The sequence below is a fragment of the Chrysemys picta genome, chromosome 2 (assembly GCF_011386835.1).
Source record: "Chrysemys picta bellii isolate R12L10 chromosome 2, ASM1138683v2, whole genome shotgun sequence".
Lineage (NCBI taxonomy): Eukaryota > Metazoa > Chordata > Testudines > Emydidae > Chrysemys > Chrysemys picta.
The window spans coordinates 18,756,199-18,828,287 of NC_088792.1; the positions used below are offsets into that span (position 1 = coordinate 18,756,199).

A 72,089-nucleotide genomic window follows, 5' to 3' on the forward strand; every position below is an offset into this window, starting at 1 on the left:
CTGCATCCACAAATGGGCACCGAAGTGCTCAGTTGCCCAGTTGTAAGTATGGGATTTGCCTGTAGGTCAGTTTTGAAATCATGGCCCTCGCTACCTGCAAAGCAGATCACTCAGTGACTCTATAATCTAGGTGCCATTTGGGAAAATGAATTGACTTTATACTAGTCCCTAGAGATAGAGAGGAAGGAGGAGGCTAAAAAGGACATAATTCAGTGCTCCAGTACTTGAACTAAAGCAAGTATACAGTGCATGCCTGAATACACAGTCTTAGAACAACTTTATATGGTCTAACTTCTACTGATTCATATATAACAAAATGGCTGTGTGTAATGCATCACAGACAATGATCTTGTTTTATGTAAGGCCATGTTAAAACAGGAGGGCATACTGTATAAAGTGCTTAATTGAGTAATAGACTTAATATCACTGGATTGGAAACAACCAAAATCCCCAGAAGGCTTTGTGTATCATGTTCAATTCACTAAGTTACCTCGCTATTTATCCCTGTAATAGCCTCACAGTAAAATAAAATAATGCTTAATAAAACGTGCACTTGAAAAACTAATTTGCTTGGGCTATTGATTTAATTAGCTTGAGTCCATTTGTTTAATCACCAGCATTTGTGTTTTAAATGCATAGCATGGAGATTGCAGAAAAAACATTCCTTACTAGTGATCAGGGCCGGCTCCAGGCACCAGCTTCTCAAGCAGGTGCTTGGGGTGGCCGCTCCTGAGAGGGGCGGCACGTCGAGGTATTCGGCGGCAATTTGGCGGATGGTCCCTCACTCCACCTGGGAGTGAAAGACCTCCTGCCAAATTGCCGCCGCAGATCGCGATCGTGGCTTTTTTTTTTTTTTTTTTGGTGTTTTGGCTGCTTGGGGCGGCCAAAACCCTGGAGCCGGCCCTGCTAGTGATGTCTAGCTCCAGTAGTGGAAGGTTAAAGCCATTTGTGCCTAGGCTTCCTTGCAGGTTCCCTGCTATAGACCTGCACTTCTGAAGTGTTCTAATGGTGACCTAAGGCCCCAGTTCCAATCTTGGGGCTGAAGCTTATTTGCTGTATGCCTGTTGTGCGCTCAGTCTACTAAACCTTATGGCTCTGGTGCAGGAGTTGGCAAGATTTTCAAAAAGTACATGTGGGGATTTTAACTGGCCTTCCAGGTCATCTTAAAAAAAAAAAGTCTTGTTTAAATTTTCACTGAATCATTTAGCGTTTTAACAAAAGTGGTTCCTGTCTCTCAAAATCCTTACTTTAAAAACGAGTAATTTATTCAGTTCTACTGAAACAACATAACTCAGTAACTAACAGGGTTGCCAACTTTGGTTGGCCATATTCCTGGAGGTTTCATCAGATGACATAATCTTTAATTAAAGATTAATCTTTAATTCCTGGAGACTCCAGGACGATCCTGGAAGGTTAGCAACCCTAGTAACTAGAATCACACATGGGACTTGTTAGGGCAGCTTGGATAAGTCTTCTGGAGTATGAGATCTGTAAGTGATCTTGTAGTTAAGACATGGGTTTGAGAGACGTAGGTTCTGCCCTAAGGCTGTGCTACAGATATCTTGTGTGACTTCAAGCTAAGGGATTTAACCTCTCCGTGCTTCAGTTTTGCCGTCTGTAATATGGGATTATTTCTTCCCTGCCTCAGAGACTCATTAATGCCGTTTGAGTTCTTCAGGTGGAAAATGCCATAAAAGAGGTAGGCACCATTCCTTTTAGTGAATTCAGCCATGTCTTGTGGGCCTGGTATTACAAAGGTAAACTGAAGGAACACTGGTAAACTTAGCCTTACATTTCCTAATTTAGGATGAAGAAATGTCACACTTCTCACTCAACTTTGTCTCTATTTTTAATAGAGATAAAAAGGGTTAAAAGTATTGCTACTCTCAGCAATCTGTATTGTTATTATTATATTCCTAAATATTCAGTGCACTTTAATACAGTAGATGGCAGCTTTTTTGGTTCACTTGTGTGTAAATATATTGGAGGAAATATTTATTCTTAAACAAATGTAGCAATAGACTGTAAACTCTTGGGGACAGGAAAGTGGGGACTACATAATACCTGTGCCAAGAACCTAGAAACTGTTATCCCTACACAAAAAATGGGGGGATGGGGAGTCACTTTTCATCTTAAAGATAGGAAAATTGGTGATAAGAGAATTCAATTTTTACCTTGCAATGTTCAAAGAATTCAGTAGATGGCACCATATTTAGGGAAGAACTCACAAGACCGGGAAGAGTGAGAAAGGAAGCTGCTGCCTATATAGAAAAGTCCTATTATCAGAGGGGTAGCCGTGTTAGTCTGTATCCACAAAAACAATGAGGAGTCCGGTGGCACCTTAGAGACTAACAGATTTATTTGGGCATAAGCTTTTGTGGGTAAAAAACCCACTTCTTCAGCATCTAATAAATCTGTTAGTCTTTAAGGTGCCACCAAAAGTCCTATTCACTCCAATAGGGATTAAATCAATGGGGTTCTATAGAAGTACTTTGAAAACCTATAGAACTCAATAAAGAATGGCATTATTTCTATAGGGTTTAACTATTACAGAATTCACTCTAAAGTTGTAAAGCAATTTAATTTCTTTTACATTCTATGGGACTCTGTCAAGAATAAGAGTAGAGGTACAGTTTGTCTATATAAGGGTCCATTCCCAACAAAGCATGTGAACACAGAGCAGTGTGTACATTTAAAAATAAATCCACAAAACAAAACCCTCCCACTACCAAAGACTACACATCTCCCATTTGGGAGAGGATCAGCATAAGAACAAACCTCATGTGACAGGTGTTGGCCATGTTGGCCAAGATCCTTAAAGGTATTTAGGTGCCTAACTCCATGGTGCCTAATTCCATCCTTTGAGCATCTGGGCTGTTGCCTAATGTGCTACAGGAAAGCCTTCAGATCCTACAGTGATGAGAGTATATAAGAAAGGACCCAGAACAGAAGACATAGACTAGAACAAATAGAATGCTCCATTCCAGACATCCATTTTCAGTTTACTGCTACATAGTCTTTGTAGAAATCATAGAGCTCACTGTTTTTCAAAAAGGTGCAATACCCCTGGCACATCGTACCCCCACCTCGAGATGCAGATACTCTTTCACATACTAACCATTCTGAAAGTTGCTTGTGAGAGTTTGCGGGGTGTGGGGGTGGGGAGGGAGGAATTACAAATCTAAATAAGAACCCAGAAGTGGGTGGGTGGAGATGTAACTATCTATTTACATTGGAAGTTGAACTAGTGTCGCTGGATCAGTGGGATTATTCCGTAACTATTAGGATTGCTCAGGGCCGGAGTACACCAAAACCCCAAGGTGCCCGTAGTGTAACTGCTCAGACACATGGCTCCAAGGGCTGGCAGGAAAGGGAGAGGTTGCAAATGCCCAGGTACGGAGGCTCACACCGTTACAGTTCAAAGTGAGCAGTAGCGGGAAATGTTTGGACCCAGGAGTGCCGCCAGTTTTTTTGGCGCCCTAGGCGGCGGAAGTTCCCGCCCCCGAAATGCCGCCCCAACAGAGGCGGCGGAAGGTCCTGCCCCCAAAATACTGCCGACGACCAGGGCGGCCGAAGCTCCAGCTGCTGTGGTCGCCGCCCCCCAAATGTTAGCACCCTAGGCGATTGCCTAGGTCACCTAATGGGTTGTGCTGGCCCTGTTTGGGCCCCTGGGGCAGTCCAGTCAAGAGTCAGGGCTCCTCAGGCCTAGGTGCCCTTTCCAGTCCAGTCTGTATTCAAGCAAACAGGAGCTTGTGGGTTTCAAGGCCAGGCACAGTTAATGTCTCTCATTGGGCCCACCTGCAGTAGCTCCTTGCCCAGCTGCTCCTGCTCCCCGATCAGCCCTGCACAGCCCTGCACCCACCCATAGTGTCTGGCAGTCACAGCCCCTGCACATCATTCCTGGGGATTCCTCCCTGGTGAGGGTTACCATATTTCAGCTTTCCCAACAGAGGACACTGCTGGAGGGGAGGAGGAGCTGGGGGGGATTGGTGGGAAGAGGGTGAGGAGGGAAGGGGAAGCTGGAGATGTAGAAGTTTATTATTTAGGGATGCTCCGTCACAAGGGGCAGTACTATGAACATAGGAATTTGGAAAGGTGCCCTGGAGGTGAGGGTTGGCTGTGTGCAGCGCACTGCAGAAGCTCTCTAGTTTGTTTTATTAAAGTTTTATTCCTTTCTCATCCACTGGCTTGTTATTTAATGAATCCCACAAATGTTACAGGAGGGGGTACCTATGGCAAGGGTAATCCCTGGAGGTGGGGGGCAGCATTGCTCCCTGTCACGGGGGCAGGGTGGCTGGTGCAAGCCCAGGAAGCAGCGACAGCTGTCAATCAGCACCTGGTGGGTAGAATCTGGCAACTGTGGCTTGAAGGGGAATGGATCAATCAACTGTGGATGCAGGGCAGGGACCAAATGGGAAGCAGGCCAATTGGGGCTCTTTCTGAACTGCAGCTTGTCTGTTCTGCAAAAACCTAGGACATTTCCTGTTATTTTTAAAATCCACCCGTGGACAGAGAAAGGAGACTCAAAAAAGAGGCTCTGTCCAGGAAAACCCGGACATATGGTAACCCTTTTCCCAGCAGCTCTCTCCTTGTCATGAAGTTGCTGCTTGCACCCAGAGCCCAGGCATTTCCTGGTTCAGGATCATTCCTCTTACATAGCCAGGGAAAGGGAAGGGCAGTGTGGAGAGGGCTGATGGGAGATGTAGTACTCTGCTTAGAAGAGCCATCACAATTCACATAAATAAGGCTTGATTACATTTTGAAATAAAGGCTTAGTCCTCTGAGGTTCTGATCAACTTCAAGTCCTTTTGAGAATGCTCAGCACCTGCGTGATAGATTACAGAATCAGTTCCTTAGTGAGCAGAAAGATGAGACCATTCAGTCAATTATGGAAAAGTTCCCAATCTCCAGAAACACAAATTTGGACTAACTTATCAGAAAATACCTAATTTAATACACAAGAATAGTGCTGCTATGCAGTAATAGTTACTACCTTTTTATTATCCATTTAACTTTTCCAACCTCTTGATTGTAACTTCTATTGTGGATTTTGTAATTTATTTTGATTGGTTTACTCCTTAACGCTGAGAATCATGTATCTGTATTTAGATGTCTAAAGAGAACTCATAGTAATAATGTTTCACAGTTCATTCAATCTATTTTTTGTTTAGATTACATAGAAGAATCTATGTTAACAAAATGTTATTTAGGTTGAAAAGTTTCACGCACTCAAAAGTGAGGAAATACCAGATTTCATGTTGTCTATGCCACCATAATTCTTCTCCCTTTTGCATCATGCCAGTCCACTGAGACCAGAGTCTTGTGGAAAAAATAGTATGTGATCATGTAATTAAAGATTGTATCATAACGCGTATACACGAAGGGGCAGAGTTAAGGTTGCATGAACATTTCCTGGAATCTGGCTGTTCCTAACTTTTGAGTACTTGACTTTGACTTTACAGCCTAAATAACATTCTTCTAATATAGTTTTTTCAATGCACTTTCCTAGGGTTTTTTTTCCTAGGGTTTATGTAAACATAAACATCACTTTAACATCTATCAGAAGTAGGATTTGAACCCTAATCTTCAGTATTGCCCCAGACACATCTACTACTTGAGCTAAAAGACTGACTACATTAGCTAGCACCAGAAGGCAGACTATAGCTTTTTGTGAGTACCGATGAGCACCAGAGATGACGTGTAACTGTTGATGGGGGGAAGGGACGTATTTAGAACCTACTCCCTGCAAAAAAAGAAACAACAATAAAAATATAAACCCTGGCAGATATCTGGGATGGCATGTGACCCCATGTGCCCTCTGCACATTGCTTCTGATGGGCACAGATCAAGTCTTAGATCCCGCATCCTTGAACTTTGCCCAGACTGAGAACTGATTTTTATAGGCTCAGATTTCACCAGTGAAATTGTTTTCACAGCATGAAGGAAGTGATGAGATGCAGGATCTTATAAGGCACATTCTGCTTTCTGAAGCATGCTGTTTGCTGGCTGACTTCTCTAAACGTCCTCTTCAGAGTCCAGAAAGAGAAAATCCAAAGCTTGAAGGAGGAAGAACTTCACATGGATGGCCACATACTGTAGAGTGTGTTACACACACCTGGCCTGAAAGGCTCCATGTAACATTACAAATTCTTTGTGTAGGACAATGCTTGTCCTGAATGAAATTGTAAAAATGCCAACACAGTCTTATTTGCCAATATGTGTAACATCTTTCCTTGAAGCCACACTGGAGATGAAGGGGAAAAAAAGGAGATCAATTGTATCTTTTTGGCTCCATAGCATCTGCACGGGAGGCTTTCCCATTGACAGTGGGAATGAGCATAAATTAAAGTAACAGCCAGTGATATTAAAACAATCAAGTTCTTAAGCTTGTAAAGCTTTGTTTGATTATTTATTTATTTATTTTAGAAGCGCTTACTGTCTAGCCAACTAGGATTTTTACTGCCCTAATAAAAATAATGATAAAATCCATAATGCCTCCTCCCAGCCTTCTAAGATAGACTTGGCCAGCCGCTGCAGCACACTGATACTTTGAAATCTAGGCCATCCATCTTGTAATTGGTTGCAATCAGCAAGGGCAGGAAAGCTTTGCAGAGTCAGCTTTTCTTAAGCTCAGTGTGCTTTTAAAAAAAAAAAAGCCCAAACTTTTGAGATGAAGACGTCGTTCAGCAAAGTCTTCCTTTAATCACAGTCAAACCAAATTTGTATTAAATCTCGCTCAACACGTGACTGCTCATGTTATAGTCGCTGTGCCAACAATTAGGGAGAAAACGCTTCCCCCCTCCCTTTTTACTATGACCCTTTAGTCAGTACAATATCCACTGAATGTAACTAACCACAATCCCCATATTTAATCTTCAAATGTAATTAAAACAAAGAAGTGTGAAATGAAGGTCAGACAGAAAAAGCAGATTTCAGCCAAAGAGCTTGTGTCTTTTGTTAGGGGAATTTAAATTGGAATGGTTATGTAACTTGGACATATGTGATCTGATTGGAGCCTTGAGCTAGCTCTTGAGGAAAAATCAAGATCAGATGCTATATGAAATATATGGTACTGTACATAGGATCCCTGTAGAGTTAGAGATGGAAAAGGCTAGCCTATCACTGAGTCTTCACGTTTACACTAGATGGCCTAATCCAGTGCTGTTCGAAGTCAATGGAAAGACTCCATCACAGCTATCACCCTCACTAATGGAAGGCATAGAGTGGCCACCTTAAAAAGTCAGCACAGCAGTTACCAACAGTTATCATACAACGATATCACTGTGTGGTGCTTGTTCACATTTTAATGGCAGCCACTGACTTAGGTATTAAATTACTTATATTCATTTTCTCAGCCAAAAGGCCAAGAAATAGCAGTGATTCCCCAACTATGGTTTGGAGTCCATTCCAGATCAAACGTTGGCCTGAATGGTCATTGGATCCATATCTCTTTTAAACTGATGATGCTCTGCTGCCGTTAATCAAGTGGCACTATCCTCACTAAATTTAAAATTAAAAAAGTGAAAGGTGTGACACTATGTCCCATATTCTTCATAGAAATATTGTTATAATACGATTATAACACTACTATGATATGTTTTGTGCAAGATGGGTCTTGTGAGGTATCATTGGAAAGGTTATGATTGACTGAATTCTATTGTGTGCATGTATCATTTTTGTATCTAAAGTTAGGAATATTGACTATACATCTGTACTACAAAAGTACACCTGGGGAATGCCAGACAAAATGCAATCAGTCTGTCTGATTAGCTGGGGACAAGTCAATGAACCATTAGGGAGAACAATAGGTCTTTGAAGATGCTAATCTCCCACCTTCCTGAGAAACTTCCTGGGATACTACAAACAGCCTTTGACTCATGGCTGCTTTGACACTGCAGGGTCATGTGATCATGTCACCTGGTACTTTACTCCATCATAGAATACCAATATTTTTCCACTGAGAGGGGTGGGAATCACACTGAAGGACAACAGCTTCCAGCTATATGTAAATCCTATTTAAGGCAGGGAAGTGAGTTAATCCGGATTCAGTCTCCACTGAATCCCCGCCCAAGATGACTGATGGAAATATCTAAGAAACAAGGACAAAGGGAGGGGGGAGAAGAGCTGAGCCAAGGTGGGAAAAGGTTTCTGGCCTGTGAAAGAAATGCCTAAAACAACATTTAGGGTAAGACATTACTACTTGTAACAAGTTTCTTTACTGTATTAAGCTTAGTTTGCGTCATTTGTTCAGTAATCTGCTTTGATCTGTTTGCTATCCCTTATAATCACTTAAAATCTGTCTTGTGTAGTTAATAAACTTGTTTTTGTTTTCATAGAATCATAGAATATCAGGGTTGGAAGGGACCTCAGGAGGTCATCTAGTCCAACCCCCTGCTTAAAGCAGGACCAATCCCCAACTAAATCATCCCAGCGAGGGCTTTGTCAAGCCTGACCTTAAAAACCTCTAAGGTTGGAGATTCCACCACCTCCCTAGGTAACCCATTCCAGTGCTTCACCACCCTCCTACTGAAAAAGTTTTTCCTAATATCCAACCTAAACCTCCCCCACTGCAACTTGTGACCATTACTCCTTGTTCTGTTTTTTCTAAAACTAGAGAAGTCATAGAGAAGTCATAGAATAAAAACTAGTTTGTGGTATTCATAACTGGGAGGCAAAAAGCTGTGCATATCTTCCTCCATATTGAGGGAGGGGACAAATTTCATGAACTTACACTGTACAATTCTCTGTGCAGTGCAAGACAATACAATTTTGGGGTTTTCACCCCAGAATGAGTGTGCACTTGAGTGCTGGGCAAGTCCCTAGCTGAGCCTTCCCATGCAGAGCTGATTCCAGTGTCTGTGTCTTTCTGCAGCTGGGTGTGGCCCTACCTGTGTGTGCTGGATGAGGCTTGTGGGCCTGGCTCAGCAGACCACCATAAGGGAGGGGGAGGAATAGCTCAGTGGTTTGAGTATTGGCTTGCTAACCCCAGGGTTGTGAGTTCAATCCTTGAGGGGACTATTTAGGGAACTGGGGTAAAAATCTGTCTGGGGATGGGTCCTGCTTTGAGCAGCATGTTGAACTAGATGACCTCCTGAGGTCCCTTCCAACCCTGATATTCTATGATTCTAAGGGAGCCTGGTCTAGTGGAACAGCCAGGCTTAGTGGTACCCCAGTATGCCAGGTGGAACTCCATAGTGAGGAGGGGCAACCCGTCACAAATGGATTCTCAGGACACACCCGTCATGCAAATTAGCAATAATATCAATGAGGCAGAGCAATCACTTGTCCATTTGATGGACGGAGGTGATGAGGTTCCGGTTGGAGATTTGGGTTCAGAGTCTGCCATAAACTTCCTGTATAACCTGGGACAAGTCATTTAATCTATTGGTGCCTCAATTCAGTTCCCCTTTGGTAAAATCGGATAATACTTCCTTTGTTTATTTAGACTCTGGGGCAGGGACTCTCTTACACTATATGTTTGTACAGCGCCTAGCACAATAGGACCATGGTCCCATTGGGGCCTCTTGGTGATACCATAATATATATAATAAAATACTTGTTACCTTTATTCTGTGTTTATAATACAGGTCAGCCTGCTTGACTCAAAGTTTTAAATATGAACTTCTGTACTGATATAGATATTATAATCAATCAGCACATCTGAGAGTGTATTAGTGAAGTGGTCAGGTACAGGAATGATAGTCTGTAGATGAGCATGCTACCTAATAATCAATATTCTCTTTCCCAAAATAACACAGAACAGGGGTCCATTTGTCCTTAAATATGTCCTTAGTGTGCATAGGGCAGAATGTAAGTTGTTCAAGTGGCAAATAATTTATTTTATCAGCAATGCTCCCACAGTGGGATAGGGGCTTATAACCTTAAATCGATGTCTTTAAAACAAACCTACTGTGTGTCCTATCAAGTATCTTTAAAATGAATAGGAGAATCTCCATCACCCTTAATAGAATTTACCCACTCGGTAAGCTTTGTTCTTAGTTTGCCTATAACAGTCTTAATGATTTTGTAGTTCAGAATCTCCACCCCCACTAATTTTCATATTGGGCCTCTCTTCACCTTCTGGCTGTGGGTCTGTGAGTGGAACTGCATGAATACCCCAAGGAAAAGACCTTCTCTAAGGTTATTTCTGACCCTACTGAACCAGGAAGTCTCACGAAGAGGTTGTTCTTGCAATATTTCTAGTCCAATTATTGCAACTTCAAGAAGTTTGGGGCACAGTCCCATGCGTAGTTAATGGTGGCATGTGGTGGGCTTGGGAGGAAGGGTAGTGGAGCAGTGTTAGCGACAGGTAGGGTACAAGCACCAGCCTACCAATGCAGAGTGGCATGTGAACGTGAGGGTGGGGAATGTGCTGCCAGATAGCTTACTGCTCCTTTGAAAAGGATCAGGGAACATATCCAGCAGGTTACATCATACATCCCTACAATCATGAGATACCCCTTCCATGATTCAGCTAGAAAGATGGCTTCCTAGGAGCCCTCTGCCAGTTTTAACAGACTGTCACCCATTTGTCTGCTACCACAAACCAGAAGAATGAGGCTGGTTGCGCAATGTTAAACTGTTCTTGATGCCAGTGATTTGTTGCACTTTCTAAGTCCCTGCCAGCTGAGTTCAATTGAGTAATATGGGGTGAGACAGTAATAACTTGAATTTATGTATTTCTAATTCCCTTTCTGATCTCTTCCTTCTTTCCTCTTCTCTCTCTGATCACACTCTCTCTCAACTCCTGGCTGGAACCTTTCTTCTCTTGATTCTCCTAATCATTTTTTCTGTACTGGAAGCATTTACTCCTAATTTCTCCTTTCATTTGAACTCCCTCTCCTCTTACCTTGAGCCTGAATCATTTGCCCTTTCATTTAGTTCCGCCCTGGCATTTCCCCAGTGACTCCAGTGCTCCTCTTTACAACCCAAATTCTTCCTCCTCAGAGGCCTGGCTCACTCCTGCTCTTTGAATGCAGTGAACTGATCTTCCCCAGACAGAATGCCATTGGCACAAAACTCAGCACACCGACTCCCTTTGTGCTTTAAAATCTGTTTTATACACATTTCAGGCTGTGCCCCTTTTCTGTGCCCTAATTACTTCTGTTATCATAGTCAGTTATCTCCTTTGTTCCACTGACCTGATGTCTCTGTCCTCACCAATTTCACCTCTCCTGACTTTACCCATTATTTTTTTGTACAAAGTGACTACTATCCACAAGGCTCTGGCCTCTTTTCCTCTCTTACCCTTTTTTCATCCACTGTCTAACTTTTTTCTTTTCTTTTCTTTTCTTTTCTCTCTCTCCTCTTTTGATTCCTCTTGGCTTTTGGGTTCTCTCTTCTGGGGATTATTCACTGGAGTATCTTCACTGATATAGCTGCACCGGTAGAAGTCCCTAATGTAGACATGCTGCACCAGTGGAAAAAGTGTCTTGCACCATCACAACATACCTTGGTCTGGTTTGAGACCATAGGAAGCTGCACTAGTACAAATCACTTTTTACACCAGTGAATCACATTCACACTAGAGATTTCCATCACTGCAAAAAATCAAACCAACCAAACAAAACACCTTCCAGTGATGATAAACCAGGGGTCAGCAGCCTTTCAGAAGTGGTGTGCCGAGTCTTCATTTATTCACTCTAATTTAAGGTTTTGCGTGCCAGTCATACATTTTAACATTTTTAGAAGGTCTCTTTCTATAAGTCTAAAATATATAACTAAACTATTGTTGTATGTAAAGTAAATAAGGTTTTTAAAAATGTTTAAGAAGCTTCATTTAAAATTAAATTAAAATGCAGAGCCCCCTGGACCAGTGGCCAGGATCCGGGCAGTGTGAGTGCCGCTGAAAATCAGCTCGCGTGCCACCTTCGGCACATGTGCCATAGGTTGCCTACCCCTGTGATAAACCCTTCAATACCAATGTGAAAGGCACCTTATAAATACCCTAGTTTGTTCCTGACGAGAGCTAGCCACATCCTCCCACTTCTTCCCCTCATTCCTGCTCCCCCTAACCCATGTTCTCTCCAATCAGCACTCCTCCCCTCTGTCCCCATACTACACCCCTTTCACATCTTGAGCTCTGTCCAGTCATCCTCTCAAAAAGCTGCATTCTTAAGCAAACCTCTCCTGACAGAATCTACTGTTCCAGTTCCTGCCCTGGTTTCCCTTCTCCCATTTTTGTCTATAACCCAGAACTAAGCTACATGTTGTCATATCCTTTCTCCTCCCACTTGCAGTTCTATTCTTGATCCTTCTCAGTCTGGTTTTTGCTTCATTTTTCTGGCTCTCACTAGTGTGGTCAATGGCTTGCTTGTGGTTAAGCCCCAAACCTTCACTTCTTTTCTTACCCTGCTTGAGTTACTACACCTGTCTATATTTTAGTTCTTATATGCTTCTCTGACACCATCCTGTCTGAGTGCCTAAGCTGTAATTGGCACTGGGATTCCTCTCCGCTTTCTCCTTCATCTCTGCAGCAAGCATGGCTTTTCAGGCTCAGAAGGTTTTCTTCCTATTGAGCTGATATGTCAAGGTATCCTAGGTTATTATCCTTCTCCCTCTCCTCCTCTCTTGAGGCCTGAGCCACAGCCTTTTGGAGTGAATGGAAGTCTTTCAGCTGACTTCAGTGGCCTTTGGATCAGGCCTCAAGGGCACTGTCCTGGGTCTCCTTCGTCTTCTCTTAACACTTCCCTTCTTGGTGATTTTATCTTGCCTATGGCCTAAAGTACCATTTATACACTGATGTCACTCCGATGCACTCCCCTGCCTCCTATAGCCATAATTCTATCCATTTTAGCTCAATTTCCTCTAACACATAAAACCAGCTACTGTTGATACAAAATATGAAGAATCAAATTTTTTTCCTCCCGCATTCTTCCTTTCTTCTACTGCCCACTTCCCTCACCTCTGATAACACACCCATCATTTTGGTTGTCACCACTTCACAACTTTTTTACCAATAACTTCTGTCTCCACTGTTTTCCCCCACACTACTGTTAAATCACCTATCTTCCAAATTAGAGGGTTGTTCACACAAATTGTTCCAGGTTTGGTTCATCTCTGGAAATTGATTATGTGGCGGTCTTGGATTTTCATACACTTAAGGCCAGACGGGACCAACTAGACTGACCTCCTGTGTATCACAGGCCATTACATTCCCATTTTTTGTAAAACCTGATAAACGGGGGTTTTGTTTTGAAAACCAAGCCATTGGCAGTGCAGTCCCTCTAGACCTACCCTGACTCATACATTTGCAGTTTTGAATAAATGATTTCAGTTGTAGCCCATCACTTCTAAAAAGTGAGACCCTGCCTTATGTTGGAAGGTCCTCTCCTGAAATCAAATGCAAATTCACAAGTCCCTAATGCAAGTCCAGGGAAGCATTTTGCTGTGCTGTGACCAGTACTGGATAGTGAAGAAAGTGATCCAGAAATGGAACTTGCTCTACAACCTGAGGAACAAAAAGGATGAAGCATGAGGCGTTAGATCCCTGCCTCATGCTATATTATTATAGGACAGAGTCTTCTGTTTTGGCACTATTTTCTCTCCTCTCTGTCTCTTTCTTCTTCCTGTTGCTCCTGAATGTTGAGAAATTCCCTCCAATCCTCCACTTTTTAGTGTGCTTTCCCTCTGCCAAGTCACAACATGAAAACAAATCTCCCCTCCTCTTTCCATTGAACGAGTTGTCCTGAAGCAGTGATGTGTGAAAATAAACTGGGTGCAGTCTGAGTTTTGAGAAGACAGAGATTCCGTGATTGTCTGGGAAGGTTATTTCTGTGTTCTCTCTTTCTGTGCACAATGCCTGCTTTTAAGCTTAAGAGATTTTTCTGCTTTCAGGGCTCATAAGCATATTTACTGGTGTCCACAGGTATAAGCTATAATACCAGATCAGAGCTCTGGATATGTTCGCTAATAGCAGAGTCTGAATAGTGAACCTTTTATTCCAAAGCTTTGCATACCAGCTAAGTATTGCAAGGTCATTCAGAGAAACTCCTTCTGAGTCTTCTGGGATAGTCAGTCTGAAAACAGAATCCATTAGTGGGGCACACTGAATTGAGAGCTTCAACTCAATTGCAGTTCTTAACCCAAGGCACAGGAACTGAACTGCAGGGCTTAACAGCAATAAGCTGTCTATAGCAGCATTTTTATTTTTTTTTACCATCTTCAACTTCTATCTCAGGCAACTACAATTATGTCCTTTATTGGCTTTCTTTTCAAATCAGTGCATTTGTGCTTCAGATACATATTATATTTCTGCCTGACACAAGAAATACATATGTGCAACTATCAGGATATAGTTATATACATATTCAGGAATAACAAAAGGGCCAAATTTTCAACTGGTGGAAATTAACCCAGCTTCATTGACATGGATATAATGTGGTCCCACTGCCAAATAATTGCAGATAACTGAGGCTTGAAAGTTAAGCTGCTGGTTGGAGGAGAAATCAGTGACACAGAGTATGGGTCTATTCTAAGTGTTACTTGTTTTATTTACATATGTATCAATCCTGGAACACAGGTAGTCAAATAGCATGTAGGGCAATTCCTTCTTTCAGGAATCTCATTCCAACACAAATGCCTGGTCCCCAGGATGCAACTCTATCTCTAATTGGAGTCAATTTTTAAGGCACAGGCACAGAGCAAACTCTCCTGCTACTCACACAGCTCCATCTACTTAGAACCCTGCATAACAAAACTGAGACCAATACACAGCATATCTCCCCAAGACTGAACATTTGCTCGCATGGTGAAAAACCTGGAAGACTAGGTGTAGCAGTACCAGCCATAACAATAATTATATGTTAATTATGGACAGGTTGGGCAAAAATTGTTTTAAAGCAGTTAGTGAAAAATATAGTAGACAATGTTACCTTTACTCTCTTGTTTTATCACAGACATGTTGGGTGATAACAGTATTATATATATATATATATATATATATGCATTGTCACAAGTGTCATGTGACCCTAGAGAAGCTGTCATAGATGTTAATGTAATACAAATGAGACGTCTTATCTGCAAATTAACCAGGTGTGGTCTGTAGAAATATGCACTGATTACTTGAAGACACATCATAATAATTGTTTCTACTGTCGTAGCACCTGAATATATGGAGATATACCTATCTACACTGAAGAGACTACAATGTAAATAGACATAATAGGCAAAAGGTGATGGAAAAAGTTAGCAAAGGTGCTGCTAGCTCTATTGGCTTTTGGTGGTGGTGGGTTGTTTGCAACATATTAAGGGAGTTGAGCTAGGATGAGTTAATAGAGTCAGGGAGCAGGACTAGGAAGAAAGAGCCAGGGAAGTGACCTAGGGACATGCAGAAAATGTAGTACTGATAGGAGCAAGGACAGCAGGGAGAGTGATGCCGGCAGTGGAGGGGGAGATGAGAACAAACAACTAATATCAGAGAAGAGAGTGTACAGCATTGTATAATATACTGCACCAAACGCCCAACTATACAATTTTGTATAACAATGCTGCAGCTGTTAAAATGTGTCCTTACCAGTGCACAATATCACACTTAACATCTGTGTCCAGGTGCCTACTTCTGTGTCTGATATGGACATTTACTTGTAAATAAGCAGGTCAAACACAGAGGCCCCATTCCTCTGCTGCCGTGCACTTTGTCTGGGTGTAAATGACTACATTGGCTGCAAAGCAGTGAGGAACTGGGCCCAAATAGTTTTAAAAACATTGATACTGGATGAGGTACCTGGGATAGGCTAATACAGAATGGGTATGTTATGTTTAAAAATGATGAAGTGTCACAAGGCCAAAATGAACCATCATATGGGCTGTGTGTGGTTTGGGGAGGCCGGTATTTGGAAGGGATGAGTTGGCAGTTTTACTGCAGGGCTACCGAAGAGCATAATGTATAGAAGGGAGTGTGATAGAACCCAAGTGCTATTTTTCCCAGTTGTGACTCTGGGCACGTTCTTTAATCTGTCAGTGTCCTTGATTCCCCATATTAGAACTGAGGATAATGATACTCTCCTTTGTAAAGTGTGTTGAGGACATCGGATGAGAGTGCAGTTATTTTAGCATCCACATTGAGAGAGACAACTTGGCGACAATGTCTGCTACCATCACCTCTGTACTGATGCATGCCCGGCAGAAGTAAAAGCCATTGCTATCTCATGTTCTTGAGACATTTATAAACAGTCCTGCCAACTTCTGGTTTCCTGGGGGAATGGTTGGCCGTGAATCTTTATGACTTACATGAATACTAAGGTACAGAGGTTTTGTAAAATCTGCTTCTTTCCTTCTCCAGCAGAGCTAATGGAGGATCTGCCTCAGTGATATGAAAGACAATTCTGGATGTAATGCCTTTTCACCTCCAGCTCTGCCTTCCGGCACTTTCCATCCAAAGCAATCTAATAGCTGTAATTTGGGAAGCCATGCTTTCAGTTTCCAATTCCTCTGCTGACTGACCTCTTTTGGAGTCTAGGTCATTCTTCTAATGGTGATTCACCTTTTGTCACTCTGAGGAATAGGTTTTCTACTTCAGACATTTAAAGTAGGGTTAAAATGACACCTTCTTTTCTCTTTAGTGTATACGTGTGATGGGAGAGCTGCATCAGTGAGACTGGTCAGTGACCTGTAGCACAGGGTCCCTCTCCTTCAGAGGAGCTAGGGTGACCAGACAGCAAGTGTGAAAAATCGGGACGGGGATTGGGGGTAATAGGAGCCTATATAAAACAACGCCCCAAATATTGGGACTGTCCTTATAAAATCAGGACATCTGGTCACCCTAAGAGGAGCATTTCATTTTGGGGGTAGGGGGAAAGTCAGAATGAAGGAGACGTGTTCAATGTCTTGGGGGATACCTTCAACTTCTTGAGTCTCTCTTGTCTTATAAGAGCATCACTCCATGCTGTACCTTGACCCTTGCTGGAGTAGAACATTTGCATTGCTTCTTAGAGCAGAAATCCCTCCGATTACTGTAATAATAAACTGTAAATTAGAGTCAGAAACTTACTAGGCTCTGGGGCAACTCCTGTCTCCACCAGGTTTGCTGTAGGCTTGCCAGTGCAGCGTTCCTCAATGGGGGTGGGGTCAAACAGCTCTTCCAAGTAGGGACCAAGAATTTGTTGTTGATCCTGATGCACAGCCTGCTCTGAGGCTGGTTTCATAAACAGAGTCTCTTCATGCTCCTCTCACAGAGCCTGCTGCTGGCTCCCCCATCAGTTCCCATGCTGGATTCAGGGCTAGCAGGGCACCATGAACCATGTTGGCTCTGTGCTGGATGCAGTGCCCAGCATCCAGTCAAACTCGAGTCACCTGAGATGCGGTTCTTGTCCCTGGTCTTTCCGGTACTTCCTTTTCAGCCTCTTCATACGCTCCCTCCACTGTTCACCTGTTTGGAAAATCTGCAAAGCTTCCAGCTTTTTAGCTATCTGCTAGTTTGCATGGTCATTCTTGGTGCTTTTGCTGAAGTCCACAGGTTCATCAGATTTGCACCAGAGATTCACCAAAATTTGACTGTGCTCCCGAGACCATGAAGCAGCTGGCTTCACCAAAGGTTTGCTCAGTTCGGTCTCCATTGCAAGCCCAGGAGGCTTGCCGATGGTGTGCTTGCAGCTCGGTGATAGTTAACAATGGGTTAACGCTGACCCACTGAGCTGCTGCTGTACGCCAAGAGGGGGTGGCTTCCATTTTCATCTGAGTCGGCTGGAGATTGTTGGGATAAAGAGGACTAAGGAAGTTGGCCCATGGAATTGTGGGATGTTTCTGGTGGCCTGCCAGGACACAAGTCAAGCGGGGCTGTGTCTATGCTGCAAAGCAAGAGGGCTTGGACCCTAGGTCCCGGCTTGACTGGTGCTTGGCCCCTGCAGCCCTGCAAGGTCCTGGCATCCTGGGTCTGAGCCCTGGGTTAGTGCAATTTCAATGTAGACACAAGAGAGATTAGGCGTAAACCAAAATTTAAGCCTGGGCTTATGTTGCATTGTAAACATACGCTTAGTGTCCAGAAATTGTTCTCTATTGGCTGGGAAAATGATGGCGCTCATGTGATTCTGAAGCTAGGATGGGTCTAGTCCCCATGTAAAGCACCTAGAACAATGAGGTCCTGGTCCATGACTAGGCTCTCCTAGGAACTGCACTAATAGAAATAATAATTAATACTCCTGGAATCTTTGCAGTGAGTTTGAATTCAGATCCCTTGTAACTTCTTCATATTTGATGGCATTGTGAATTGATTCCCCACTTGAATTAATTAATGCATTGCAATTATCTTAGTCTGATTTTTTTTAAATATTAGGGACATAATGAAGTGTGTGTGTGTGTGTGCGTGCGTGTGTGTGTGAAACCCAATTAAAGAGTAATTGTACCTTTCATGAGTGCCACAACCTGGAATTATTGAATTTCTGCAGAAGAGCTTTTATAATTAAAACCCAAAGTGGGTTTGATTACATCCATGGTGTCTGGATTCCATCTGAAATTTCACTCATTAATGTGTAGTGTGTTCTTGAAATCTTGCATTATTTTTTAAGAAATGAAATTCAAGATGGCTGTGTTTATGGAATCAGCATCTGTTCTGTACAGCTGATTATTCAGTTTTTAAGAGGTTGTTCATCATTTTCATGAGAACCCAAAGAGCTGGCATTTCTACGAACACAGGTGTCCAAAGCAGCCAGCCAAAACAGGAGGATATATCATGGCAGACAGATATTTTTTATAATCATTTTTAATGCTGAAAGTATCTAGTATATCATGCTTGAAGCCTCACTCCTCCATCACAGGAACATGTTATATGCTTGATAAAGTGACGGTGTCTTAACTAAATTCCAGCCTATCCCATCTGTTCAAAATTCTCCAGGAGTTACTGTGTGTGGTAGGTTTTGGCAAACATGTTATAAAAGGTTTAGCATTTTAATTGTTGGCTGATTGCTTTTATGTTGAACAACTCCCGTGCACAACAGTATGTAAGTTGCAATGATCTTTACTGTGTGATTCATTAAATCCTATAAAGCATGTCTTACTGCAACATTTGGAAGATAATACCCTAGAAACGTTAGTGTTTACATTAAAAACAGCAGAGCATTGCCAGAAATATACTGGCACTGCATTTGACAAACACATAGCTTGCCTGTCTTGGCAGGGCACATTCTCTCAGCTGTGATTTGGCTGACAGTTGCAGATGAAGCAGTGTCATATTGATGGGTTTCCATTGAAACTTGTACCTTGATCCTACAATCTGACCAGTGCAAGCAGATCCTTAAACCTGTTTGTATCCAGTGAAGTGAGTGGGCTAACACGTTTAAGGTTTCAGTTTGTATAGACCCCAAAGACTGGGATCAGCATAAAGTCTGGTTTGAGAATATTCTCTGGGGCGGAGACCATTTTACATTTTCTCATTAATTAAGAATTACATGTATCTGTTTGGAGGCAAGGTCTTGCTCAGATTATTCTGGGAGTAGGAGGTTGAGTCTGAATAGGTTAAATGATTATAGGGCATCATCCTTATTCAGACAAATCTCCCACTGACTTCAGTAGGAGTCTTGACTGAGTAAACTGCAGCCAAGAATTATTGTGCCAAAATTCTTAACAACCACATTTAATGAATTTTGCCTCTTTTATTATTTGCAACTTGTCCATGAGCAGATGGTGATTTGCCAGATAATTTCTGCAAATGATACTTGTGCAGATCATCTCTGAGCTGTTCATTGCAAGTATGTGATGTTACAGCTGTTTGAAGTGGACATGTAAGACACGTGGTATGTTTTTTTCCCCTGATTGGATGAGCCTAAGTTGTAGAAGCAGGTTCCCCAGATGAATGTTTGCAGTTACGAATTAAAAATTCACTTTGTGAATGTAGCTGCACCATAAGGTTGTGCAACCAAGTTAAGTTTTAGCAGGAGCTTTAAACCTTTATTTCGTAAACATCTCATTGAAATGGCAAAAACCAAAACCTAGAATGTAAAATTTGAGCACTATTTAAACGTTTTGATGAGAAATGAACTGATAAAGAGAATAACAGTTTGAAATTAACCCCCTTTAACAACCTTTCACTGGATTGTCTCACTTTTCTTTCTACTGCTTTTGCAGGTGTATCCCCCACTTGGAATTTGCTAGCTCATGGAAATTTGGACGTGGCTTCAGTCTAGGGACCTACCCTACGGACTACAACAATAATGGCTACCAGAGGCCTCTGGCATCATTTCCCAGCATGCTTGGAGTCAGGGGTGGGGAGAGAATGGACTAGAAACTTCTACTGAGGCCAATAATGAGGCTTCTGCATGGGGTGATATGGTCAAGTAGTTTGTTGGGACACTGATGAGCCCAAGCTGTTCAGCCCCTCAGTGGAAGGAAACAGCCTGATGCAGACTCCAAGAGACTGGTTTTAGGTTCAATTTTGAGCTTTGAGTTTGAGAACAGAGAGAGAAGCAGAACAGCTTGGGGAGTCTCTAATTAACTCCTTCTCTTCATAAAGGGGATCTTTCGACTGCTGTGTGATCTAGTGCACGGGCCAGGCAGTTCCAGGTCTGCAGAGGTCAGAGTGGCAGAGATCCAACCTAGAGCTGTCTACCAAGAACCAGCTGAGACCATCTCAGGACTGCAGCTCAGGGAGCCAGGAGGGGATGCAGCCCTACCCAGGGGCAAAGATACTGTAAGATATTGTGTTGATGTACTCTGTTGTTTCTTGTGTACTGGCTTGTATGTTTCTTGCCAGCACTGGTACCAGTATTCACTTTCCAACCCCCGGTGTCTCAGGCACCGTGAGGAGTTACCTTGGATGGAGGCACCAGGCGTCACAAAAAAGAACCCAGGACCCAAGCCATTCAAGGAGAGGGGAGAAGCCATTCCAAGTAGCAAGTGTCAGGGTGGAGGCTTTAGCCCCACCTTGAGGAGGGGCCCTCAAGCAATCTAAAACACCCCAGCACCTGTCCCCTGTCTACATTATTGCTCCTCATGGTGATTCCTAAAATATCAGTTATACATTGGTAGTGTTTGTCTACAGAGCATTGTCACAGGGGGAGTGGCCCTTTTAAGGTGAAATGTGGTCAACCACTCCTGTGCCATAATTAATTAGCTGCTTCCTAGCCTGAGTGGGTGGGACTAAGGAGGGTGAGGTGAGAGATGAATGAACACCTGGGCCTTATAAAATGACTGAAAGTGAGCTTAGCTGGGAGTTGACACCACAGGCAGCTGATTGTTCCTGTAGAGGGCTCTGAGCTGGGGTCTGTAGGGGAGAGGGTACTTCAGGGGAAATAGCTTGCAGCCAATGCTGTAGCCCAGAGCAGATAGACTCTCAAATGTAGCCCAGAAAAGGGATGGGAACAGGGCCCAGAAGGATGGCTGAAGAGACACCCTGAAGGACAAAAGAATCTTTTTGTTTATTTGGGACTTTTTAGTTTGGACTTTTGCTACCCTGTAAAGAGTTATGTTTGTTGTGTCTTCACTGCAGGGCTAAGCCACATCTCCAGCACAGACTGGTGTCTGAAAAGCAGAGGAGACCAACCTGGGGGAAGGAAACCAAGGCAGGGATTGCTAAATGTGCCATGTTTGACTAGCAAGGGATTCTATGGGTAGCCATGCCTGCCAAAAAGAATTTTATAACTTCATCCATAATGGAAACGATATGCGCCAACATGACCCTGAAAGTTGACAACAGTTCTGGTGAGGGATTAATGCCATTCATTTCTGGGGGCGGAAATGGGGGAACAGTTTTCTCCAAATGCCCCTCTAGCCTAGGGGGAAGCTTTAGGAGCTAAGAAAGAGGAGGCCAGGCATTCAAATCTCTTCTGACAGCTGTTTGAATTCCTATGCAGGATCTGTTGGCGATGGAAGTGAAAACCGAATGGAACACTGGAGCGTATGATCCACAGTGCTGTAGGTCAGAAGGCAGAGTGTAAGAGGCTGCTAAAGATTTGCTGAGGCACATCGCAGCCTCTTACACTCTTCAGAAGGGTCACCATAGTCAGGAGCAGCTTCAGCAGCGCGGTTTCTCCCTGATAGCCAGGCAGGTGCAGCTCCCTTTTCCTCTGGCTCTAGAGAGCTATGCACTGAGCTACATCAGCTTGTCTACAAAACTTGCAACCTTAATATTGACCTCAGCAGGGCTAAGGCAGAATAACTTCCCAAGTGCCAGGAATGTGTGACAGTCAGATGTACCGATACAATTGATATAAAAATAAATGAGGGTCACTGTTAAGGTTTTGTGTTGGAGGGCATGTCTGATGAACCTGGGGTATTGCTTTCGGGGATCTGTTGGCGATGGAAGTGAAAACCGAATGGAACACTGGAGCGTATGACCCACAGTGCTGTAGTGTAGGCAATATGAAGGTGGAAAGGAATGCACAAGTCTTTCCCCTTAATTTATTTCCCTGCTTTTAAACTTTTGGGTGGATGGAGTGTGTCCTGATGCGACTCTAACTGCCACGAAACATAGTTTCTATTTGCTAATTGCCTTGTATCTGCAGTGCTCCTCACGTCAGTAACCTTGGTTGTTAGAATATCTGAGGAGTGAAGATGATAAAAGGATATGAAAACAGTTGAATTTTCATGCTTGCTTACTTCTAGGTAGCAGGTTTTTAAGTGAAGTCATTTCCCCTGTGCATTCTACTTCTTCCATACTGATATTGTGAGGTAGGCTGTGCAAACCTTAATCATGTCAGTGAGCACCCACTCATCTGATAGCCCTGTGGACTTCAAAATAGTTTTATTAGAGAAGTGAACTACTATGCAAATATTTTCAGACAGTGCCTATAAGGATTGCCTCCTTAAAGCTCAATAACATTGATTATTTTGTTTCTCTATAATGGGGATAATGATGCTGACCTCCTTGTAAAATGCTTTGTGGTTACTGATGAAAAGCATTATATAAGAAGGAGGTGGTATTATTGGCATGATTATTGTTTATTATTAATAATAAAAAAGATCTCTTGATTCTAAATGTTTTTTTAAAGTGCAGCAAAGTGCAAGCCAATACTTTTCCTGGACACAACTAATAAGGGCAGCTATAAACTTGTGAGTTATTTGTTGCCTCAACACAAATTCAGTATTGTATCAAGCAAGATCAGAAGAAAGCAGGAACACAATGAGTGTTGACCTACTGATGCACTGTGGCTGTTTTCACGGCTGGTAAAATAAATTAGCTTTTATAATAGTTTACTTTCCAAAGTGACAGGGTGGAGAAATGTGGGCTGCAGACAGTAGAGAAGGTGGAGCTGGAGAAGGTGATAACTGGAGTTCAGATGAGGCGTTGAATGACTTGCTTAGTGGTCACACTGGTGAGACGTGCTGCAATCTACTAGAAAACTAAGGCTATGTCTACACAAGCACTTTTGTTGGTAAAACTTTTGTCGGTCAGGGGTGTGAAAAAAACACTCCCTGACCGACATAAGTTTCACCCACAAAAGCGCTGGTGTGGACAACGCTATGTGGCAGGAGAGGCTCTCCTACTGACATAGCTAATGCCGCTCATTGGGGGTGGTTTAATTATGCCAGCAGGAGAGCTCTCTCCCACTGGCAAAGAGCGGCTACCCGGGAGACCGTACAGCAGCACAGCGGTACTGCTACCGCTGTGCCATTGTAAGGTCTGTAGTGTAGACATAGCCCAAGGGAGTGTCCGCTTGGGAGATTTTCCCTGTTATAATGCTGTAGTTCTACCATTATCACTCCCCATTGTGGACACACTTAGTCTGGAGTAAGAAGGACTTTTTTTTTGGCTTAATTTAAACTGCTGGAAAAAGCCACTCTAATAGCTGAATAACAGCAGGTCTACACTTAAACCGTTGCATCAGCGCCGCTGCAGCACTTAAGTGAAGACGCTTCTGGCATAGTTAATCCACCTCCGCAAGAGGCAGTAGCTGTCGATGGGAGAAGCTACTCTGCCAACATAGTGCTGTCTACACCGGGGGTTAGGTTGGTACAACTACGTTGCTCAGGAGTGTGGATTTTTCACACCCCTGAGCAACACAGTAATCTCGATATAAGGGCTGGTCTACACTGGGGGGGGGGAATCGATCTAAGATACACAACTTCAGCTAAGAGTATAGCATAGCTGAAGTCGACGTATCTTAGATCGATTTACCTCGGGTCCTCACGGCACAGGATCGACGGCTGCGACTCCCCCGTCGACTCCGCTTCCGCCTCTCGCTCTGGTGGAGTTCCGGAGTCGACGGGGAGTGCGTTCGGGGATCGATTTATCACGTCTAGACAAGACGATCCCCGATAGATCGATTACTACCCGCCGATCCGGCGGGTAGTGAAGACGTACCCTTAGTCTGTAGTGTAGACCTGGCTTAAGTGTCTACATGGGATTTATACTACTATAATTATAGTGGTTTAAATTCACACCCTACCTTATACTGGTACAGTAGGACCACAAGGATACAAACACCAGAATTATGGATTGACGGTCAACCGAAATCCACGTGAAACCAGAAGTAACCAATCAGGCGGCAGCAGAGACACACACAAGAAAGAAAGAAAGAAAGAAAGAAAGACTGTACCGTGCCTGTATTGCATCTTAAGGTAGGAACATCTGGGCTGCCTGTCCCCCTCCCACCCTCCACATGGGGGGCAGCCATTTACAGCTAGGAGGTGAAGATGCTGGGGCTGTCAGCCCAAGGCAGCCAGAGCCAGCAGAGCAGTAGTGTGACCAAATGTCTCAATTTTATAGGGACAGTCTCAATATCTGGGGCTTTGTCTTATCTAGGCAACTATTACCCCCCACCCCTGTCCTGATTTTTCACACTTGCTGTCTGGGCACCCTAGGCAGGAGCAAGGCTGGGATTTGTTTTCACCCTCCGCCCCTGGCCAGAGAAAGCTGTTGGAGCTGGGAGGGAGCTCAGTTGCTGCTGAAGCCTGGTCTGGAGTGTCAGCTGCTGGATCTGGAGCCCGAACTGTGCTTTGTTCAGAGTTAGGAACATTTCAGAGTTACGGACAACCTCCATTCCTGAGCTGTCCGTAACTCTGAGGTTCTTCTGTATAATTGTCCTGTGTAGACAACCCTTTAACTCAGAGTTAACAAAGTTTTCTGTGGGGGTATTTCACAAGTCTCTTAGCGTCTCTGTTGTTAATTTTTTAAGAAGTGAGGAAAGTCAGCTTAGTGTGCAGGCAGTGAAGTCTGCCAATTAAAATGCTGATTCATATGGTTCCATTGAAAATTTGATTTAAGAAATTAAATTAAGTGATCAAACTAAAAGTCATTTTACATTGAAAAAAAAATGTTTTTTTTCAAACCAGACCAAACAGAAGATACCCATCTATTTAATCACTCCACTACTGATCTGCAAATGAATATGATCTTCCATTATCTGTAATGGTTTCACCTTATATGGCTTTAAATGTGAAGCTGCCTCTTACAAACCAAAACTGTAAGAGGTATTAACACACAAGACCTTACTTTATATCCTTTGTAAACCATCCAGTATGTACCGTGATCAGCTTACTTTCATTCTTCACTAAATTGTGCTGTGTTTCATTTCTGAGGCTGTAATCAGAAATTGCATCCATTGATGTCAAAGCTGATCTGCTAGGCCCTTTTGCACACCTGCAGAAGAAGCATGGGGATGAAGATTTTGTACGTAGTCTTTCTAGGTTTGGCACAAAAGTTGAAAATGTGGGAGATTTTTGTATGTGTCATTTAAAATGGGTGACGATATTGCTGTTCTGATTTCAAGGAAGTAATTACTGCAGGCTTTCTTTTTCAGGAAAAGAGAATCTACAGTTATTACTTCCTGGAAATCTGAATATCACCAGAGGCTGTGCTGGCTTCTTCATACTCCCAATGCACCTCAACGGTCAACACCACAGCAGCATGACTTCAGCCACCCCTAACCGGAGAGAGCAAAATGGTAGTGCATGGAAGGCTATATTGAGACAGATAATAAATTCATTTAACTTACAATCCAAGGCAGATTTGACTGTAGCATTTCAGGTTGGTGAAATCATTTGATCGTTTTGATCAGAGTTGGTTGGACATTTTTTGTCAAGTTATTTTTAGATGAAAGCTGGCTTTTTGACAAAATGGAAATTTGAACATGAATTTTCTTTCCATTTTGGGGGGTTTTGTAAAAACAAAACCAATAAACAAAAAATGTTAAAATCTTTAGAGTTCTTGAAAACTGAAAATTTTTTTGTTTTTTTTTTCAAAATATTCAGCAAAACTTGAAAAATTATGCAAAAAAGTGTCTTGAAACTTCTCATGGACAATAAACCAGCTTTTGACCAGCTCTAGATCTGATGTGTGCTGCAGGCAGGCGGTAGAGGAGGAGGGATCCTCCTGCCTTCCAGTCTGTGGAGCTGCCACTATAGGCTTCACTGCGGGATTCTGGGAGATGTAAGGCTGACTTGACATGAGTAATTGAACACAGTGAGGCCTCATTTTTTGGCAGACAGGATTAGGATCAGCAGGCTGGAAGCAGAATGTCTGTACTAGCTAAGATAAGGGGGAACACCCAGGGAACTATTTACAATGAACAAGATAACAATAGATAAGATAAGCGTGGAACATAAGATGAGGTGAAGAGTAAGTCATGCATGGACAATGCGTGCTGTATAGGAATTGATTTCTACAAAGTGACCAAGCCAATCCCAAAACGTGTAACGCAATGTGTAAATGTATATAAAGGAAAAGGTTTGCTATGGATCTCTGGATGTGTGGTATGCCCTATACCCATCCTCTACACTTGAATCAGATCAACTCAGCATAGCTTTGCTGTATGCCAGATAAAGGAACCTGAGTGACAAGACTGAATGCTTGGGGAACGGAGTGGAAGTGCTCTTGGGGGAGCCTCAACAGGAGAATCTGCACAACTTCCGATCCTTCCATCCCATCGATCTTAACAGCTCCCCCTCCCGTTCTTTCAAACTGCCAGCGTAGTGGCACACAGGAGTTCCCACATACCTGAACGGGTCCCCGCTGCCCAAGGGGTGCAGCCCCTCTTTATGACTCTGTGGAATCCTGCCTACATCCATCTCCCCTTTGGGCAATGGAATTTTCTAACCAAAGTCCTTTATAGACATTACAGCCGAGCAAATAATTCACAACCATTAATTTATTTGGAGCTTGTCTATACAAACCTTATTCATAAAGATGAATACTTACTGATGCAATTAGCTCCTTTGAACCCAGGGTATCGTCCAAGTGAGTACTGCTGAGCTGGGTGACTGAGGGCTCTGCTGGAAGAACTATTTGCTTCTATTTCTCCTCGTGGAATGTGCAGACAGTCTTTCTTTTCACTATTTGAAATTGTGTAATGAAACATTTTGCAAGTTTATGATTACTCTGGCTTACTATTTGAAGTTTTTGCTGCATTGCATAGTTGGTGGTGGCATGTGTCACATGGATGAGCATAATTTATAATCCAGGCTCTGGTGCAAATGTTGCAGAAAGTAGATTTAAAATTTTCAGTGTGTGTAACCTGAACATTTGATTCCCACTAACATTTGTGCTCGGAAATCTCTGTGGGTTAGAGAGTGACTTGGGCAGGGTTCTCAGGCAGGGATACAAGGGGGGTGGTCAAGGTCACCCCCTTATGTCCCTATAAGGGCTACCTGAACCCTGAGACCAGGCACAAGGAGAAGGGGACTGTGAACCTGCTGCTCCTTCGTTCTGGAGCACATGTGTTGGGAGTGGGTGGGGAGAGACGGACTTTGGGTGAAGCCTTAGTTCTGCCTTCGTAGGTCAGCAAAGTGAGGCTAGTAGTCTTACTGCTGATGTAGGCTAGGAGCAAATTACTGCCCCTCTGGAGCAAGTGGGGAGAAGAGAGGGAACTGTGTGTCACTGTGGCTCCGTGCTATGGCCTTAGTGCAGAACTGTGGGCGCCATGGATGCTATGTACTTAGTGCAGAACTGTGTCCTCTTTGTGCTCTGTCCCTGGGATACAATCTAGGCCCGTCACATTAATGGGTTTAGGTCAGAGGTGGGCAAACTGCGGCCCACATCTGGCCTGCGGGACCGTCCTGCCCAGCCCCCGAGCTCCTGGCCCGGGAGGCTCACCCCCAGCCCCTCCCCTACTGTCCCCCCTCTCCCGCAACCTCAGCTCACTCGCTCCGCCGCTGGCATAATGCTCTGGGCGGCGGGGCTGTGAGCTCCTGGGGCAGCGCAGCTGCAGAGCCCGGCCTGACCCGGTGCTCTGTGCTGCGTGGTGGCGGTGTGGCCGGGCTCCAGCCCGGCAGCGCGGCTGTAGCGCCGCCAGCCACTGGTGCTCCAGGCAGTGCGGTAAGGGGGCAGGGGGCAGGGGGGGGTTGGATAAAGGGCAGGGGGAGTTCGGGGCGGTGGTCAGGGATCGGGGGTGTGGATAGGGATAGTTGGTGGGGAACAGGGAGTTGAATGGGGGCAGGGGTCCCGGGTGGAGCAGTCAGGAAGGAGGGTGTGGGGTTCCATGCGGAGCAGATAAAGCACACGACCAATGTGGTTGCAAGCTGAATCCGAATTCTGTTTATTGCAAGCTTTCTTTTATAGTTTTTTCTCAACATTACATAACACAATTAGGCTATAACAACACATCTACGGATTGGACAAGAAGGAGAATCATGTGTTTATCACATGTATAGCCCCACACCGATTGGTTCAACCGTTCCTTACATATGGCCATGATTTGTTTACCTCATCTTATATAATCCTAGACCACCAGGGGGCCTTACATAAGGCCATGATCATCTTATATAATCCTAGACCACCAGGGGGTCTTACATAAGGCCATGATCATCTTATATAATCCTAGACCACCAGGGGGCCTTACATAAGGCCATGATTTGTTTACCTGGCAAGTGTCCCATCGTGACCCTTACCTCCTCATGGAACTTTTCATTAGGTTGGTGTAGGGATGATACATCCCCACACCTCCCCCCTTTTCCTTAAATAAGGAAACGTAATATTACGTAAATGCCCACGAAAACCATTGGGGTGTAAATAAGGATAGCCAATAAGACATGTGCTAAAGGGATCCGATGGGGTGGCCATGGACAAGCAAAAAGGGCTTCTTGGTCAGTCTGGTTTGCCCAGGTGACCCAAACATTTTGTTGTGGGTTAACAAAAGGTACAGAGTTTGGACATACAAAGACCCCTGCTCCTATAATAAGGAGTCCGAACAAACAGAAGCACAGCATTATTAGGTGTTTAGGCTGTGACAAACAACAAGTGCAGGTCCGGTGTTGCGGGGTCCTGTGGATCCGGTGTCACTACTGGATAAGCCTCGGGCGCAAATTCCCCCTCTATATGGGCTTCCCTAATAAGTCCGTGCCAACGCCTTACGGGGTCCGGGGGGCCCGAGCCGCCCGGGATATTGTCCGAAGCATGTCGCAGGGTGGAAACCTCGGATGAGTATGCCGGAGGCTTTGGAGCAAACGGGTTGGCGACATCCAGTGGCCGGTGCGTGGACACGTTATCCCGTCCAGTGCACCCAATCGCGCAGCCCCACAAACCACAACGAGGACAGGGGGTAGCTACATCATCCGCCGGAGGGATCTTATCCGGTGTTTTTTTCCTATATGTCCTTTTAAAGTTAGATAAGCCTGGCTCCGCCATTCTTTCCAACCTATTCCGCAACTGCTTACCCTGCCCCGGGAACTCTGCCCGGAACTCTGGGGTACAAACATTATTGGTGACAGGAAAGCCGGGCTGGTTCAGGGCTCGCAATGTGTGGGACTGCGGGGGATGGCTCTCACCGGCCAAATGGGACAACTGATTCAGCATGTCCTGTAGCTGAAGGCCCTGTTTGTACATTTCCGCCCGAAATTCTTGTAACTTATCCCCTTCTGGGCTCGAGACCTCCATTTTATCCGCGGGGTCATCCGGTAACGGGACGATACTAGGATCAGCTTCGGATGCACTGGGGATGAGTGGTATGATAGTGTCCTCACCCCCAAAGAACTTACGGGCTCCCACTGGCAACACATAAGGCGGCTCCTCTTTTGGCCGAAAGAGGTTATTAATGGCCGACTGGACCTCGGCTTCTGCCGCAAGCGTCTCTATCAGTTTCTTAGATTTGCACCATATTTGGCTCAATGACATGGCCTTCTTGTTGCCATGAGAGACCGACTCCCAGAGGTCAGAGCCTAGACTTTCCCAGACTGCCTTATCAAAGACAGTATCAGGAGTAACAAAAAACCCGCGTCTCTGCCCCCATTTCAACAAACGGGACAACGCGTCAGAGGGAAGCTTCTCTCCCCGCTTTTCAGCGATGCGTAATAAAAAATCATGCACCGTCTCCTCCTCTGCAGACAAAGCAGAGCCCATTTTATCAAATGCAGCCGCTCACCTGTGAGCTCACGAACGTCTCTCTCGGACGACCAGGAGCCGGTATCCTCCGGTACCTCCTGCTGCGGCTGCCACCTCCGCCTTTTCTCACCGAACGCTTCAGTCGGCTGTGAGCTCACGAACGTCTCTCTTGGACGACCAGGAGCCGGTATCCTCCGGTACCTCCTGCCGCGGCTGCCACCTCCGCCTTTTCTCACCGAACGCTTCAGTCAGCTGCCTCGATGTCCAAGCCGAATCACGTCGGGGTCACCATTTGTGGGGTTCCATGCGGAGCAGATAAAGCACACGACCAATGTGGTTGCAAGCTGAATCCGAATTCTGTTTATTGCAAGCTTTCTTTTATAGTTTTTTCTCAACATTACATAACACAATTAGGCTATAACAACACATCTACGGATTGGACAAGAAGGAGAATCATGTGTTTATCACATGTATAGCCCCACACCGATTGGTTCAACCGTTCCTTACATAAGGCCATGATTTGTTTACCTCATCTTATATAATTCTAGACCACCAGGGGGCCTTACATAAGGCCATGATCATCTTATATAATCCTAGACCACCAGGGGGCCTTACATAAGGCCATGATTTGTTTACCTGGCAAGTGTCCCATCGTGACCCTTACCTCCTCATGGAACTTTTCATTAGGTTGGTGTAGGGATGATACATCCCCACAGGAGGGGGGGTTGGATGGGGCGGCAGGGGGCAATCAGGGGCAGGGGTTCTGGGGGTGATCAGGGGACAGGGAGAAGGGGTGGTTGGATGGGGCGGGGGTCCGGGGGGGGGTCTGTCAGGAATGAGGGGAAGGGTTGGATGGGGCAGCAGGGGTCCGGGGGCAGTCAGGGGACAGGGAGTGGGGGTGTGTGGATGGGGTAGGGGTCCCAGAAGGGCCATCAGGGAACAGGGGGGGTTGGATGGGGCAGGAGTCCCGGGGGGGGGGCAGATAGGAGGTGGGGGCTGGGCCACAACCCCCTCCCCTAACCAGCCCTCCATACAATTTACGAAACCCGATGCGGCCCTCAGGCCAAAAAGTTTGCCCGCCCCTGGTTTAGGTCATGGAAAGTGAACACAAAAAGGGACACTCATACAACTTCAAAGACTGAGGATAAACGTTCAAACTAGCCATCTTAGAAAACATGTTGTGATAGTAGTTAACACAAAATGCAACTTTGATTTGAGATCTAGTGAATGAGCTGACTTTGATAGCATTTCGATAGTTGAGCTGTGTTTTATTTATTTATGTATTTGGTCCATTCCTGCATGCCTTTGAGAAGAGCAATACAATTGGCAAATCCCTAGCATGTGGGAACAGATGTGGTGTAAATGGAACTGCCTGGGATGTTGGTTAAATCCAAAAAGAATTTCGTGAGCTGTACAAAATGTCATTCATCAGAAGTTGAGCAGATTAACTGTGCAGTGCGACACTGAACACAGTGACATCGGTAGATAAAAAGTGACAAATGATATTATTCATGCTCTGTGATTCATTGGGAACAACTCAGAAGCCCTGGATTTTTTTTTCCAACCCAAAACTAATTGTTCAGGGCAGCCCAAAGAATGAAAATAAAAAGAACAAACACTAACACTGCAACTGTTACATTTTATCATACATAAAATGTAATTTATCTCCTATTAAATGTTTTTCTTGGTACTACCAATCATCTTTGGAAAATGCTGTCTTTAAACGGTTCATCGGACACATATCAAACATTTTTATGGTTATTAGTAAATGGAATTAGATCACTCTGGAATAGCTTTATTATGCAACTATAATGCACATTATGTAAGACACAGGTTGCTATAGTTAAGGCTGCATTACAGCGTCTAATCCAACCCTCTGTTTTCATTGGCTTTTCACTGACTGAACTATTCCATGCTTGTTCTGCATCCAAATGGGAGTTAGGTGCTGGGTGCTTTTGAAAATCCCATTTTAATGCCTTTAAAAATCTGGCCTTAGGTGCCTAAGTCACTTTTGAAAATGAGTCTTAGGCCCCTAAGTTATTTGGAGATTTCTGAAAATTTTATCTGTAGAGCCAGATTCTGCCACCTTTACTCAGTGAGTAAGTAGCACCTTATGCCATGAGTAGTCCCACTGGAATCAACAGGACAGCTTGATTCAGCCCTCCATCACTATTCACAAAAGCACTAAACTGATGCATTGACTCCAGTGGGACTTACGCACATGCCTAAAGTTAAGCTTGGGCTCAAGTGCTTTGCTGAATAGAGATTGACTTAAGCCTGTGTTTTAGGCCATAGGAAAGTACTAATCAATGTGAGTAAGGGTTGCATAATTGGGCCCTTAGTGAGGATATAGTAGGGTTTTTGTAGCTAGGCCCATACCATACATTTACTGTGTGCCTAAGAACTACTGTAACTTAGTTGTATAATAAAGCCCTGATCAAAGCCCACGGAAAAGAGTCTATTGAATTCCTGTGAACTGCTTGGGTCCATGTTCCCAATGCTTCTGGGAAATACAAGGTCTGGTAAAAGGCATCTTCATCCTAGTTTCCCACCAAAATGCCTCCTTAGTCTCATGGTGGGCCTGATCTGATACACTGCCACCTGGTGCGGGCCATATTCAGCAACAATTATTAAAATAGACTAATATATACTATGTTGATAATTACTTACATTCACCCTCTGACTTACCTGAAGTTTCCTTTTCTTTGACTTACTCTTCAGCCAGTAGGTAAGTGCTCTTCAGTACCATTTCTGCTTGCCTGGACACATAGCAGCTTCCACCAGACTTATGCCTCTCCAGTGCCTCTTAACGGGGACCAAGTGCGAGGTGTTGCTGGATTGTTGCGCCAGTCTGGAGTTATGGGGGTCTGACTTGTAGAGCACACCAGTGTGTTGCGCTCTACCTCCTCCGTGTGGACTCTGCTGGTGTGCACTAAATGTTCCTTAGTGCTCATGGGTGTAGTGCTGGACTACATCAATGCACACTAGCAGGGTCTACATGGGGAGATAGAGTGCGGCACACTGGTGACCTCTACAAATCACAGCCCCTATTGTAGACTCCGGGGTCATGCAGATAAGCCCAAAGATTCACAGGAAGTCCATGGGCCAGGTGAAACTACTCCGTGGGCTGAATCTGGCCTGCAGGCTATATGTTTGACACCCCAGCTCTAGAGACATGTTCCACCTCTTCTACTAGCAGATTCTGCACTTCACCCTACCTAATGCGGAAAAACCTGACCTTACTGGTCTCAGCCTGACTGCCGTGGCTGGGAACGTTGCTATAAGACAAATCTGAGCGATATATTAATAGTAGATGTGATCAGATGTTTGGCTGCGTGTGTGTGTTCTCTCTGCATGCTGTACTGACTCTGGCCAGATAGCCCATACGGAAGCTCTGACTGAACTGCCCAATAAATCCACAGACTCGGTTTTCAGCGAAGGAACTTGCTCAGGTTTATTGCCGACGAAGCACGGTGCTAATGCCCCAGCTCAATGGTTTCAGGTACACTAACACGGGTATGCTCGTGACAATGGACCGGCTCAGTGAATGGCGGGACTTTCCATTCTCCCCTTGGCCAGACAGAGGCATTGCCTCTGAGATACATCTTTATACACAGATACAAACAAATTCCGTATTACCCCTCTGATGTAGTTAAGTGCCACCCTCTGACGTGGCTAACCACCACCCATTACCTTGTACCTGTTGGTTCGATCAAAACATTTTTATCCATCATGTTGTCATCCTGCCCTTATCTTTAGGATGGGTCAGTGCGTTTCTGTTATCTTTGAGGAATGTGCTGGTATCAAGGTGTTCTGGTACCACCTTTCTGGAATGTGTTTGCGTATATATTCTTATGCTTAGCACAACTTAGGAATGTGTGTTTCTGCAATATCAGCCCTGTTCTTGCCAGATTCTGTGAGCAGGGCCTGCCTCTTGCTCACAATTTAACTTTGCTTTATATTAGCAAGTTTTGACCATTACTTTAGCTCAGGTCTCATGCCTCATACCAGGCCTCTGATACAAGGGCTTATGTTTCAGGCCCTCTTCCTACTACAGTAGAGACATCAAATAATGTTTTAAACGGCAATTCAGTGTCCATCGCATGAGGATGCCACTTGTGACCCACAACTGTTGTAGTGTAGAGGAATAGGGTAGTATCCTTTTAAGTAGTTTGTGAGGCTTCTCCTGGTGCTTGCCATGTTCTATATTTTAGAAGCTGCCAGAAACCAGCCCGCACAGCAGCATGTATGTAGGTAGGCCTTGCAATGTGTGTATATTGTGTGGTATCAAAATGTGAACTTTCATCCTGATGCCCACCCCAAATCAATGCAGAAGAAGGAAAGAGAGAAGCTCTGTCTGGAGGAGAAAGGGAGCAGTGATCTGAAAGTTGCATCAACCTGTTCCCTGATGAATTGGACTGTTAGCTGCATCTGCTGACTTGTCATTCTTCGCCATACAGTCAGGGCTTAGAAACCTTCTCCCCTGCAGCTCCCTTTCTTCTCTGTCATTGTGCAGACAGCTCTTGACATCAGTATCTCTTTGGCCACTGGTGTGATTCCTTACCAAGGAAAGACTAAACAAAGGCAAGAAACTTGCCTGTAAGATGTGTTGCCTTAGTGAGAAGAAATGTGCTGCCCTTTACAATTGAAAATGCCTCTCTGTGTATTGGAGAGTTTCTCCGTGTTTCTGTAGCTTAGGCAATGCTGTGTCTGAGTCTGCAGGGAAATGAGTCTGCATCTGCTAATGTATTTGTAACACACTGGCAGGTTCTCCCGAGTATAACAGTCTACTACTGCTACCTCCTAATGCTTTAGTTCAAGTTGCTGGACTACTGAACAAAAGGAGTGAACTAAATTTCAAGTGGTTGAGGCCTGTGCTGTAGTACTGGTGCAAAAACTCCAAGGTTTGTACCCGGCCGGCAATCCTGTATGGGGATAGGGAAAGAGGTATTGTAAAATGGGAGTTGACCCTACCCCACCCTCAGTTATCTTGGTGGGATGAGAAGAAAGCCATCTCTTCCTAACCCTGGTGTTACGCAGAAGAACAGGCTGTGTGTGGCTCCCCTCTCATGGGGAGGGGTGGGACACTAATAACTGCAGAGGACTTCCTTTCCCCAATCTGCCTAGTGAGGTTACACTAGCAGGGCCTTTCCTACTGGTTCCCCAGAACACTCTGGGCTTGGGTTTGTGGTTGCAACCCAATTACCCCCCTATTGAGGGACTTCACAGCTGCTGATGAGACTCCGGGACTGAGTCTGAACACTGGAGAAACAGGTGAGGGAGCATTTTGTGCTGTTGCTTTTCAGGTGTACATGTGTGAAACACATTACACACACTACGCTCAAATGACCTTGCTGTTCGTGTAGTATGACATGGGAGCCATGTCTGCTTAACTGTTAAGTTACAGTGGTGAATTTTGCACTGAAGACTCAAAGTGATAACTATTTGAAGAAAAGCGATTCTGGGGCCTCCACATCTACTTTCAGTGCTGAAGCTGAACAGGAACATAAAGTCAAAGTGGTGAGCTGACACTACTGTGACAGTTATTTGCAGTTTGGATTTTCATTTACAGGTGAACCATCATTTACTCTCATCGACAAGGTTGGGGAGAAACTCTCAACCAGTGCAGTGGTGCCAAGTAAGTTAAAACGACGCCTTACAAGCAAACATCTGTCCCTTGCCTTCAAGGGCAATTTTTTTTTTTTTTTTTTTTTTTGGAGCATTTGAAGGATCAAAATGAAAAACAAGTGCAAATGATGATAGACTGTGTAACAGCTTCTGATAAACCACTGGAAGCAAGCTACTTGGTCGCTGACCTTATAGCGAAGGCGAAAAAGTGGCATACAGTCACACAAACATTGATTTTTACCAGCACGCAAAGAAAGGATGAGAGTTATGTTAGGTGCAAATGCAATGAAATCACCCAAATTCCCATTTCAGATAATGTGATAAGTCACCACATTGATGATGTCAGCTGACATTGAGACTGTGCTCTGAGGAAAAAATCAAATCAAGCAGAAAATTTGCACTGCAGCTTGATGAATCAGCAGATATCAGTAGTCATCCTCAACTCTTGGCCTAATGTCAGGTATTTTGAGGGAAATAGTCTAAAAGAATTTTTTTTTATTTTGCAGACAACTACCAGATCACACAACTGAAGAGGAAATCTTCAGGATGACAATGGCCTACCCTGAGGAGGGAGAATTGCACTGGAAAAATTAGTGTTTGCACAGATGGGACTGCCTCCATGACTGGCAAAGTGAAGGGGTTTGTAAGCAAGGTCAAAGAACAAAACCCAGATGTGCTTGTGAGCCACTGTTTCCTGCACCATGAAGCTCTCATGGCCAAAAGACTGCTAGAACTTTCTTTAGTGTTATATGGAGCAGTAAAGATAGTGAACTTAATAAAATCGTGGTCCTTAAAATGTTGCCTTTTCTCACTGTTGTGTGAGGAAATGGGAGCAGAACACCAGAGTTTACTTGCACACAGAAATACGCTGGCTCTTCCATGGAAAAGCCTTCTCATGCTTGTATTTCGACTGGGTCTGGGATCCTTGGATTTCCTCTGCAATGGAAAGTGCTAAGAATCTAACACGAATGACTCAAGAGCAACTTGCTGGATTAGGGATGGACCACTCTTTTAAAATTGGTTGGCAACATGCCATTGGACTCATTCTGGTTGACAGTGGCAGACGAATACACAGCAGTCTCAGACTGTGCTATATCCTTCTTCTTGCCATTTTCAACAACGTATCTATGCAAGTTAAGATTTTTCAAGCCTGACTTACATCAAAAAGAAACAGAGCATTTGAGATTGGTGGAGCAAGAGCTCCGAGCTGCACTGTCAACATTTCCTGCCAGGATTAAATGACTCTGCATATCAAGGCAAGCTCAAATCTCTCATTAAAAGTAAGTTTTATTATAATTTAGTGTGGAACAGGGGTGTGCTGCACAAATCTTTTATTGAAGTAAGTGTGCCTTACAGCGGAAAAGGTTGGAAAATGCTGCCTTATATTACTTCCTACACTCAGATGAAAAGACATCATAAACTAATTACTCTCTCTATATACCTATATAAATACAAACCCACCCACCTCCCACTTAAGCAAAAGCAGTCTCTTCTGTGGGGTGGTGAAACTCGGCTCTTTGGTTTGATAGCCCCAGACGGGGAGTGTGGTGAGGTTAATGCCTCTCCCACCAGGTTATGGCTTCACTCGGGGCTCCACACAAATTATCACAGCAGAGTCTAGACCATTCTTATTTCTTTTTATTGCAAGCCCAAAAGCTTCCCCTGGAGACCATGATTCGAAAGGTCACTAGATGTTGTTCCACACTAGGTTTGAGTGAATGAAGACAACCCATCTCCCAAGTGGATGAATCCACCAGCCAAGTACTCACTTGGGGGAGTGATCCACTCACCCCTTCCTGTAGTCATGGGTTGACTGAAAAGGAGAGAAAAAGAGAAAAGAAAAAAACGTCTGTGACATTGCACCCCATATTCTTCATAGTTGTATGATTATGACATAACTATGATTTAATGCAGAGCATTTTGCACAAGCTATGTCTTGTCAGGTGTCTGGAAAAGTTATGATTTGCTGAATACGATTATCTTATTTGTGTGCAGGTATCACTTTTGCAACTGAAGTTATGAATATTGACTATATATCTGTATTTGAAATGTGGTTATGCCTGGGTAATACCCACTAGGCAAAAGGCTGCCAGTCTAGACAGCTGATTGGAAAGGGCCTATCCAGGGCAATGGGCCATTAGGGGAAACAACAGGCCTTAGGAGAAGCTCATCTCCCACCTGGTGAGCCTTCCTGGGAACTCTCCAGACAGCCTGTAAGTAATGGCTGCTATGAATCAGCAAGGACATGTGACCAGATCATATGACACTAAACCCATTTTGATACCTGTATTTTTCCACAAACTGGCTGGGAACTGATTTTGGGACAAAGGGTTCCCGCCATATGTTAAAGCTATATAAGTTGGGGTGTGACATTATCTAGGGGCCTCACTCTCCACCAAGAGAACTCCTGGAAACACCTGAGGAACAAAGACTGAACTGGGGGGGGAAGTGCTGGTTCCAGGCTAAAGGGATTTCCAGCCTATGTATGGAAACCTGGTGGACGGCTTGTATCACCAGCCAGGGTGAAAAATTGCTAATTCATATCCAATCTTTCTAGTATTTTAGGCTTCGTTTGTAATTTTGTTTATTTACTAGGTAATCTGCTTTGATCTGTTTGCTATCACTTAAAGTCTATCTTTTTGTAGTTAATAAACTTGTTTTTTGCTTTATCTAGATCAGTGTGCCTTTAAGTGAAGTGTCTGGGAAAAATTTCAGCTTGGTTAACACAAGTTTGTGGCATATTCCTCTCCACATGGAGGGAGGGGCGAACTTACATTGTTCAAGTAAGTAACTATGAACTAAATTACATTACACAGATCCCTGTGCAGGGCAAGACAATATAATTTTGAGTTTATATTCCGGGGGGGGGGGGGGGGGGCATGTCTGGGGAGCTGGGGGTTATTTTGTCTATGGCCTCTCTATTGTTGGTTCATTCAGTGACTGGCCAAAGCCTGCATGCAACTGCAGCTGGGTGTGTCCCTATCTGTGTGAATGCTGGTGGAAGTGTAGACTAGGAGCGGTCCACAGTTTGTCACAGCAACACAGTGCTGAGAGGGAGCCCGGGCTGGTGAGTCAGAGGGTTCAGTGATACCCCAGTTCCAGGTGGCACACCGGGGGGAACCCGTCACACCATCCTCCAGTGAGCTCCCCTGCCTGCTGTGAGTGGGGACGCCATTGCCCAGGCTGTGTACAACTCACACAGGTTCTGCCTCAGAACTGGACTGGACAAGCCTCCACACACCTGGCTGCAGTTACCCCACAGGACTTGCCACCTTCTCCTGGGCTCAGGGGCTGCCAGGACCCACCCCCCAGCTGGTGCTAGTCACCACTCCCTGCACGGCTGGTCTCAGGGCATACGGCAGGGGGAAGTTACTGGGCTCCCTCAACTCGCCCCCCCGCTGCCCCACTTCCTCCCCTTCTCTGCACCAGGAGAGCATACACCAAAGGCAGAACGAAAGAAATGTGAGTTTTGAGTTCAGTTGGCTGAATTTATTTGCTGTGAATAATATTCCTTATGAATTTTTGTTCAAGAATAAATGTTTTCATTATTTGATCAAATCTGAGGTGAGCTTCAAAGAGGCTCATAAAGAATTCGAGATAAAAAAATAATTAAATTGTTAAACTGGCATATAAAAGAGTATAAAAAGACTATACTAATACCTAGCTCTCATACGGTGCTTTTCACCAGGAGATCTTAAAGCACTTTACTAAGGACATCACAGTGCACCATCCACTAGAGCAGGCAGCTATCTCCAGTAAGCACACTGAGCTTTGTGGGCTAATCTGGGGGCTGGGTGAGTCATGGCCTGGCCATCTCCCCTACTCTCTGAGGCACATGAAAGGAGAAGGTCAGGCGCTTGGATGCAATTGTCTCTAGCCATAGTTCAAGGAGTAAAAAGAGCCCTCCCCCTCTAATCTGCACTCTCGCACAAGGGCGGGGACAATCGGGCCTTTTGTGGGATTTCAGGAGAAAGACCATTGGTTTCATTTATAATTCATGTGCTGAGATGACATCCAGGACTGCAGGCCAGTGCCTGGATTTTGGTTTGGAATACAGAATGCTTTGTGTTTGAAATAGCACCATTTACACTTTCCGGAAACGTCCTGCATGTGAACTCCCTCCCTGTTCCAGCCCACTGGATTTTGTCCAGGATGCTGGAGCTTATGACCCTCCCTACTCTGGGGGGAAAATTGCATTGGGATTTTAAGGGAATCTCTACTCTGCAATAAGAGACCCGTGGCTGGCCTGGGTCAGCTGATTCTGGCTCACAGGGCTCGGGCTGTGAGGCTATAAAATTGCAGGGCTGGAGCCCAGACTCTGGTTATGTCTACACTGCAATTAAACACCCACAGCTGCTCCATGTCAGCTGACTCGGGCTCGCGGGGCTGAGGCTATGGGACTGTTTAATTGTGGTGTAGACATTTGGGCTTGGGTAGGAGCCTGAGTTCTGGGGCCTTCACCTCCTCGTTGGGTCCCCGAACCCAGGCTCCAGCCTGACCCCAAGTGTCTACACTGCAATTAGACAGCCCCGTAGCCTCAGCCCCACGAGCCCGAGTCAGCTGACATGGAGCAGCTGTGGGTGTTTAATTGCAGTGTAGACATACCCAGAGTCTGGGCTCCAGCCCTGCAATTTTATAGCCTCACAGCCCGAGCCCTATGAGCCAGAATCAGCTGACCCAGGCCAGCCACGGGTCTCTTATTGCAGAGTAGAGATTCCCTTAAAATCCCAATGCAATTTTCCCCCCAGAGTAGGGAGGGTCATAAGCTCCAGCATCCTGGACAAAATCCAGTGGGCTGGAACAGGGAGGGAGTTCACATGCAGGACGTTTCCGGAAAGTGTAAATGGTGCTATTTCAAACACAAAGCATTCTGTATTCCAAACCAAAATCCAGGCACTGGCCTGCAGTCCTGGATGTCATCTCAGCACATGAATTATAAATGAAACCAATGGTCTTTCTCCTGAAATCCCACAAAAGGCCCGATTGTCCCCGCCCTTGTGAGAGAGTGCAGATTAGAGGGGGAGGGCTCTTTTTACTCCTTGAACTATGGCTAGAGACAATTGCATCCAAGCCCCTGACCTTCTCCTTTCATGTGCCTCAGACTGGGGAGATGGCGAGGCCATGACTCATCCAGCCCCCAGATTAGCCCACAAAGCTCAGTGTGCTTACTGGAGATAGCTGCCTGCTCTAGTGGATGGTGCACTGTGATGTCCTTAGTAAAGTGCTTTAAGATCTCCTGGTGAAAAGCACCGTATGAGAGCTAGGTATTAGTATAGTCTTTTTATACTCTTTTATATGCCAGTGGATTGTACAACATGAGGCACAATCTCTCCTAGAGTTCCCTTGGGGCTGGGCGGCTCTGCACCACCCTTAACGTGGCTTGCTGAGTCTAAGGGTATGTCTACACTTGGAGCTGAGGGTGTGATCCCCAGCTTTAGGAGACATACCCACACTAGCTCCAGGAGAGCTAGCACATTAAAGATAGAATACAGGCAGGCAGCAGGACAGTATGCGCCTAGAGTCTCGGATGGGTATGTATTCGGCTAGCCCATCCCGCCACTCACACTGCCATGGCTACATTTTATTTTTAGGTGCTATCTTGAGCAAAGCTAGTGTGTGTACATCTACCCAAACTGGGACTCACACTTCCCAACTGCCACGTAGACATACCCTAATAGTACTTATGTGTATGCTTAAATGCTTCGCTAAATTAGGGTCTAAATGCTGCAATCTGGCCCTAAAGCAAATTGTAACATGATGCTTCCAGGTTACCAAGCAACAGTAATGCTCTCAATGGCCAAGAGTCCTCCTTCAAAAACAATCAGATTATTCCCTTTACAGATGGTTCCTGAACTTTATCAACTAGGGGCCTGATCCAAAGCCCATTTGAATCAAAGGAAACATTCCCATTGATTTCAGTGGGATTCGGATCAGTCTGTTTTCTCCCTTACACAGATATCCCAGGGGAGACACTTTCAAGATAAGTGGGATTTTTTTAAACAATTTAATTATTTTTTAATCTCGGATTCTTTATGAGCCTCTTTGAAGCTCACCTCAGATTTGATCAAATAATGAAAACATTTATTCTTGAACAAAAATTCATAAGGAATATTATTCACAGCAAATAAATTCAGCCAACTCAACTCAAAACTCACGTTTCTTTCGTTCTGCCTTTGGTGTATGCTCTCCTGCTGTGTTCTTCCCAGATTTACTAGAGTCAAAGGTACGAAAAGGCTCAGCCAGCCAGTTTATTAAACTAGTCCATGGGTAATAGTTCTGCAAGAGAGAGAATTGATGCAGTTACAGACCAGTCAGAAGGATGTTACAGTAAGTGTGAATAAACCTTCATCAATCGTTAGACCCACCCATGTTCTTAGAAGCATTTCATTAAATAAATCTAAATGCAAGAAGAGTGATAGAGCATGATTTCTTGGTAAAACAGCATTCCCTACATCAATAGAACGCTGTCAGCATCCATGCCCACAAATAATCCTAGGCCTCATATAGCTACAGATGTTTTTAGTTTAAGGGCCATATTCTATTCACTCCAGACCTAGAACTGCCAGTGACATCAACTCTGATCCTGCAAACACAGACCCTTACAACCCTATGGAGTCCTACTGAAGCCAATGCAGTTCCAGCTCGATACATTCAAACTGTGGTATCTATCTAGGTGGTATATTTCCCATGCGATCTGCCCTTTAAGTGGAAATGACTGACAAAGGGAAAGCTAAACCCCCCTTCCCCTGAGATCTAAGATTGTAATTTTCTCAAATGTATTCATTATTAAAAGTATTTGACATGTTTGTAAATGTTGTTTCCTCTGTGGCTTGCTATTCAAACTATCTTGCTGAGTTTGGTCTTTTAACTAGGGCTGGGATTTTCAAAAATTACATGGTCTTAGCTAACAGATACAAAAGTAATAATTAAAAATTTGGATCTATTTATTTTGGCAGCATCTTCTTATAGGTTTAGGGACAGATTCTCCCATGCACTAAGGCCACCTTGCCATTCATAGTGGCCTTAAAGCACCCAAAAAATGCCATTGGAGAATTGCCCCGGTACAGGGGAACTCTCTGGTGGCAGAAATATGGCAAAGGTGGTTACGCTGCCTCCTGCACCAGCCACCCCCAGGGGAAGGAACGGGATGTGTCAGGGGCATTCCAAGGGTATGGGGTGGGGAGGTGGGGGCATGGTGAAAATGGAGCTCTGCTCTGCCTGATTCTCCACTGGCACAGTGGAGATTCTCCACTCCCTGCAAGTGCTTTTATTTAGAAGCTGCCAGTTAATATATAGCGGGGCTGGGTGCCTGAGGATCACAGGGAGACACTACCATTTTCCCCACAGTGCCCCCTGCTCTCCAGGCTCCATGCAGGCAGGGTGAGGAATCTGTCACGAATATTTAGGTTCTGGAACAAAGAACTAACTAAATAAATCACTAATGAAACCCGAACGCCTGGGCTAGCCAGTGAAGTATTAAATAATACTTACACAATGCATTTCTGCCCTTAAAATCAAATAAAAACAAAAACACTTGGTTAAAGATAAACACAAGTTTTAACAGAAGCGGGCTCCGTTTTGAAAGCAAAAAGCAACAACAGCTCAGCTTGCTAATTAGAAATAGCCTGTGGACAGGCCAGACTCCACAGCACCATTCTTGAAAAACGGACCCCTTCCCATTTACCTCACAACTGGCCATCAAAGACGCTTTTGAAAAGAGATCATCAATATTTGATACTAAGTGAAAGGAGGAGAAATGGCTGAAAACAGCATTATATACGTAGCCGTAGTTCTAAGCAAACAGCTGCCAATTAGCACCCAGCCCAAGGTAGAACATAAGGCGGCAAGTCCAGTAACTTGGGAAAACATTCTGAAATGTGCAGGGCTATACAACTTAGACACACTAATGGGCTAGATCCTCAATTGGGGTAAACCAAATGCTCAACAGCTGGTGTAGTGCTACTGAAGTCAAGTGCCTACTTCATGGCAAAGTTATTTCTCCATTTAACTACACTGAAAACATGTAAAAGTGCAACCAAGGATCCAAATTCATTAGTATAAGAGTCCAATCCCTTAGTATTATTATGATGGAGGTTGTTGGTAGCTGCTAGCGTGGATGTCTTTGATTTTATAGGCAATCATAGATGTCAGTGATGCTGATGGGCAGGCTAGCCATCCTACCTCTGGCTAAAGGGAAGACACAGTTAAACTGCCTTATGGAGTAAGATACCTGAAACAACAGAAGCTAGAGGCCAGAGCTCTGACCACATGCAAGGCTGAAGCAAGAACTAACTCTTGACTATGGGACTGTTTAATTGTGGTGTAGACATTTGGGCTTGGGTTGGAGCCTGGGTTCTGGGGCCTTCACCCCCTCGTTGGGTCCCAGAACCCAGGCTCCAGCCTGACCTCAAGTGTCTACACTGCAATTAGACAGCCCCGTAGCCTAAGGTCCGCGAGCCCGAGTCAGCTGACACAGGCCAGCTCTGGATGTTTAATTGCAGTATAGACATACCCCCTGAGACCCTACGAGGGGGGAGGGTCCCAGAGCCTGGGCTCCAGCCCGAACCTGAACATCTACACTGACGTTTTATAGCCCTGCAGCCCGAGCTTCACAAGCCCAAGTCGGCTGACCCGGGCCAGCCCCAGTGTGCCACAGTCTTATCTCAGTGTAGATGTACCCACAATGTCTGCAACGCCTCCATTCTGAGTGGCATTAGAATGACAACATCTCTGATGGAAGGGAGCCTTGGTAACATGTTGGGGCATTCAGCCCATTTATATGGCCCACATCACAACAGTAGCTGAGCACCTTGTGTAACCCTTGTGGCACTCTGTCCCCCTCTACTGGCACTTAGACCAGCTAGAGACTGATATTCCTGCTACAGCCTTGGCTAATAGACGTGTCTTTTAGCTCATGCAGCAGAGCAGGGGCGGGCAAACATTTTGGCCTGAGGGCTGCATCGGGTTTCGTAAATTGTATGGAGGGCTGGTTAGGGGAGGGGGTCGTGGCCGGCTCCCACCTCCTATCTGCCCCTCCCGGGACTCTTGCCCCATCCAGCCCCCCCATTCCCTGACGGCCCCTCTGGGACCCCTGCCCCATCCACACACCCCTGTCCCCTGACCGTCCCTGGACCCCCACTGCCCCGTCCAACCCCTCCTCTCATTCCTGACGGCCCTGCCCCATTCAACCACCCCTTCTCCCTGTCTCCTGACTGCCCCCAGAACCCCTGCCCCTGACTGCCCCCTGCCGCCCCATCCAACCCCCCTCCTTCATGAATGCCCCCCGGGACCCCTGCCCCCATTCAACTCCCTGTTTCTCCCCCCCGACCACCATCCACACCCCCGCCCCCTGACCACCACCCCGAACTCCCTGCCCTCTATCCAACCCCCCTGCTCCCTGCCCTCGTACCGGGCTGTCTGGAGCACTGGTGGCTGGTGGTGCTACAGCCGTGCCGCCTGGCTGGAGCCAGGCCACGCTGCCACCGCCACCACGCAGCACAGGGACCGGGTCAGGCCGGGCTCTGTAGCTGCGCTGCCCCAGAAGCTCACAGCCCCGCCGCCCAGAGCATTGTGCCAGCGGTGGAGCAAGCGAGCTGAGGCTGCAGGGGAGGGGGGGCAGCAGGGGAGGGGCCAGGGGTGAGCCTCTGGGGCCAGGAGCTCTGGGGCAGGGAAGGACGGTCCTACAGGCTGGATGTGTCCCGCGGGCAGTAGTTTGCCCACCCCTGCAGTAGAGGCTCATGCATTAAGCTCCAGAAGTCTCAGGTTTGATCCTGGCAGCCGATGACCAGGGTCTGTCGGTGTTACACTAGCATTGGTTCATTCCTGATTCAAAAGCAAGCATATGCTAAAAGATCTGCTCTAGGAATTATTTGGGGGAAGTTCTGTGCTGTGTGTTGTACCGGAGGTCAGACTAGATGATCACTATATTTGGTCCTGCCTCTGCACAAAGGGCTGGACTAGATAACCATCCCAGTTCCCTTGCACCCCTACATTTCTTTGATTCTATGTTTACTTGCAGGATATTATTCAGTCACCAGCTGTATGAGTGCAGCATGGCTTTCCAAACTGAGTATAAACCCTGGTGAACAAAGGAGACTAAGCTGAATCCTGAGTTGTGTTGAAGCTTGTTTTTGCCTGTCATCTTACCTGTTTTGCTTAATAAATGCTTCTTATTTAAGAGTGGTATGTTTCCATATATCATAAATGTACCCTTCAGAGTGGGTGAATTTTTCGCCTGAGGAGACTGTATTTCAAAATTACATCCCAATTCCTATCCTTAATGCAACATTCTCTTTTCAGTTTGTTTAATTGCAGTGGATAGCCCAATGCATCTGTTCTACCTTGTTAAAGAAATACTCAATCCTAATGTAAGATTATACATATATGTGAAGTATTTCTTTCCTTCTGGCAGCACCACTGCATTCTTTGGTGAGACTGGATAATTTTGTGTCCCAAGAAATTAAGTATAAACATAAAAGTACAGTTCTGCTGTTATTTTAAAGAGCTGTTCTAGCATTACTCCTTAGAGTTTCCTGATGTAACATTTATTACAGTTTTGCACACTATTTAGTACCCTCATAAAGAAGAGCAGCCACTTAACGATATTAAAATATTTATGTCAATAGTATGTTCATAAAGAGAAGATGTTTAGTCTCCTTTTATGCAAGTTTTTCCTACTGATGTGCAAACACTTCTGAAACACTGCAGCAGAGACCGACAAAATTAATTTCTTCTAAATAGAAGCTGGGAATAAAGTTAGAGAAGGAAAAATAATGCTTTGGTTTAAAAAACATGGGAACAAAAACAGATGTGGGGGAAGCTGCTACCACCTAAAGTGAAATTAGTGAATTTCTAGAGTCTCTGTGCCTGCCCTTTTAGGTTCTTTCTGCTTAAGATGCAAAACTGGCATTCTGACCAAAATGTTTGCAACATCTATCCTTCATCACACCCCCAGCAGAAAAATTACATGCTAACTGGTCCTTGCAAATAACCAAATATTCTCCATACAGCCATCAACTGTGCTCCCTACTCCCCATGTCCTAGTTGCAATAATTTGTGGGAATTGATGGTCCCCAATTAGTTTTGTGGGCTACTAAAGCATTTGGAAGTGTCCTTCTGGCTGGGATGGAGCTGAAATGTGCTTATGGTGAACACGACAAGTGATTAGAGACAGGAACTTAAGGCAACAGGAATAAGTGCACTAGCCACCCACCAGAGGCTTGAGTAGGCATTCGCTGTGCAATATCCAAAGCTTCAAACTTTGATACATTTCTTGCAGGACCAGAGGCTCCTGTAGCACACAGATTGTCTGCAGCCATATCACATTAGGCAATGGTCATGTCAGATCACACAAAGTAGGGTCTAGCCTGGCCAATGCTTGGCTGGGAGACCTATAGGTAAAACCTGTAGGTGAAACCTAGGAGCCAAGGAAAGGTTAGTCCATGATTCAGCAGTTGGCGTTCATAGATTCCAAAGCCAGAAGCGTCCCCTCATCTGACAGGTGTTTGTTCTTTAAAAACTGCAATGATGAAGATTCCACAATCTCCCTTGGAAGCCGATTCCACGGCTTAACAAGTTAGAAAGTTTTTCCTAATATCTAACATAAATCTCCCTTGCTGTAGATTCATCTGATTACTTCTTGTCTTACCTTCAGTGGACACGGAGAACAATTGATCACCATCTTCTTTATAACAGCCCTTAATATATTTGAAGATTATCCTATGACCCCCACAGTCTTTTTTCAAGACTAAATATGCCCATTTAAAAAAAACAACAACTTTCGTCAGGTTTTCTAAACGTTTTATCACTTTTGTTGCTCTCTTCTGATCTCTCCATTCCAGTGGGCCTATAAGAAAAACAATGTTGCATTGCGTATAGGATTGGGAATCTTCCGTCCTCTGCTGGCCAAATGAAGACCATATTGAATGGATGCTTCTTCTGTTGCTCTCTGAGGCACTCAGTGTTGGCATTGATGGGGATGCCCTTTGGTAGTAGGGTGTGCAATTTGTGTAGTGACAATACTGCTGAGAGTGGAGATTTTGCTGACCTATGGGCAAAACATACATTATGGATATATTTTCATTAGAAATGGGTCTGAACTGGAACCCTGAATCTCAACAACTTGAGACTTTGAGGGTTAGGATTTGATAATTTGGTCCAACTTTCGTGACTTGAATCTGTCTCTAATGAACTAACCTGGAATCCTGAATATAAAGCCCTCCAGATTTTTGAGTGTAGGGCATTATGAAATAAAGACCCCATCTTGGATCTAAATTTCATGATCAGGGACCATATGTAGCTTGAAAACCCAAAATTGACTACCCTCGAACTTTGGGTGGGTGTCAGAGGGAAAACAGGATTGTCCAAAATTGTTCTCAAGTTGACCTCTGAGGTCCATCTCTAACTTAGATCTCTCTTAAATAGCCGCAGCATTAGTCACAAAGCACTGGCTGTGGTCCTCCCAACTTTTTGCTTCATTTTTGCATGAAGCTATTCAGAATGCCTGGATGTTTACAGATCATCTATGTGCACACTGTATAATCTATGAACACAGGTTACCATACACCCACCATTATGGGGCATAATTATCCACCCACTTCCCTGCCTGATTACTTCAGTTCTGTCTGGTGTGATCTGTTCCTATTATTTGCTTATCCAAACTAGCAAGAAAAGGAAACACGAGTAGAAGAAAGCTCCTCCAATAATGCAAAGAGAGTTCCGGTTCTTCAGAAACCACTTTGCTATCAATAGCCATGATAGATAAACTACACCTGAATATGGTGCCTGTCAAGTAAAATAAATTATAAGAGCTAGGAGCTGCTGAATAATAAATGCAATACAATATTTTGGCAGCATTAAAAATGAAGTAATGTTCCGAGATGTTTAACTACCAGTGAGATGCAGTGTTTCCTTACAAGCAATAAACTACATGAATGAATCAAGTCACTTACAAGGGCAAAGGCTGGTTATGCCTCCCACATGTGACACAATTTTGGTCATCTCAATTGTGGAATTAGTTCTCAGGGCAGCTAAACTATTGCTCATAACCATGGTTCCAACTCCAATCTCAGCTATGTTGGTATATGTCAGGAGCGACCCTTTTTATATGCATCCGAAGAAGTGGGCTGTAGTCCACGAAAGCTTATGCTCTAATAAATTTGTTAGTCTCTAAGGTGCCACAAGTACTCCTGTTCTTCTTTTTGCGGATACAGACTAACACGGCTGCTACTCTGAAACCTTTTTATACTCAATTTGTTAGTATATCTAGCGTGTTCATCAAAAGAACTGCTGAGCAGAAACTAAGTTAAGTGTGGAGTTTTCCAGCCTGCCAAGCAGGGAATTTTCCATCAGTTAGCCAGCTTTATTTCACATAGCAATAGTTAACTATTGCCAGACTTTCCAGCTTGCACAACTGTATACTTCAGCTAAAAGCTCAAATCAGGAGGGCACAGGGTCATGTTTACTCCTTACGGTCACTCACTTCCCCCTCCCCTCCCGGTCTGTTAGTTGTGCTAAGGCTTCAGAAACAGCCTTTCTAGCTGTTTTCAGCAGTGAGCATAACAGTTGGTATTACCGCTGTGAGCATTGGTCTAGGCATGCTTCTGGCCTACCAAAAATCTTCCCCTCCCACACTAGCACCATTATTTAATGCAGCAGGATGATGGCAATAAAACCAGAACCAACTGTTAGCCAATCGTGTGGCCTCACAAACAGGGCCGGCTCTAACTTTTTTGCTGCCCCAAGCAGCAAAAAAAAGCGCCACCCCCCGAGTCCCCCGCCGAGCGCTGCGCCCCACCGCGCCACCCCCCCAAGCGCCACGCCCTGCGCAGCCCCCCCGCCGAGCGCTGCTCCGCGCCACCAGAGCCCGCCCCCCCCGCCGAGCGCCGCCGGAACCCCCCCCCGAGCGCCGCACCCGCGCCGCCCCCCCGCCGAGCACCGCGCTGCTGGAGCGCCCCCCCCGAGGAATGCCGTGCCGCGCTCCCCCCCGCCGCCCCTTACCAGGTGCCGCCCCAAGCATGTGCTTGGGTGCCTGGTGCCTGGAGTCAGCCCTGCTCACAAAGCAGAACATGAGCTAGACATTACATTACCCACTATAATTTGTTAACTTGCTGTTGCTGTCATAAAAGATGCTGCAGGTGGAGGATCTGAGTCTGCTTTCAGTTAACCCTGGCATAAATCAAGAGTAATTGCATGGAAGTCAATGGAGTTACAGTCAAACTGGTGTGAGCACAGAATTGGGCCCAGAACTCCTGCTTTTGGTCAAATAGGTGCATAGGAATGTCAGCACCAAACTCATCAGTATAATGCCAAGCTGTTATTTCCATGCTCTGGAAAGAGATGTTGAAGTAAACCCGGTCTGCAAATGAATTACTCTTTCATTTATTAATTGATTTTTTTCTTTCTGTTCCTGACAAACAAAGTGGTCTAATGGGCTCTGTGGAAAAGAAGGCCTCACTCTGAACGCTTTCTGATTACACTATAGATGTGTGTGGTTAAGATACTAAATAGATCTGCATGATGATATTCAGGTCTACCATTATGGCAAAGTTGGATGACAGTGATAAAAGCTCTCATCAGACTGACATAGCTCGTGAATGGGAAGGAGAGTTCAGATGCAAGGGAAGAGGCTGAGAGGGAAATGACCATGAGAGGGAAGGAGGGCTGGGAAGGGGGAATATATCACCAAAGAATTCGGCAGGAAGGGAATGGTATTGGGACAATCACATGGGCTGGATGACAAAGAGGGTACAAATCAGTATAGTTTCATTGTAGAAGCAGAAACTCCCGCTGTTCCAAGAATTCCAAAAGATGAATTTTGCTTGCATTCCCATCATTCATCATGGACATTAGAAGAGGTGGAAGTGTTAACAACAAAGTTGCATCTTGCCCATTGTGGAGAGGCTAAATGAATTCTTTGCATCAGTCTTCACTGGAGAGGATGTGAGGGAGACAGGATGTGAGCCATTCTTTATAGGTGACAAATCTGAGGAACTGTCACAGATTAAGATATTAATAGAGGAGGTTTTGGATCAAATTGATAAATTAAACAGTAATGAGTCACCAGGACCAGGTGGTATTCACCCAAGTGTTATGAAGGAACTCAGATACAAAATTGCAGAACTACTAACTCTGGTATCAAGTATCAGAGGGGTAGCCGTGTTAGTCTGGATCTGTAAAAAGCAACAGAGGGTCCTGTGGCACCTTTAAGACTAACAGATGTATTGGAACATAAGCTTTCATGGGTGAATGCCCACTTCGTCAGATGCATGTAATGGAAATTTCTTGGGGCAGGTATAACTATGCTGGCAAGACTCAGTCTGGAGATAACGAGGTTAGTTCAATCAGGGAGGGTGAGGTCCTCTGTTAGCAGTTGAAGTGTGAATACCAAGGGAGGAGAAACTGCTTCTGTAGTTGGCTAGCCATTCACAGTCTTTGTTTAATCCTGATCTGATGATGTCAAATTTGCAAATGAACTGAAGCTCAGCAGTTTCTCTTTGGGGTCTGGTCCTGAAGTTTTTTTGCTGTAAGATGGCTATCTGTAACTCTGGTATGTAACCTATCGCTTAAATCAGCCTCTGTAGCAGATGACCGGAGAGTAGCTAATGTGATGCTGATTTTTAAAAGGCTCCAGAGGTGATCCTGCCAATTACAGGCCAGTAAGACTAACTTCAGTACCAGGCAAACTGGTTGAAACTATAGTAAAGACTAGAATTATCAGACACATAGATGAACACACTATGTTGGGGAAGAGTCAACACGGCTTTTGTATAGTGAAATCATGCTTCACCAATTAATTAAAATTCTTTGAGGGGGCCAACAAGCATGTGTACTTGGGACCAACAAGCAGTTGATATAGTGTACTTGGACTTTCAGAAAGCCTTTGACAAGATCCCATACCAAAGGCTCTTAAGCAAAATAAGCAGTCATGGGATAAGAGGGAATATCCTCTCATGGTTAAAAGATAGGAAACACAGGGTAGGAATAAATGGTCAGTTTTCACAATTGAAAGTAGTAAATAGTGGGGACCTCAAGGATCCGTATGGGCATCAGTGCTGTGCAACATATTCATACATGATCTGGAAAAGGGGCTGAACAGTTAAGTGACAAAGTTTGCAGATAATACAAAATTATTCAAGCTAGTTAAGTCCGAAGCTGACTGCGAAGAGTTACAATGGGAATCTCAGAAAACTGGGTGATTGGGCAACAAAATGGCAGATGAAATCAACTATACATAAAAATGATGGGGTCTAAATTAGCTGCTACCACTCAAGAAAGAGATTGTGGAGTCATTGTGGATAGTTCTCTGAAAACATCTGCTCAGTGTGCAGCTGCAGTTGAAAAGTTAACAATATTAAGAATCATTAGGAAAGGGATAGATAATAAGACAGAAAATATCATGATGCCACTATATAAATCCATGGTTTGCCCATACCTTGAATATTGTGTGCAATTCTGGCTGCCCGAACTTAAAAAAGATATATTAGAATTGGCAAAGATACAGAGAAAGACAACAAAAACGATTAGGGGTATAGAACAGCTTCCATATGAGGAGAAATTAAAAAGCCTGGGACTGTTCTGCTTAGAAAAGAAATGAGAAATGGCAGATACGATAGATTCAAATCATGAACGGTGCAGAGAAAGTGAACAGGGAAGTGTTATTTACTCCTTCATATAACGCAAGAACCGGGGATCACTCAATGAAATTAATAGGCAGCAGGTTTAAAAGAAGCATAAGGAAGTACTTCTTTACACAATGCACAGTCAATCTTTGGAATTCATTGCCCATGGATGTTGTGAAGTCCAAAAATAAAACTGAGTTTTAAAAAAATTAGATAAGTTCATGGAGGATAGATCCATCAGTGGTTATTAGCCAAGATGATCAAGCTCACAATACATGCTCTGGATGTTCCTAAATCTCTGACTGCCAGAAGCTGGGACTGGATGACAGGGGATGGATCACTCTGTAATTGCCCTGCTCTGTTTATTCCCTCTGAAGCCTCTGACACTGGCCACTGTTGGAAGACAGGATAACGGACTAGATGGACCAGTGGTCTGTTTCAGTGTGGCCTTTCTTGTGTTCTTATGCCCTGGTTGTGACGTTGCACCCCATAATGCTTTATAGAAATATGCTTATGAATGTAAATATGACATAACTTGAATATGTTTTATGCTAGATATGCCCTGTAACATATATTTGCAAAGGATATGATCTACTGAATATATTCATCCTATTTGTATGCGTGTATCATTTTTATATCTGAAGTTATGAGCGTTGGCTCTATGCTTGTATTTAAAGTGTTTGCTGTAGGAAGCACATAAGGCAGATGTGGCCAATATAGTGTGAAGGGGTTATTCAAGTAATTAGAAACACTTAACTGACAATGGACTTTGAGAGACACCAATCCACATCTGAGCTTCCCTGAGAACGTTCAAACTAACATGTAAACAATGGTATTGGCCTGCAAAAAGCTGACTCATTCATAGACATGTGACTTGCCCAAGTTACTACAGACTCCATCTTGTTGCTGTGATTTTGCACAGGATAACAAAGGGGTTTCCGCCCACAAGAGAAAGAATATAAAAGGCCCTGGAAACCACTCCATTTTGTCTTCAGCGGGTTCAAAAGATAGCCTCTCCACCTCAAAGAGATGCCTGAAAGAAACTGGAACAAAGGACAGTAACTTTGGGGGTGTGAGTGATTGCTGGACTCAGACTAGGAAGGAGTCTAATCTGTGAAAGAAGCTTATTGGCACATCTCTGAGGGTGAGATTTACCTGCATTTAGTTTCCTAATGTATTAGGCTTAGACTTGCGTGTTTTTGTTTTATTTTGCTTGGTAATTTACTTTGTTCTGTTTGTTATTACTTGGAACCACTTAAATCCTACTTTTTATACTTAATAAAATCACTTTTTGCTTATTAATTAACCCAGAGCAAGTAATTAATACCTGGGGGAGCAAACAACTGTGCATATCTCTCTATCAGTGTTATAGAGGGCAAACAATTTATGAGTTTACCCTGTATAAGCTTTATACAGAGTAAAACAGATTTATTTGGGGTTTGGATCCCATTGGGAACTGGGTATTTGGGTGCTAGATACAGGAGCACTTCTTAAACTGTTTTCAGTTAAGTCTGCGGCTTATGGGGGACGTGGTTCAGACCTGGGTCTGTGTTTGCAGCAGGCTAGCATGTCTGGCTCAAGAAGACAGGATACTGAAGTCCCAAGCTGCCAGGGAAAACAGGCTCAGAGGTAGTCTCAGCATATCAGGTGGCAGTCCCAAAGGGGTTTCTGTGACCCAACCCATCACACTGGTAATGTTCTAATTAATTTAATTTAATCTTTATGGTACATTCTATAATCTAACATGTATGTAAGTCCCAAGTACATTAATAAAGCACCAGGGAAGGAATTAGAAATCCTTTGCTTTATCTCTCTCCAATTATCTGATGGCAGAAAGTTTGCAATTCACAAGTCTTTAATCCTTATCACTGTCTATTCCCAGTAGCCTTGTGATCCTTTATTAATTCCTTCACTGCCTTTAAATGAATATTCATCCTGCTCTGGTTTCCACTCACCCTTTGTTACTTTTAGATGGCTGCCATTCACTTTAGTGTGACTTCCTACAACAAAACATAGGGGCTGGCGTGTAACTGATCCCTGTGTGGGTGTGCAAGTGTGGGAGGGTATAAAGATCCTGTGCACAGGGTTCAGGCATAGCTTCAGCCCAGGTTTTCTCCAGCGAGCACCCCTCCTGGGCCATAGCCACTTCCCTTCTTTCCTCTGCACCATCCAGGGGAGCACACTGCATCCTTTAAAAGGATGATACAGTAAGACCACTCCTCCTGTGAGCCCCCAAAAGGTATTCCAGCCTCCTCAACCATAATCCCTCCCCCAGATCCCCTTGGGGCATGTGCCCTACCCCTGAACCACACTGCTACTAGTCTTAGGTGCTGTATGGTATAGGAGGGCACAGGGACCCAGTTCTCCAGTATGTTGGGGCCACTTGATGTGCTGCTTTGGTCCCAAGCTGCCCCAATGTTGATGCAGCTGCCTTACAGAATGACACAGAGCAGCTCCTACACCAACCTCATGTCAGACACCAGTGTAGGGGCACATCCAAGCCTCCCTTATGCCTGGGTGATCCCGAATGGCTATTCCATCCTCTGATGGCAGCCAGTGCACATTTATTTCGGGGACTAGACTTGTACCTGGACAGCCCCTGGGTAGGGAGAGGGCAAAATGGGCTTAGAGTCATTTTTGTGCCCTGCCCCCTCCAGTCCTTAAGCAGCACCATTCTCTCTTCTACTGCAGCTGAAGGTCTGGTTCAGTATCTTCATCCTATACAGTTTAAACTTATGTGATATGTATGTTCTTTAGGATCCAGAATGTGTCTTGCCTTTTGTTTGTAAAGCATAGTGTACATTTACATTGCTATCAGTATGTTATTCATAATTAGGGCTCCATGTCTGTCATGGAGGTCGCGGAAGCCACAGATTCCGTGATTTTCTGTGACCACCGTGACTTCTGCAGGGGCCAGTGTGGCTAGGGTCAGTGTGGCTGATCCCATGGCTGCCCAAGCAGCTGTCTCTGGAGCTACAGCAGTCGCTGCTCCGGCGACCCCGGCAGCGGGCACAGGGTGGCTGGCCAGAGAAACCGCAGCCCTACACAGTGGTCCCCGGGTAGTCCGTCGGAGCAGCCGCGGCCCCCAGCAGCTGATGCCGCTGGCCCCACACGCTCCCTCCTAGCAGCTGGCCCCCCGTTCCCCTCCAGTGTCCCCCCCCCCACGTTTAATCATGGATATTTTTAGTAAAAGTCATAGACAGGTCACGGGCCATGAATTTTTGTTTATTGCCCATGACCTGTCCGTGACTTTTACTAAAAATACCTGTGACTAAATCATACCCTTATTCATAATTAATTTACTATTCCGTTTCAATCTGGTTATGAAACCCCACCATAGAGTTCTTTGTAAGGGTTGTGCTGGCTTTGTGTATCTTGTGTTTTGAACAGGTTACAGCTAATGAGGAAAATGCCTATATCGGGACAATGGCCTGTGAGAATTAAGACCAGTAAATTCTGTGTGCTGGGATGGTGGCTAAACCACTGTCCAGTTTACTACCTCACTGTCCTCCTTCAAATCACTTCTTAAGATTCTTTTTCCTGTAAAGCCCGAAAACTTGCCAGTGATTAGGCAGCTGGTGAGCTCAGATGACTTGTCTACCCCATTGACCAGTATTGTCTCATTGTTTCCTTGTGCTCCCCCATTCATTTGTCTGTATTGCTACCCCGTTTTGACCTGAGTGGTTAGCCAATATTCAGGGTCTTGCAGGTTGTTTCTGTTAAGAGAAGAAATTGATTGTTGAGTCAAGTTTTTTTTTATGTAGTCCTATCTGTTTACAAAAAATATACACAAAGTCCTGTTTCCCAGGACACAGTTGAAATAAAATAAGATGCAGGTTCTTTGCTCACAATTCCAATCTTCTTTCTAGCCAGACCAGTTCTCCATCTTATCAGTGCTTTTCTTGATGTCTCCTTGGCTGTCCTGCCTGCTTCTGGTTGCTTCTTTTGCTTCTGCTAACAGACACACACACCTGCACCAAACTATCCCCAACACCCTATCTATCTCTGCTTCCCACCTACCTCCGCTCCTGGCTGTCCTTGCATGTGGCCTATGGTTTGGGTGGTGTCTCCCATTGTTTCAGCTATCTTACTCCAAAAAGTGCTTAAATTTCTCCCGAATAAAGGGTGACCATCACACACCGGCTTCAATGAGGTTTCACCCAACTTGAGACATTACAGAATCTATCTGTTGTCTCTTGTTTTAAACTTAGAGTCTGTGGACTTCGGGGCAGGAACTGTCTTTTTGTTCTGTGTTTGTACATCACCTAGCACAGTGAGGTCCTGGTCCATGACTGGCGCTCCCCGGTGCTACTGCAATATAAATAATAATAATACTTAATAAATTATGTTGCATTGAGATAGCGCAAATTTACTTTGTGCTATATTCCTATCATGTTGGATTAATACCGTATGAAATAACAGGGGAGAGCTTGAGATAAATGCATACATGAGGTTTGCTGCTCTGTGTGTAGCTATTTAGGATAGTGGGTAATATTTGCTAATGGGTGGAAACAATGTTAAAAGGACTGTAGAGTATTAAGTTTTGAAATCAATTTTGTTCCTACACTAGTTTTGTTACTAAGAGCACTTTAGAAGCTGAACATTTAATTTAATTTTGTTTGCAAATTATATTTGTCTCTCCATTTATGTAACTCATTTGGCTGGTAGTTACTGAAAAATCTGAGGCCATTTGTGAGCTTCCAAGCTAGAGCATGGTGACATCTGTTCTGTTTGATATTATTTGTGTTGCATGCAGGATGCTGAAGCAAGATTTTATGACTGCTGTCCCCTTGGGAACATCAAGAAAATGAGATATAAGGCTCACGAGACTGTCCCAGTGAGCAAAATTTTAAATCAATATACTAGGTTGGAACAATGCTGAATTTTTGCCTGAGGACGATCTGACCTCGTTGTGTGTACTGCACTAGAAGAGTGTGTGTGCTGCTCACCCTTTCTCTTCTGACTACAGAGATCTCCAGAACTGTCAACCCTGAATGTTCAAATATCATAAGTCAGAGCCCCCCAGATTGTGAGATCTGCTCTAAGGTCAGATGATTTTATGAACCATACATTGGAGGTTTTACTGGCCATCTGGATTTTGAACCTCGAGGGGGTCACTTTTCCAGCTCTCAGTTTATTTCTGCAAACATGAGGGCTAGAAACTTTATTTCTGAATGAAAGCTGAGATTCTGGTGTAGTCACATGAGTCCAGCGACTGGGACTACAGCTTTGAAAGAAACATAAAATATCATGAGACTCATGTTAAAATCCCAATTTGTAGCCACACTGAGAACCACATCTCTGTCCTGATCTCTTTTTTAAACTTTATTTTTATTGTTTTATATAAAATTTAAACACATAACAAAACAAAACTTATATAAAGATGGAAATACTATACAAAAAACAAAATTCAATGTTATTGAATTATTATTTGAAAAACCTGAAAGAAACAAAACAAAAACAAACAAACAAACTTGAACCCGTAGGTTTATGCAGGGCATCAATTATTAAAGTCACTAAATAGATAAATAAGTGAGAACAAAACCTATGATTATTGGGGATTAATATACTCTAAACCGCAAAGGTATGCAATAATTTCATGTCTGACCAGACATCCTCATATTTTTTCCAAGCCTTTTTATTTGAAGGAGTAATTTTTTCCATTAATGCAGTAATAGAGAGCTCATTAAGCTAGTCTGTTTATGAGGGAGGAACTGCAGATTTCCATTCTCTCAAAATAACTCTTTTGGCCACTAAAATAGTTGCTGCTATCTATTTCTTAATGTTACCTGATAATACCAACTCATCCAGCACCCTAAAATACACCAGGTTGGAGAAGGAAAGCTAGCAACACTTAAAGTTTTTGAGAGAGCACTGAATATGGTGTTCCAGAACACATGCATTTTTTGACGGATATCGAGCATGTGTGAAAGGTTGGCATGGGCTGTTTGCATCCCCAACATTCATTGTGTGTGGCCAATCAAGCCTTAAACAAACATTCTAGAATCCAGTAGTACCGATTTAATATCTTGTTCTAGAAGAATTGCAGTGATAAAGAACTTGAAGTATCTTTCACATTAAGCCAGATATCCTCCCAAGTTTCTGTTGTGATAGTAAGGCTAAGTTCTTTTCCCCATTTTTCTTTGAGTCTAGGATCGAGAGGGTAATGCAACCTAGGAAGGAGTACTGCAGAAAGGGATCTGGGGGTCATAGTGTACCACAAGCTAAATATGAGTCAGCAGTGTAATGCTGTTGCTAGAAAAGCAAACATCTTTCTGGGATGTATTAGCAGGAGTGTTGTAAACAAGACACGAGAAGTAATTCTTCCGATCTACTCCATGCTGATTAGGCCTCAACTGGAGTATTGTGTCCAGTTCAGGGCACCACATTTCAGGAAGGATGTGGACAAATTGGAGAGAGTCCAGAGAAGAGTGACAAAAATGATTAAAGGTCTAGAAAACATGACCTAAGAGGGACGATTGAAAAAATTGGGTTTGTTTAGTCTGGAAAAGAGAAGATTTAGTGGGGAAATGATAACAGTTTTCAAGTACACCTCTACCCCGATATAACATGACCCGATATAACACGAATTTGGATATAACGCGGTAAAGCAGTACTCCGGGGGGCCGGGGGGGCGGGGCTGCGCACTCCGGTGGATCAAAGCAAGTTCGATATAACTCGGTTTCACCTATAACACGGTAAGATTTTTTGGTCCCAAGGACAGCATTATGTTGGGGTAGAGGTATATGTAAAAGGTTGTTACAAGGAGGAGGAAGAAAAATTGTTTTTCTTAACCTCTAAGGATAGGACAAGAAGCAATGGGCTTAAATTGCAGCAAGGGCAGTTTAGGTTGGACAGTAGGAAAAACTTCCTAACTGTCAGAGGGGTTAAGCACTGGAATAAATTGCCTAAGGAGGATGTGGAATCTCCATCACTGGGGACTTTTAAGAGCAGGTTGGACGAACACCTGTCCTGGATGGTCTAGATAATACTTAGTCCTGCCTTGAGTGCAGGGGACTGAACTAGATGATCTCTCGAGGTCCATTCCAGTTCTATGATTCTATGTTTTTCTAGAAGTGAGAGGGTTGAAGCAGACCAATTGTCCCCTATCCTTGCATGAATCCTTGAGCATAGCTGCTGAAAGAAGGCACTATGAGACAGCAATGGCAGATATTTGTTACACATGTAATCGAAGGAGGACATTGTATCATCCTGTATTATAGCTTTTAATTTTTGTTAATCTTTTTTCTATCCAAATTGAATTTAACATGGAGTTGGCCTTGATCCTGAGGCATGGGTTATCCCATAGTGGTACGAGAAGATAATTGGTAAGATCGGATGCTGTAATCATAACGCATTGCAGGATGCCCCATGTAGATGCAAAGATTATTTTTCCTTAAGGGTGTGAGTAGCCTCTTAAGGAATATAAAAGAAGAGAGGGAACCAAATGGCATAACTAAGCTTTTTTTCAATCTTAAACCAGGTCATTGTGTATACAGAGCTACTGGAGGGGAACACCCCTTACAATAGGATGTATTTGGAATGCTAGATAATAGAGATATAAATCCGGCAACTCCATGACCAGTTGCCCAGGATTTTTTAACGGGTCTATAAACAAGGTTGTTTATTATCCCATATAAATTGCATGATGAGCCTGTTTATTCAAGCAAAGAGCAAAGGAGAGACCTTGAAAGGCAATAGGCTAATGGTAAAAGTTATTCTTGGGCAGATATTCATTTTGGCTATTTCTGTTCTGCCCAGATGCCACCTCTCAACATCCTTGGAAATTTCTTTTAATATATAGACTATATTTATATAAACACTTTGGGGAAGATTAGGACAAAATTTAAAACCCAAATAAGTTATTTCCTTGCATCTTTGAAATGGAAAATGCTGAAATGGAGAGGGATCTGATCTTATGGATACATGCATTGCTTGTGATTTATTCCAGTCAATACAAAAACCAGAGATCTTTCAAAAAATATCAACTGTATTCATTAATGATGGGATTGATGAGGATGGATTCTTCAATAGTACAAAAATGTCATCAGCATATAAACTGATTTGTATTCTTTCCTGTTTATTGTCACATCTTCAATGGGTGAGTGCTGACATATGTACATTGCCAGTGGTTCAAGAGAGACATTAAAAAGGAGGGGCAAAAGAGGACAGCCCCCCTTTTGTGTCCCTCTTTCTAGTTGAAATGTTGGAGAAATAATTCTATTAACTGATAGTGAAACTGTACGGGGAAATTTTGACAGACCAGTGAAAGGCCAGGGACCACTACTGATAGTGTAATATTGATGATCATACTTGTAGCTATCAGCAGCCAAACTAGTGGGCCTTTTTGTCGGCCTATGTAGCATCCTTAGCCTTAGCATGACTAAGACAGGACGGGAGGAGGTTTGAGTGACCACGGGCAGGGAGCCTCTTGCTCAACCTTTGCCTGACCCTGTGCCCCTCCCTGATGAAGTCTCTGTTGAACATGCTGGGGTCTGTCTTTTAGGAGAACAAAAATAATCTTATCTACATTTGCCTTCTGGGATGTGTTTGTCAAGGCCTCAAGGCATGCAGACCCTGCAAGACCACATCTGGCTAATTAGTAATCTGAGGAAACCTCTGGCTTAGCTTTTGAAACTGCTTGCCAACAAGTTTTTTGATTGATGTGTCATTGTCTTCTAACAAGGTTAAATAAGGGGGGGGGGAGAAGTTTGGCCTGGGGGATCTCTTCATGGATGTATCTTAAAGTCTCCACGGCAGAAAAAGATTGGCCACTGGAAGGATGTTGCTGTACCACTCAAGAGCCACACTAAACGTTGGTAATTATTGAGGGTTGGGGGTGTTTTACTAACCTGTTGTGGACATGTGTAAGTGCTTGAGACTAAATAAAGTATAGCTTTAAGTAAGAGCACTCTTGTATTGTACTGTTATTGACAGTCATCTATTGGTCAGATGGCCGTGTCTGTTGATTTATTTCCTAACACCATCTTGCACAGAGTAAAGTTATCAAGAGTTTTGGGTTGAAAGAACCCCAGCTAACAAAGCAATGGTAGAATTGTATAATACACTGATCCAAATCAGGAATATTGGTCCAAAGCCAAATTTTTTAGGGACAACCATTAGCTAAGGCCATTCAACCTTATCAAAGGCTTTCTCTGCATCTAGAGATAAATCTATGGATGGAACATCTGAGCTTGCTGGATCAAGTGAGTGATTTTTCCTCGTATTATCAGCAGCCAGTTTTCCTTTAATGAAATTAACCTGATCTGTATGTATAATTGTCGGGATGACGGTGTTAGTCCTGTCACTAAAATTTTTGTAATTATTTTGCAATTTGAGATATGGGGTGGAAGTCGTCACAGTTGCAACCATCTTTGTTGTTTTTTAATATTAAAGTAATTAAAGCAACTCTCATGTCATGAGACATGGTTCCTTTTTGGAATGTTTCAGTGAAGGCCTTTAAAAGAATAGAGGATAGTAGATTACAAAATGTTTTGTAGAAATCTGCCAGAAAGCCATCCATACAAGGGGCCTTGCTGGAATTCATATTTTGTATAGCCTATTTGATCTTTAGTGTTGTGATAGCTTTGTCCATAAACAACACTTGTTCTGAAGTTAGGATATTAAAAGGTAGGTCTTCAATGAAACAATCACATTTATTAGAGTCAAACTGGTTTTCTGATTTACATAAAGCTTGATAGAATTGCTTATATTGATTATTTATATCTGTTGGTGCAAGGATGGCACTCCTGTCTTTTTGTAATAAGGAAGAAATATTGTTGGCTAGTTCCATTTTAAGTCTTCTGGCAAGTAATTTACCTGGTTTATCTCCCTATTCATAATATCTTTGTTTGACCCTGTTGAGTGCAAATTCGACTTGGGTGGATAAACATTCATTATATCAGGGGTAGGCAACCTATGGCATGCGTGCCAAAGGCGGCACGCGAGCTGATTTTCAGTGGCACTCACACTGCCCGGGTCCTGGCCACCGGTCCGGGGGGCTCTGCATTTTAATTTAATTTTAAATGAAGCTTCTTAAACATTTTAAAAACCTTATTTACTTTACATACAACAATAGTTTAGTTATATATTATAGACTTATAAAAAGAGACCTTCTAAAAATGTTAAAATGTATTACTGGCATGTGAAACCTTAAATTAGAGTGAATAAATGAAGACTCAGCACACCACTTCTTAAAGGCTGCTGACCCCTGCATTATATTTATATTTGGCATTGATTAGAGAGTGTAGAAAGTTTTCATTATTTGAGTCAGTCTTGTGCGTTCTCCGAAACTTATCTATTTCCTTGTCCAGAGCATCTAGTAACTTGAGTCTTTTTCTCGTCCTTTGGGAGGCATACTGTGATGGGAGTACAATCACCTCTCATGAGCGCCTCCTGTTGGCCAGGTGTGGACCTGCACTCTTTCCCTTTCTGGTGCCCCCTGTTGGCTGTTGCCTTTGTCAGGTGGGTCTTTAATGGCTCAGCTCTCCAGCCAAATCACACACAGTCAACATGTGAATGAACAAACCCCTTCTGGGGTGAATGGTCCAACAGGGCTTGTCCCTGTGTTTAGCCCAGTCTCTGAGCTCAGTCCTCAGCCCCTTCTGGGATAGCTTTAAGTCTGTGTCTGCCTTGATATTGAGCACTGCCCTCAGGGCTTTCTCTCTGGAGACTCTAAGTCCTGCCCTTCACTTGGGCCTCTAAACAAGCCTTATCTCCTTCTTGGGGCTTAGGCCACCCTGTGAGTGGCCAGTGGGGGGGACCCAGGCCTGCCCACTACTCTGGGTCTGGACCCAGGGAACCTATAAATAGCAGTCGCATGCTGCTTCCTGTAATAGTTGCTGCTGCTATTCCCTGGGCCACTTCCCATGTAGCCTTTTCCTCTTGGGTTCTCTGTCTGTTCCCTGTTTGAGCAGGGTCTCTCCCAGGCCTCCTTGCCTGGAGAGTTTCTCAATCTTCACAGTCCTATCCCTGTTTGAGCAGGGTCTCTCCCAGGCCTCCTTGCCTGGAGAGTTTCTCAATCTTCACAGTCCTATCCCTGCTTGAGCAGGGTTTCTCCACAGTCTCTTTACCTGTGGAGATTCACAGTCTTTTAGTCCTTCTTCACCCTTCTGGTCCCAGCCAGCAACTGAATTGCTCAGGCCCTACAGCTCCTTTTCACTGAGCCTGCTGAGCTCTGATTGGCTGCTTCTCTGCAGACTTTCTAGGCAGGCCTTGAGGACCCACCTTCACTGCTCCTTTCTGGGAGGGGGGCCTCAAAAGGGCACAGTACACCCCGTCACACATACTTTATTCACCCCTTACTGTAGCTTTCAGAGCCTCCCAAAAGATGGAATCGGAGGTAACTGGGTGCCTATGTTCTTGTTTGATGTTAGAGATAACTGAATCAGCTGTGGAACAAAACTTTGCCTCTTTTAATAGCAGAGTGTTTGGCTTCCACCTAGAAGATTTTAATGATATGTAATCAGCCTCTATGGTAAATATAATTGGAGCATGATCTGAAATTAATATATTTACTGCTAGCTGCTTCTAGGCATGTTGGAATCAGTTCTGAAGACACAAGAAAAAAGTCAATTCTGGAGTAAGATGAATATACAGTAGAGACATATGTGTAGTCATGCTCCTTGGGATGTCTCAGTCTCCATGTATCTATTAAATCAAGTTCATTCTTCAATAATGAGGGTTCATAGAATCATAGAATATCAGAGTTGGAAGGGACCTCAAGAGGTCATCTAGTCCAACCCCCTGCTCAAAGCAGGACCAATTCCCAGCTAAATCATCCCAGCCAGGGCTTTGTCAAGCCGGGCCTTAAAAACCTCCAAGGAAGGAGACTCCACCACCTCCCTAGGTAACGCATTCCAGTGTTTCACCACCCTCCTAGTGAAGTAGTTTTTCCTGATATCCAAAGGGTTGGCCTATTGTGCTTTGGGAGCTGGGTCTCATGTAATTGGATTTGTCCAGATGTCTGTCTAGTGTAGTATTCCAGTCACATCCCATTATTAGAGGAATGTCTATTTTGTTAGAAAGAATGTCTGCAATGTCTTTGAAAAATTCAGAATTACCCTCCACTTGGATTATGAATGCTTCCTAAAATTTACTTTTTTTGAGCCTTCAAGAAGAACATATCTGCCATCAGGATCAGATCAAGACCATGTACATTGAAAAGTTATACATTTAGGAATTAAGATGGATGTGTCTCTGTTCTTAGAATTCAATGATAAATAATACTCAGCACCTACCCACATCTTCTTGATTCTAGGGCATCTGTTTCTGCTAGATGAGTTTCCTGCAATAAAGTTACTTGGCACTTTTTTGATCTGAGGTTTCTCAGGATTTTAATTCTTTTGGAAGGTTAATCAAATCCCCTCACATTCCAGAAGCCCACTCTAAGAAAATTCTTGGCACAATTTTAAAAGATATATTAAGATATATAATATTAAGATTCATATTTCTCTGTTGATATGGTAACCACATCTTTAGGATATGGTCTGTATTTTTAAATATTAGATACTGGTTAGTTTTGAATGAATTTATGCCTTTGGTTGAGCCTCCAAGGGTGTCAAATATACAAAAAGATCTATAGTTAAATTTCATGCGTCTTCCAAAGTAATTTGCAACAGAAAACAAACAAACAAACAAAAAATTAACAGACTTAAAACAAGCCAGTGTGGGCATGTTCAGATCCCTAATGGCTTCAGTTCCATCTTCTCCTCCCCTCCCTGTATTATGTAATAATAATCTAAACACCTCTAAATACAAATATATTTTAAGTCAAATATTACACTGTGAATACCATATCAGTGTATATATAATATGTTTTTACCTACAGAAGATTTTATGTATCCATACATACACATATGTATATGCATATACCCATATACAGACTCATTACAAATAAATTTACAATCGATTTGGTAAATCAAATATAAATTAGTACAAAATTTAAATATTAAAAATACAACAATATAAAAATCATGTTCATGCACAAATTGAACAACGAGTGATATTCAAAGTTTATGTTATAGTCCACTTTACATGTCAGGAATATTGACTGTTCTAAGGGACTTGTGGTTACCATAAACAATCTATCAGCGGCAGAGCTAGTAAAGAGATTCTGTCTAGCGGTGCAAGTTCTGATGATTAATGCAGCCAATACTTCAGTCAGTATATGGTGCTGTATACCCCAGCTTAGTGCTAAACTGTTACTCTATGCATTGCAGTGCTGTACAGTTGTTGTTTTTGCTCAGTTCCAAAGGCAATCAACAGAAGAGTTCAGTCTAGCTGGTTATCTGCTAAGAGCTGGAAGATTATATGTGTGAACATTATCATATCTACAAGGATACGTAGGAAAACAAATTGATTTTTAAATGTGCTGAGATCTTTTTATGATTAAAAAAATAATATTTTGCTATTTTTGTTCAAATCTGGTCTGAGTCTTTGACGTGTCTGCCAAGCTTCAGAGGGGGTATTGCAAAATCTTATGGATCCTGCTAAATTCATAGTGGCCCCCCTTAATGGCAAATTGCTTTATGCCATTGAATGCAGCCCTCTTTTTGTTCAACTCAGTTGAGAAGTCAGAAAAAAGAAATTTTGTGACCTTTGTACAAAATGGGGAGGGATGGCTCAGAGGTTTGAGCAGTGGCCTGCTAAACCCAGGGTTATGAGTTTCAATCCCTGAGGGGCCATTTAGAGATCTGGGGCAAAAATCTGTCTGGGGATTGGTCCTGCTTTGAGCAGGGGTTGGACTAGATGACCTCCTGAGGTCCCTTCCAACCCTGATATTCTGTGAAAAGAGTTGCAGCATTTGTTAACATTACTTTATCATTGAACTTCAGCAGCTTGAAGATGATGGGTTGGGCTTGCCAGACCCCTGCCTTCTACTTCCAGGCATTCAATGAGCCCTTTCAATATCTAATGGGGGCAGCTAGGGGTCCAATTTAAGTATGTCAGGGAGCAGCTTTGGAAGAAAACTGATAATTTCCTTCCCCTCTAGACCCTCAGCAATGCCTAAGAGGCAAAGGCTGTTTCTTTTCAATCTATTTTCTGTGTCATCCTATTTTTCTTCCAGTTTGTCTAGTCTAAGCTTTAAGGAGGCAGTTTCTTCTTTTATTTCACTGGTTTTAGTGGCAGTCTTTTGTATTTCATTCTCCAAGTGAGCCATTTGGGGTTTTACATCACCTAGATCTTTAGAGAGGCCATAAATATCTTTTGAGATCGAATCCAGTCAGTCTGTCAGGAATTCTTTCAGTGCTGCGCAGTGTTGGCTCTAACTTTTTTGCCGCCCCAGGCAAAAAAGAGGGGGCGCCGCCCCCCCCACGCCGTACCCCTGCCCCAGCGCCGCCGAAATCCCCGCCCCCAAGCACCACGCCGCCTGAAGCCCCGCCCCTGAGTGCCGAGCCGCCCGAAGCCCCGCCCCCTCCAAGCGCCGCGCCGTCCAAAGCCCCCGTCCCCCTCCGAGCCCCGCCCCGCGCCAGCCCCCGCGCCCCCAGTGCCGCGCCAACCCCCAGCCCCCCGCGAGCGCCAAGCCCCCACCCCCTTCTGAGCACCGCGCTGTGCCGCGCCAGCCCCCCCCCAGTGCCGTGCTGCCCGAACCCCCCCACCCCGAGCGCCGCAACGCGGAAACAAAAAAACTCCCTCCAGCTCTGGCCCGACGAACCAATAAATAAATAAATAAATAAAAACCCGAGCACTGCCCTGCCCCAAGGTGCCGCCCCAAGCACGTGCTTGGTTGGCTGGTGTCTGGAGCCGGCGCTGGTGCTGCGATATCCTGGGCTAGGTTCTCCAGTGGCCTTGAGGCTCCACTTTCAGCTGCTTAGGTGATTCAGGCCTAGGTCTTTTATTGCCTCTCATTTTTCCATCAGAATCCATGTTCAACCATCTGAAGTTTATCCAGGGGACAGAAACTTATTATCAATGTGCTAAGAAAGTAATGATTAGAGATGAATTTATATGTTGAGAGTGAGGAGGTGTGGGACTAGGCAGCCATCTTCCTCACTGGTATCATGCCATCCGATTTTTTCTCTCCCTTGTCTAGCCTGGTAGAACCCTATGACTACAAGAGGATTTTTTAAAAAAAAGGCAAGTTAGTTTGTTAATCTTCACCATATCTTTTGCAAGTGCACTATACCATTTAATTTTTTTTATGTTTCACAAAAACAGGGGAAGGCAAACAGAGCCTGCCTCAAAGAGCTTACAGTCTACATTCCCAAGCTATGGGCAGAGCCTTGCACCCCTGACAAGCCTTCTGTAGGGGTTCTGAGAAGGGTGAAGGGGAGCAAGTTTGTCTGTGTGGAAGAACTTGCACAAATGGGGCTTAAATTGAGACAGGATACAAGTTAAGGAAATAAACAATAGAAAGGGGGCTGGGGAGAAGCAGGACAAGTATTTGCAGCGCATTGCCTGATTGCCACTGACTCAGTGAGAGAAGTGCTGGATCTGTGAGGCCTCAGCTCCCATTGGTTACATGGGAGCTGAGGGCACTTGCAGCACTGTGCAGCATCGGGCCCCAAGCAGGAGAGCAGTAATGTGTCAGAGGTGACTCCCTGTTTGTTGGAGCTGCATGGATGTGCTACTCAGACACTGCAGTAATGAGACTGTGGGCTTGTCTATACTTACGCGCTGGTTCGGCGGCAGGCAATCGAACTTCTGGGTTTGATTTATCTTGTCTGGACGCGATAAATCGAACCCAGAAGTGCTCCCCATTGACTCCGGTAGTCCTGCTCGGCGCGAGGAGTACGCGGAGTCGACGGGGGAGCCTGCCTGCCGCGTCTGGACCGCGGTAAGTTCAATCTAAGGTACGTCGACTTCAGCTACGTTATTCACGTAGCTGAAGTTGTGTACCTTAGTTCGAATTGGGGGGTTAGTGTAGACCGGGCCTGTGACTGAGTGCCTGAAATGGGCCACACGGAGAATGCCACTCTCCAGCCAGACTACAAGAAATAGGACAGACAATCCCCCAAACTGGTGGTGTATTCTATAATTAGATTCACTAAAGCAGTAACACAAGCGTCTGAAGTACCATCCTGGTTAACTAGAAGCCAAATACAGTCCCCTTTAAGCATTCCAGTCCTCAACTCCCATCCAGGCAACCCAATCTAATGTAGTGAGAGGTTATTGAAAACCCATTTCACTATATGTTCTTTCTAATCCCAAAGGATCAGACACCTATCTCCAGGTCAATATGAATATCAGATCTTACCCAAATATCACGCTGCCAGCCAATCCTTAGTAAACTAACTAAAGATTTAATAATAAAAGAAAAGAGAGTTATAAATGGTTAATAGATCATATACATACAAATGATTGCAAAGTCCTTACATTAGGTTTGTAGCATGATGGAATAGACTGCTGGCTAGTAAAGTCTCTCCAGTAACTTCCACAAGATTGGAAGGTCCTCAGTACATAGTTCAAGATGCTGCTTTTTGTTGAAAATCCATAGTCCAGAGAATTAGAGCAGGAAAAGAGGAAACAAGGAGATGTTTCAGGTGTCTTTTTATATCTTCTGCTATGTGTGTGGAAATTTACTGACCCAAACAAAGCCCACAGCCCGTGTCTGTGGAAAGTTACTGGACAAGATGGAGTTCAGGGTCACATGAGCATATCACATATCCTTACATGCTTTGCTGGTGGCCATTGGCTTCTTGCTATGAAGCATCCACAGGAAGACCTAGTGTGCAGGTGAGTTTCTTCAATGGCCTATTGTGAGAGCTGAGTGTCCTTGATGGGCCATTAATAGATAGCTGTCTAGCCCTGATGTAAATCCATCTGGTGGGTGTCACCCTGGACTACAACACAGGTTTAAAATACAAATCCATAGCCAATATTCATAACTTCAGATATAAAGATGTACATGGATTTAACAAGATAATCATACTTGATAGATTGTAACTTTTCCATTGACAACTTACATGAAACTCTTTGTATAAGATTTATGGTAATTGTATAATAGTGGTAATATCAATGATATAAATGGTCATCTTTAATCATACAGCATCACAGAGACCATGTCAGTATTTACAGAGACTCAACTTTTGGCAATGGAGGGGTGATGTGACATCGGAAACTGCACAGTCAAGGCTAACATGGGAATCATTTTCTCTGGGCTGGTTTACTTTTTGTCCATTACGTCTGTTGCTTTTTCCTTCTCATTGCATGTTGAGGCTCATACTGACCACTGAAAACAGGGCCAGCACTACCTTGGGGAACGTTTCTGCCCTCATTTATATCAGTTTTAATCTGAAGTAAATGCAGACAAGTCAGTGGAGTTACTCTGGATTTATATCAGCATCAGTGAATGCAACAGTTGGCTCTTTATACTTCTGTGTATTTACTCCTGCTAGTCGCCTGCTTGGAAAAGCTCATTTGACAACAGCTAGCACTTAGACCTGGTTGCAAAATCAGGTAGGGTGACCAGATGTCCCGATTTTATAGGGACAGTCCTGATATTTGGGACTTTTTCTTATAAAGGTACCTAGTATCTGCCACCCCGTCCCAATTTTTCACATTTGCTATCTGGTCACCCTAAAATCAGGGGTGGGATGAGGTGGAAAATGCTGGTGGATTGTTGTTGTTTTTTGGGAAAAAAATCACAAACTATAAAATTTCAGCCAGAAACAAAAAAATGTCAGTGGAAAACTTTTGGCTGCAAACCAAATATTTCAATTCAGAAATGCTGCCACAGTGCCTCATGGGAGTTGTAGTTTGGATGCATCATGCCCCTATTATCTTCTAAGGGCTGGACTCTCTGGCCAGACTACATCTCCCAGGATATATCATAGTCTGTTAATGAACGTCATTGGCCACAGTGCATCATGGGAGATGTAGTCCAGTTGTGAAACCTGGACCATAGAGAAGAATAGGAGTATAAGGCACCCAAATCACAACTCCTGTGAGGAACCACTATGGCATTTCTGAATCAATTATTTTTGTTTTCAGATTTTTGGTTTTTCAATTAAAAGCTGAAATTTTCCACAGAAAACAGATACTTTTTGTGAAATTTCATTTAGTTAAAAATCCAACTTTTTATTTCCAAACAATTTCAGTAGAAACATTTGACCGGCTCTGCTACCAATTCAGTCTTGGAAGTTTTTCTTTGTGGCAGGAGCAAATTTCTTTTGAAAGGACTGGGAAATATGTGGATATTAAAAACACAAAGATGTGCTTAGCTATGAAATTACTCAGCTATAGCCTTTTAATTCTATATTAATACATGATTGTGTAATAAAGTGGTAAGCGCATAATGTTTTTGCCTACTATAGCTTCACCTAGCCATAATTTATACTTTAAAGCTCCTTGGCTGTCCTAATCACATCACAGCATAACTGCTGCTCTATCAAAATATGTTTTTATGATTGAATTCTACGTCCACTAGTGATTTAGGGTCTCATTCCATTAGGCAGTACTGAAAGCCCTGGAAATGAAGGTGCTGACTGCAGTTCAGCACAAGGCCTGCATTAGACAAAATGACATCCTTTGTAATGAGGAGGAGATACAAAAGGTGAGATTTGGGGAAAAGGACCTATTTATAATGAAGGTTTGGCTAATCATTTTTAAGCCCACAAAGCCATCATCTGGAGCTAATACCGAGTTTTTCATTTCATAGATATTCTGATTTTAGAAATCTTTCTAAATACATACCGATCTCCAGAAGCTTTAATAGAATTATTTACTCCAACTTATTTCAAATGCAACTGAAACATTCAGTATGGTTTTCTTGGCAACCCCTCCATGCTACCTGTAGATGCAGGTCCCTTTGGGCGTTTATCCTTATTGCTAAACATTTGTCATAGAGACATAGAGGAACATTCTTAGCATTAACGGTGTAAAATAAATAAATAATCCAGCCTTTCCCGTAAACCACTAACATTTTCACAGAAGAAGAACACCACAAATGTGATTTGTTTGAGTGTGTTGTTAATGCTGCTGCTGCTGCTTTAAAATACTCTGCTCACAGACCACTGCTTTTTGTATGGGCAAGAAAATTAAATCAAATCAATGAAATGGAGATGATCAAATGATATAGCAACTCTATTTCCTGTCTCTAATGCTAGCCTTTATAAAAACTTCTCCGCTCCATATATTGTTTCTAAAATGTAGAAGATTCACAAGACTAACTCATTATCCTCCTTCAAAACCTTACTTAAAACAACTCCTTTGCTGTGAAGTCGATAAAAAAACAACTTGACAACCATTAGGCCATGGGTATGCTGAGGCCGCTGCTGATCACCCACACCAACACTGTCTCATTGTTTCCTTGTTGGATTATCTGAATCCGTCTGTTATCTCTTTGGGCTGTCCTTTTGTTCTGTGCTTATACAGTGCGTCTTACATTGGGGTCCTGGTCCATAAATGCTATGATAATACAGATAATAAATAGTGATAATAATAATGATTTAACCAATTTTAAACATAACTCTAGGAAAAGCATAGGACACACATTACCTGAATTGTAAATTTACTAATCTGGCAAATGGAGCAAATATCATATTCAGAAGCTTGTATATATTTGATTATTGACTGCTCTGGGTGATTTATATAGTTCAGCGCTTCTCAAACTTCATTGCACCGTGACTCCCTTCTGACAACAAAAATTACTACACGACCCCAGGAGGGATGACCGAAGCCTCAGCCCGCCTGAGCCGCGCCACCCCAAGTAGGGA

At 43.9% G+C, this 72,089-nt stretch overlaps 1 protein-coding gene across 1 annotated transcript; it reads right to left on the bottom strand.

Annotated features, from left to right (window-relative positions):
- Positions 1-28,379: 28,379 nt before the first annotated feature.
- LOC135981256 (uncharacterized) lies at positions 28,380-30,903 on the bottom strand. The gene is made up of 2 exons (XM_065582723.1): positions 30,821-30,903; positions 28,380-30,712 (listed from the first exon to the last, which is right to left on the bottom strand). The coding sequence occupies exon 2, from the start codon at positions 30,200-30,202 to the stop codon at positions 29,084-29,086; it is 1,119 nt and encodes a 372-aa protein (XP_065438795.1). The 5' UTR covers positions 30,203-30,712; positions 30,821-30,903; the 3' UTR covers positions 28,380-29,083.
- Positions 30,904-72,089: the final 41,186 nt, after the last annotated feature.

Excerpts from the sequence above, each read along its gene's own strand:
- LOC135981256 (XM_065582723.1), bottom strand. The coding sequence starts at position 30,202 with ATGGGCTCTGCTTTGTCTGCAGAGGAGGAGACGGTGCATGATTTTTTA.